Raw genomic sequence first — 62,872 nt, 5'->3', positions numbered from 1 at the left:
GGGGAAAAAAGGGGGAAACAGGAGAAGAACCAAACTGGTTACTCTTGCCCCATTTAATATATTGACAACGATCAGTTGCAGAAGGGCTTGGAGGGAGAGTGAACGGGGGACTTGCCCCAAATAACTCTGGGACTCCAGATGGAGTACTTCTGCCTTGAACCAGTTCGCTTTTAATGTGTTTCTGTGATCTTTGTGGAACCATTCTGAGCTGATGTGTTTTCTTAAGTTTCCTTAATGTTATCCAAACGCTAAACTAACAGGATTAAAAAAATATATTTGGGGCACAGCTGGCCCCTGGTCTAGATTGCGTGCAGCTTCTGAAATTCATAGTTTCAAATGGTAATACTGTACAGTGCAATGATGCATGAATGGAACAGTTTCAATAAAAATACTTTTAACCTAGTCACGCTTGCCAAGAAAATGCCTTTTACAGGTTCAACTTTGTGGCAGCTGCAACTGTTTCTGCAGAGCAATAGCTGGATGTGGCATGGGCCTGTATCTTATTATTCCAAAATGGGTCATACTAATTCAATCTCTGTTCTCTATTGGGATCATTCTGCAGATAATATGAAATAGGTAGAAAACTCAATTACCCACCAGAACATTCAGCCAGCAAGTCAGGACCCATTGCTGTGTTTCTATGGACTGATGTGAACCATGGCTTGTTGAATTAATTCAGTGACCTGGAAGCACACAATACACTGAACTGCAAATTAATTTCATTTTTGAGGTTTGTATCACACACCACACTACAAACTTGATCGTCATGCTTTTATCTCGCTGCGAGAGACCAGCTATGCCAGTCTAAAGGGTCACATTTTGAGAATATGTGCCAGGAGACCTTCTCAAAATAAGATTAAAAACAAACCAGAGAATATGATTTTAATTAAGCCGCAAGTGCAATACCGCTGCTATTTGAGGAATATTCAGAAACTACATCAGAGGGTGGGTAGGAGCAGATCCAATAATAAGTCCATTTCTCATAGCCAGTCTGCCTCCAGAGCTATTCTTTAATACCGGCATTTACTTCCGGTTTTTGCTAAAAAACACCCATTGGGGACAATGATCGCCATATTCACTTAATGACCACAGGGATTCACTTAATGACCACCACTAAAAGGTAGTAAAACCAAACTCAGTCATGTGGTTACCTGCTTAATGACTTGCACAACTTATAACTGTAATTCTGGGCTCAATCATGATCACAGGTTGTGTAACACAAGTCATTGAGTTGATTATGCTGGTTTTACCTCCGTAAGTGTCTCAAATGACCCATGAAAAAGGTACCATGATAATGCAAGAAGGTCAACTCATGGAACTAATGCTGTTTATGAATTAGGCACCAACCTGCAGGCTATTCATAAGCTTTGTGTTGATCTTCTCTTTGGTGACTCATGCTATGGTAGATTCAATGCCTTATTTGAAGGTAACAGGGACAAGTCTTAATACAGGTGGCCCTCAACGTATGACCAAAACTGAGCCCAAAATTCATGTTGCTATGTGAGTTTTGCCCCATTTTACGACTTTTCTCACCACCTTTGTTAAGTTTCTTTCCACAGTTCCACAAAGTTTATTTTCACAGTTGTTAAGTGAATCACTGCAATTCTTCAATTCGTAACATGGTTGTTAAGTGAACGTGGCTTCCCCATTGACTTTGCTTGTCAGTAGGTCGCAAAAGGAGATCACGTGATCCCCGGGACACTGCAATGGTCATAAATATGAGTCGGTTGTCACTAAATGTAAATCACGTGACCGCGGGGATGCTGCAAAGGTTGTAAGTGTGAAAAATGGTCACAAGTCACTTTTTTTCCAGTGCTGTTGTAACTTCAAACAGTCATTAAATGAACTGTTGTAAGTCATGGACTACCTGTACATATTAAATGAATATGAAAGTTCCAGGTAGATCTCTACATAAAAGTCACTGTGTTCATTTGAGGACTGGCATTTAGTAAAATATATACAGAATCTCTATTTATAGAACTGTAGGTGAAAAGGAGAAAGGCAATTAATTGCTTCCCTCTTTGTTGCTGAGAGCCTTGGCTAATTACTCCTGCTTCCAAAATCGAGTGATGACCAGTTCTGATATGGCCAGAATATTACCATCTCTACACAAGTGGGAGAGAATTCCAGCAAATGTGGGATATGTTAACACAAATATTGAAAATTAATTGAAAAAGAATTCAGTGAGGAATATTGGGTGACTAGTTAATCCTTGACTTAGAACAATTCATTTAGTCACCATTCAAAGTTACAACAGCACTGAAAAAGGTGGCTTATGATCATTTTTCACACTTACCGTTGCAACATCCCCATGGTCACGAGATCAAAATTCAGCCACTTGGGAATTATGACAGATATAGTAAAGAGGAGACCTACTTAATAGTATGTATTATCACGTCAGCAAGAATGACCTTTGCTCAAAAATGGAAAGAGAGACAAATTCCCAATGAAGGTGAGGTGATAAAGAAAATACTGGCATGTGCTGAAATGGATAGACTGACTTTGGAATTGAAAAATAAAGATGAGACAGAATATTACAAGATATGGAATAAATTTTACCAATGGTGGGAACAGAAAGGAAGGACCCCGAATAAAAAATGAATAGGATTTGTAGTATGAGTAATTGAGGCTATGTAATCAAGTATAACAGAATATGAAGGATATCATAATGGATATAAACTAACTGTGCAAATGTATATAATTGTATATAAGATATGTATTATATATAATAGTATGTATGGCAAAAAAGTATGTCAGGATGATCACACTGTGTCCAATGTTTTAATAAATTAATTAATAAAATATTATTTTTTTAAAAAATTCAGCCGTTTGGCAACCGACTCATATTTATGACGTTTGCACAATGTCCTGGGGTCATGTGATCCTCCTTTGTGACCTTCCTAAAGTCAATGGGGAAGCCAGTTTCACTTAACAACCGTGTCACTAACTTAACAACTGCAGTGATTCACTTAACGACTGGCAAGAAAGGTTGTGAAATGGGGCAAACTTCACTTAAATGTTTCACTTAGCAACCAGAAATTGTGGTCATAAGTTGAAGACTAACTATACTAAGCGAGGAAAACGGAAAGCCAGAAAGGGAGGAGAACTTATTAAAATACTTAACACAACTTTCCAAACTGACACAAGTTGGCAGTTTGAATAACGGAGTGAGCTCCCGTTACTTGTCCCAGCTTCTGCCAACCTAGCAGTTTGAAAGCATGTAAAAATGCAAGTAGAAAAATAGGGACCACTTTGGTGGGAAGGGAACAGCGTTCCATGTGCCTTTGGCGTTTAGTCATGCTGGCCACATGACCACGGAGACATTTTTAGACAGCGCTGTCTCTTCGGCTTTGTAATGGAGATGAGCACCGCCCCCTAGAGCCAGAAACGACTAGCACGTATGTGTGAGGGGAATCTTTACCTTTACTTATAGCCTGAAAGCTGAAAGGTAATAAGAAAAGAAAAGCAGAAGAACTGGGGTTTTCAAGTGCTCTTGTAAACTTCAAATCTCTCTTCCCACATTTAATTTGCTCCCCAGATTAACTGCAGACCTCAAACTTCCCCAAATGTACCTTTAATCTGAAATGTTGTCACACAGAAAAGGGCAAAAGTCCACGGTTCCAGAGGGAAGGAGTAGATTGTCATTAGTTACGCTAGACTATCCAAAGGTCATCAATAAAACTAAGGCAGAAATTGACCAAACTAAACAATGATTAAGAGACACACGGTGCTTTATATATCTCAGTACTTTGTAATTAAATTAATTTAGTTAATTTGTCTAAACTCAGACAAAACAAGCCATAATATAGGTTTTCAACCTCTGAAGGCTATTGGAGGGGGCAGTCCATTGGCATCACGGCCAAAAAACGTTCTACTTACTTTACCAAAGTACAAAATATACATGAAGCATCAGGGTCATTTTGCTATGTATAGGAGGTTGGATGAAATAAAGCAGGAAATTTCTCTTCCCCAAATAAGGATTTCTGCCACAGGATTTTAGTGGCATGATCTGGAGATGCCTTGAAGGCCACCATGAGGCATGAGGCACTGTGGCATGAGATGCAGGCCAAGGGTTGCTTATCCAAGTCTGTGGGGTCCAAGCACAGAATTCCAAGATCCTGGGCAGATCCCCAGGGTGCTTAGAACTGGCCTGCAAGGCCACCTTGGAAACAGCAAAGGACCGGCCCGCGATGCCTCTGCCAGCGAAAACGGAGCTCGGGAGGGGCCCTTCCAAACTCCATTTTCACTGGCAGAGCCAAAAATGGAGCCCTGGAGCTCGTATTCGCTGGCAGAGTGCTCGGGCCGCCACAGGTGCCTCCAACACGAGTGACATCAAGCTGGCCAAGCCCATCCCAGGCTCCCTGAGGTCAAACACAACCCTGACGCAGCCCTCAATGAAATCGAGTTTGACCCCCCCCCCGATCTAATATGTAACACAAAATCACCCTTCATGTTCAGTTCAGGGTGTAATGGAAACACAGGAAAATAGCCTTGAAGAAACTAGACTTACATTAGCAAGGCATAGCCATGTTAGTATATCATTATATTATATATAAGTCTTTTATATGTCTTACTACAAGGCCTCTACATCTTGTCAGTTGCTTTTCAGAAGATTACCTGAGAACAAGGGCATGCTAAGAAGGAAAACTTGTTGAGTCCTGCAACAAGAAACTCCCTGAATCCAGACCCATGCTGGAAATGCTGCTTCCTGTCCACCTTTGATTTAGATTCAATTACCTTCAGGCCTTGAACAAAAGAGTCCTGGAAACACCTTTAGAGTCCTAGAGTTTCATGTCTTTGTTTTTGTGGTTCTGTGTCTTTGTTTAGAAGAGTATTAGGAGAAGGGAGGCAAAAATAGCTTAATTACCCTGCTCCCTTAACTTTTTTCATGAAGTACGGGAAGATAAAATAAATAATAAAATAATCTAATAAAATAAAATAATCCTAAAAATAAAATCCTATGGTATCTCTGGACAACTGAATAACTGGATAGAAGCATTCCTGTCAAACAGACAACAAATGGTCAAAATCGGGAGCGTCCTATCAAATCCAGTACCTGTCAATAGTGGTGTTCCCCAAGGCAGTGTTCTAGGACCAACTCTCTTCATACTCTACATAAACGACCTCTGTGATCATATTAAGAGCAATTGCGTTCTCTTCGCTGATGATGTAAAGCTGTTCAATACCACAGACAATACCGCTACCCTACAAAAAGATCTTGACTATGTATCAGAATGGTCAAACAAATGGCAACTTCAAATCTCAACAAATAAATGCTCTGTCTTACATATTGGCAAAAAAATCAGAAAATAAAATACAAGCTGAATAGTCAAGAACTTGTTGATGACCCAAGCTCTGTAAAGGACCTTGGAATACTCACCTCTAATGATCTAAGTGCTAGAGCCCACTGCAACTACATAGCCAAAAAGGCATTAAGAGTTGTTAACCTAATCCTACGTAGCTTTTTCTCTGGTAATATCACACTACTAACCAGAGCATACAAAACATTTGCTAGACCAATACTCGAATACAGTTCATCAGTCTGGAACCCACATTACGTATCTGATATTAGCACAATTGAGAAAGTCCAGAAATATTTCACAAGAAGAGTTCTCCACTCCTCTACTCGTTGTAGAATACCTTATGCCACCAGACTTGAAATTCTAGAACTAGAAAACCTTGAATTACGCTGTCTTCGGTCTGACTTAAGCATGGTATATAAAATCATACATTGCAATGTCCTACCTGTCAGTGAATACTTCAGCTTCAACCATAACAACACAAGAGCACACAATAGATACAAACTCAAAGTAAACCGCACCAAACTTGATTGCAGGAAATACGACTTCAGCAATAGAGTGGTCAATGTCTGGAATACTCTACCCGACTCTGTAGTTTCTTCCCCAAACCCCAAAAACTTTAACCTTAGACTGTCTACTATTGACCTCACCCCTTTCCTAAGAGGTCTGTAGGGGCGTGCATAAGCGCACCAACGTGCCTACCGTCCCTGTCCTATTGTTTCTCTTATTCTTTTATTTTTCTTATATGTACCCATTTCATGTATTCACAACTATGTATACACTTATACTTATTATCTTGTAAACAATTGGCAAATAAAATAAATAAAATAAAAATAAATAAGATAGAATCAAACTAGCCTTCCTGCTGGGGTTGTATGCTCAGTTTCTGAAGTTGGAGTACCTATGTATGTTTACACATATTGTTGAGTGTGTGTGATTAGTATATGTGTGCATGTACATCTCACTATAACACAGAAATAAAACATGCCTTCAAAAGGTATGATGTTGCCCTCATCCTGAGGGATAAACTTCAGATATTTCCTTATGGAAATACATATACGGGCAAATATTTGCCCATGATCAATTAAAATGTCTCAAAATTACTCCTGTATTAAATACTCATGGAAAGGTGAAAATAAGCCACAGTAGATGGCTCCACAGGCTTAAAAGCTCTCTAAATAGTAGAGGAAGTTTTGTCATCCTAAAACACCATCAGTAGTCAGAAACAAATCAACTGTTAATACTGGGGAAACTTATTAATCAATTCTTCTTAATATATAGAACAAAGTAACTATAGAAAAAACCAGCACAGCAACCCTATCAATAGCAAGACTGCAGAAAAAACAATTACTACCAACCTGCCTTCAGTCAAGGAAGGACCTATATACTGCACGAGTCAAAAAGAGGGCTGTGAAAATATTTACAGACCCTTCACATCCTGTTTCAACCCCTTCCCTCAAAACGACGCTATAGAGCATTGCACACAGAACAACTAGACACAAGGACAGTTTTTTCCCCGAAAGCCATCACTCTGCTAAACAAATATTTCCCTCAACACTGTTCAACTATTACAAAGTCTGCACTACTATTACTGTTAATCTTCTCATCACTCCTTATCACCCATCCCCTCCCACTTGTGACTGTATGATTGTAACTTTGTCGCTTGTATCCTTACGATTCATATTGACTGTTTCCTAGTATGATTTGACTGCTTATTGTACCCTATGACTATCATTAAGTGTTGTACCTTATGATTCTTGATGAATGTATCTTTTCTTTTATGTATACTGAGAATATTTGCACCAAGACAAATTCCTTGTGTGTCCAATCACACTTGGCCAATAAAGAATTCTATTCTATTCTATTCCATGATACAGGGAAGCATCCTGATGCTCTGTAAAAGTTTGGACTACAACTCCCATAGAACCTAGTCAGCACAGCCAATGGTCAAAGGTAATGGAAGTGATGGGCATCTATCTCTAGAATATCAGATTTCCTGTCTCAGCTCTGTGATAACAGAATGAGATAATCTGAAGCCATATAGATGGCTAGGCAGATTGCTGTACTTTAGCACACATTAAGCAAGCAAATACATTTGGTTCCTACATTTATTGCTTGTCAAACTTGTCACCGTTTTCCATTCATCTCCCTGCTGTGAAAAATTTCCCTTGTCAACATTGCCATACAAATGGATTCTTCTCTATCACACTGATTCCTTGCACGGAAAAGGAGATCGGCTTCTCTCAGGAGCCAAATATCTAGTGCTATTTAGTCCCCTTTGCAGGTTGCCCTTGACTGACGACTGCAAGCGGGCCCAAAATTTCTGTTGCTAAGTGTCATGCCCCTGGTGGAGACTGACTCTGAGGGAGAGGAGGATCAGCCAACAGGGAGTGGAGGTGTAGCTCCGGAGAATGTGGAGGAGGCTGAGGAAGGGCAGAGGCCAGCTGAGCAGTCAGAGGAGGACCCAGACCCATCCCCTATCCATCCTAGGGCACACAGGGAGGAGAGGATAAGGGAGAGATGTGGTCTACTCGGGAGGAGAGGGCCTTGATCTTCTTCATGGGCTGCAGCTGTGACAACTGAAAAAGAGGTCGGACATGCATACGGGCGAACATTGGAAACAAAGCGTGGAAATATCTCAATATGAGTCAGTTGCCAAGCATCTGAATTTTGATCATGTGACCATGGGGATGCTGCCACAGACGTGTCAAAAACGGTCATAAGTTCCCTTTTTTTAGTGCTATTGTAACTTCAAATGGTCACTAAATGAACTGTTGTAAGTTGAAGACTACCTGGAGTCAGAAACACACTTTATTTAATACTAGCTCGATACCTGTGCTTCACTACGAAACTATGTGGTTGGGCTTAATTTTTGTGGAGGAAAATAAAGGGAAAAAGTTCTGCCTCTGCCTACCAGCATCCATCGGTATTCATCTGGCTAGCATCCTGTCAGTGTGTGAGAGAGTTGATGGCTGTTTGGAAACTGAAACAGTATTTGCTGTGTGAACAAGGTGGAGACAGCAAAGAGCATGGGCGTGGCTTAGCTCAACTGTTCTGTACTAAAGCTGGTTGCTGCCGTGAAAGTAAAACTGAAACTGAAACTCCTCTCCTCTGCTTGTGTTTTGCATTTGGAACAGATTTCTTTTCAGGAGAGGTAGAAATACTAATTCTCTGGTGTTCGTTTCAAAAAATCCTTTCTTAGTGAGCACCTAGAAGCCAAAAAGGAACATACATGCCAAATTTCAAGTTTGTAGGCTTTACAGTACTGGAGATTTTGTGATGATGCATGAGTTGTATTTTGTTTTTATATATATAGATAATTATTATTTAACAAATATATATGTAAACTTCAGGCCAACAATCAAGTAAGCAATACCCCAATCAAGAAATTCCCAAAGAGCCATCAGTAAACAGCCCATCCAAAGAATCTCTTAAGACCGCCCCCACCAACACTGACAGGGCATTACAGCATAACATTGCAATGTTTTTGATAAATCTGTTGGGGTGACCTTCTTATTATGTATCCCTTCCTTCTAGGTCAGCAAGCTAGCCACACTTATCTCTGAATTGTGGTGGGTGAACAGAAACAGTTTGGTTTCCAGGATCACACATTCCTGACTGAGCCTTCTTCCTGTCGCCACTCAGGGTCAATTCAGCTTTCTGTGAAAAGAATGTCTTTTTTACACAGGCATGTTAAACAGTTCATATCTGGAGGGAGGACTTCTCAGAGCTTGGGAGGTGAATGCAGCTCACATGTGTACGACCTTTTGTCAACAAAAATTTCCGCTGTGAAGTTCCAACTTCTCATTTCAACCTTCAAACAGCAACTTCAACCTCCTTTGCCCTACTTTACTCCCCCCAAAATGATTGATTTCTACTTAGAGTGATCTGTGTCAGAGTTGTAACAAAAGCTGTCAGAGGCAAAACATTTTGCATCCTGAATCATGCTGGCAGTTAAGACATTTCTGGAGGATAAGAGGTTCCCCATCTTTGTTCTTAGGACAGGAACTTAGACATTCCACATCATTTCACTGGCCATAAATTTGTGTTGTTTTTTTTTTAATTATATGTTTGTGTTTTCATGTTCTTTTATTGAGTGCTGTCTTAGATACCTATTGCAAGGAGGAAAAGTGGAATAGACAAATCCACAGGTCTATGTGTGGCCATTTCTGATGAACGATTTACAACATTTTTGTAACGGCACCATCTTGTTATTGAAGTCACACAGAAACTATTATTATTTTGGCAAAATAATAGTTGCATGATATATGTCCTTGGCAGAAAAAATAAAGATATAAATCTTTATTAAGGTGCTTAAATAAAAACAAAGTATTTCACTAACTGCAATTATACAATGAACTTTTGCTATTTTCCTCTTCTGCTGTTAAACAACTCCAGCCGAACTGTCCTTACCTACATTCATCCTTTCTATACCTTTCTATGACTTCTTGGTGGTAAAAATGTTAACATTTATTTATTCCTTTGTTAGAGAACGTCTCATCCAATCCTGGTAAAACTCTCCACAATTACGCAATTAAGAATTTGAATTACATTGTATTAATATCTATGATCACTAGATGTCCCTTATCACTTCAACAATTTAAAGAAACCAAACTGCAGATCTATACTGAGAGAAGCACCTAAAATAAAGGACAGCTTTGGAAACTCTCAAAAGGATTTTTGTTTTTAAATGCCAGAAACCAGGATGAGTCCAGTAGCACTTTTTACAATGAACTGCAGCTCACAGAAGTTATGCCTTTTATTAAAGTTTGTTGAAAAGGTGCTATTAGTCTCTGATTTTTGGCTATCTTAAACCAGTGTTTGACAACCTTAGCAACTTTAAGATGTATGGACTGTATCTATCTAGCATGCAGGCTGGGGAATCCTGGGAATTGAGCTCCATGCATATTAGTTCTGCTGAGATTGAGAAACACTGTCCTAAGCAACGGTGGCTCTCTTCCCACCACAACTAAAATGCCTCTTTTATATTTTAAATGTATATTTTCACAAGTCATAAGATACTTAATTATAGGTAGTTCATTGAGTGACCGTTCAAAGTTACAATAGTACTGAAAAAAGTGACATGACCATTTTTCATACCTAGGACTATTGAAGCATCCCCACAATCACGTGACATACATTCAGATGATAGACAGCTGACTCACATTTATGACGGTTGGCAGTGTCCTTGGGGTGATGTGAACTCCTTTTGCTTCCTTCTGACAAGCAAAGTCAATGGGGAAGCCAGATTCACTTAACAACTGTGTTACTCATTTAAGAGCTGCAGTGATTCACTTAACACATGAGGCAAGAAAAGTCATAAAATGGAGCAAACTCACTTAGCAAATCTCTCACTTAACAATATAAATCCTGGGTTCAATTGTGGTCATAAGTTGAGGACGATTTGCAGAGTCCAAGATAAACCATGATGTGGTTAGCATAATAGAATAGAATAGAATAGAATTCTTTATTGGCCAAGTGTGATTGGACACACAGGGAATTTGTCTTGGTGTAAATGCTCTCAGTGTACATAAAAGAAAAGATCTAATCTTTATACAAGTAATCCTCGCTTATCAATTCTAATTGGGACAGGCAACTCCATCTCTAAGAGAAGCAGACATTGTGTCCACACCATGTGACCACACCAAGTCACAACAGCAGTTCTACTTGCAGTCCTTAAGTGAACCACCTACAATCATTAAGGCATCACGTGACCATGACTTGCAACCTCCTGCAGGCTTCCCCACTGACTTTGCTTGCTGGAGGTCACATGGCAATCATGTTGACCATGGCATACTGCAATCGTTCTAACACAACAATTGCCGGCAACTGAATTGTGAACCATACAGCCACAGGGATGCTGTGACACTTGTAAGGGCAAAGACCAGCTGTAAGCCATCAGAATTTTGAATAGCTGCTAAACACAAGGTCATTAAGCAAGGGCCACCTGCAGATTGTTAACCATAGTTAACATGTTTTAGCATGTTGTGTGACTGTAACTACAGCTAGTCCTCGAATTATGACCACAATTGAGCCCAGAATTTATGTTGCTGAGTGAGAAATTTGTTAAATGAGTTTATGACTTTTCTTGCCACATTTGTTAAGTGAATCACTGCAGTTGTTAAATGAGTAACATGGTTGTTAAGTGAATCTGGCTTCCCCGCTGACTTTGCTTGTCAGAAGGTCGCAAAAGGCCCCGGGACACTGCAAACTGTCATAAATATAAACCAGTTGTCAAGCATCTGAATCACATAACCATGGGGATGCTGCAATGGTCATAAAGTCTGAAAAATGGTCATAAGTCACTTTTTTTCAATGCTGTTATTTTTAACTTCAAACGGTCACTAAGTGAACTGTTGTAAGTCGAGGACTACCTGTAAAACAAGCCAGAGAGCACAATTTGTGAACCCAGGCACAAGGTGCTAAATTTTGAAAACGTTTAAATTCTGCCTCTGAACAGATGTCACAGAAGAAAGTTCCAGAACATAGGCTGCCAGTTACCTTGGTGATGGACAACTCATTGTATAAATGAGGAACAAGTCTTTCCATACAGGTTGGGATTCGTGTTGCTTTCTCTTTACTTGCTTTTGTGCATTACAACATGGCTACATTAGATCCAAGACCTTTCTATTACTAGAAGTCATAGTCATCTTTATATAAGAATGGCTAGTTAGATCCATAGATTAGACCAGGGGTTCCCAACCTGGGGTGCGAGACAATATTCCAGGGGGTGCGAGAAAAGTCCAGGTAATTTTTATTTATTTTTATTTATTTATTTATTATGCAATGGATTAACTTTCTTTTCATTTTAGAGTTAAGTTTCGTTATTTAGTGGCCGTCACATACATAGCTGAAAAGATTCAATCCTACCATATATTTAACACGTTCAGTAGTTCCTAAAGTCTAAATTTCAGGGGGTGCGAGGTTCGAGTGAAATTTCTTTAGGGGTGCGGGGCGAAAAAAAGGTTGGGAACCACTGGATTAGACAGACAGATTCAAATTAGGTCAATGATCAACTTTTGTCTTTTACTGTATCTCTCCCCACCCAAAACACAGCACATTTCATGTTTCCCTAAATTCTTTTTATTTTCAGAATAGTCTTGGGAAGTGGACTGGCCTAAGGAAGAACTGCAGCACCAAGCCCATCTAATAAAGCTTCATATCTGGAGATGCGAATTCAAGTTTTCCTGGTGTCGGTGAGGATATTTGTTACAACATACTTGGGGAGTAGTAGATGGGCTCTATTGATAGATTAGATCTTTGGGTAATATTTCAGTAACTCATTAAGGATAAGTTGTTGTTTTTTTACAATATCAAAATTTAAAATGTAATGCTTTAGGGCTGCCCTTCCATTAATCATTGTCTCTCAATCTCATTGTTCTTTATCTGTATAATGGGTGTTGGAAGAAAAATCCATCTGGTTCAGTTCCAAGCTGGGAGAAAGACACTGGAAATAACATGGAGGCTGATCGGAAAGATCCCATTTATTGATAAAAGCAGAACTACCAGGGTTTGTAGTTCTGGGGCAGCTGACCAAATGGTTGAATGAGTGGATGGATCTTTATAGGTTTCTGTGACTTTGAAGTGTTCTGGGGTGTTGTGCAATGAAAGGGCTTGTGTCTTTTGCTAAATGGTGGGTAATTCTTACTGTGGCTAATGACTATGTCCGGTGTTAGATTTTTTTGGGTGAGGGGGTGCTTGCTCCAATCCTATCATTCTGCTTTTGTTAGCTGTTGAAATGGCTGTAAGGAGTTTCAAAATATCCTGTCTTGAATGGACTTCTGCCGGCAGTATTTGCTTTGCTTATGACTGGAGGCATCTAGGTAGTTGGCTCCCTCTTTCAATATCTCCTTGTTATCTCCTTAAGTGCTGGCATTTGCTATAGACTATTAAGAAAGACTGGGGGCTGCTTTCTGCCTCTGAAAACATGTTTCTCCATTTCTCCTTTAGGGAAATATAATATTCTGCCTTTTTTTTAATATTTCCCAAAATATTTCATTCTTCCAGGGGGAGAGTGCTTCCCACATGGGAATATGAATTGACTCCCATTCACTCGTTCTTTTTGACCCTGCAAAGGCAAACAGCTTACAGTGGCCCTTGGCTCCTTGTGACCACATCATCCACGTAAGCTTTCTTGAGTGCAGGATAGAAATGGTTCACTATTGCCAATTTCTAAGATGCTTTTTGGACTTCCAAGTCTACTTTATAGATCCTAGATTTTCTGGTGGTTTCCAGTCCAACTATTGACTTGATCTGACCATTAAACTTCCACGTCCAACAAGAGCAGTCAGCTGACTTTTGTGTTTTTCCTGATAATATTACAGTATATACCGTATTATATTATATTGAAATATAGTATGAAGTATGAAGTATGTGAAGATACTATGATGCATATTTGTTAAAGAAAAAGGGCCTGTGCAGAAACATTGATTTTTTTTTAAAAAAAGTGCATAAACTTTGAAGCACCACTATAAAAGAACTGTGAACACTAGAATAAGATTGAGAAGATTGCTACGCTTGCCACCTACTTCGGCCCATGCTTCTTTTTTTTAATAAACTTTTTTTTATTTATTTTACAAACATTTCATCTATTCTTTACACAGTGTGTCATCTGGGTACAAGTATCTTGTGCATATTTGTGGTTAATACAATTTCCTTACCATAACAATAATTATTACATTACATTGTTTTTAACCAATAAAAAAAAAAAAAAACAACATCAAACCCCCCCCCCCCCCCCCCCCCCCCACATAATCAATTTAATATTATTTATTTTTTTTCTCCTTCTCCCCCCCCCCAACCCCCAAACCACCCCCCCCCCCCCCCCCCCCCCCCCCCCCACCCCCCCCCCCCCCCCCCCCCCCCCCCCCATTTTTCTAATCACATTCTCTTCTGAGTCTGATAGCATTTCCAACATTTGGCTGATTTATCTTTAAACATCTTTGCCAGTCTCGCCTGTGCAAAATGCCATCTGTAAAACATCTTATATAAGTTTTCTTTATATGCTATTGACATTGTTAATTTATAATTTCTATCCCAGCCCATGCTTCTTCAACTACCACAACCAATAAGCTGCTGGGTAAGAACGATGGGAGCTACAATCCGAATCCCAAAGGTGCTTTTTCAGGAGGTAACCGGACTTTCTTGTTTTTTCTGTTGAAGACGTTTCGCTTCTCATCCAAGAAGCTTCTTCAGCTCTGACTGGATGGTTGGGAATCAGAGCTGAAGCAGCTTGTTGGATAAGAAACGAAACGTCTTCAAAGAAAAAAACCCAGAAAGCCCAGTTGCCTCCTGAAAAAGCACCTTTGGGACAACTATGACCTGGATGACTGAGAATCTCTACAGATTTATAATCCCAACCCTATGCAAGGAACCCACAGAGGGAAACTACTTAGAAGGAAATAGGTGGGTCGAATCTACACCACGGGACGAAGAGAAGCTAATAGGCAGGAACACAAACCTAACACTTCCGGTTTCCAATTGAACCTGAGGCCTTTTGAAAAGCAAGGCACCGCCGGGATTGCAGCGGCGGGGCTCCCAGTCGCTTTGTCCGCGTGTCCGCTGAAGGCGGCTCCTGAATGGAAAACCGGTTGCCTTCGTCACCAGCCAGTTTAAAGAAGTGTGTGGACTTCAACTCCCAAAGTTCCCTAGCCAGCCAAATTAATGAACATTGCTGGCTGGGGAATTCTGGGAGTTGAAGTCCACCCGTCCTGGGGTCGAGAAACACAGATCTAACTCGCAAAACGAGGGAGGAGCCGGGATCTTTTCTAATACCTGCGGCGTTTAACCAATCTCAGAATCAAGCCAGGTCAATTTTATTCATATTCATATTTTATAACTCCGAATTAACAAGAACTGGTATTGTTTTTTTGGGGGGGAAGGGTGTCGCATTGTTAGTATAACCTCCTTCTCCCTTCCCCCCAAATCATTTGAATATAAAGGAAGAAACCACATTTGTAATCGCTGGGGCTCCAGGCTTATTTATTTATTTTTCTTAGTCTTCGAATTCACCATATTGTTTTAAAGAAACATTTGTCGTCAAATATTTTCCCTCTTTTGACAAGAGAAAAGAAGCTGGAGGGGACCAGGGAGGGATTAGAAATTATTTGCCTAATGTACTGACGCTTTGCATTTTTACATGTGACTTTAATGCACAGGATAAACAACACTTAAGCATTTTGTAATGCAATAGAGAAAAACAGCGTTTGAATTCAATATAATGGGTTAATATCTTGTTTTGTTCTTCTGGTCTTTCTGAGAGGCAACAGTTTCAATCCAAAGAAACAAAAGTTGTGTGTGTGTGTGTGTGTGTGTATTTATTTGTCAAACATGTACAAGATAACAAGTATAGGTATGAACATAAACAAGAACAAGGGAGTAAATAAAGATAAATGGGGACAGTAAAACAGGGACAGTAAGCATGCTGGTGCGCTTATGCACATCCCCTTTAAGGACCTCTTAGGAATGGGGTGAGGTCCACAGTAGAGAGTTTGAGGTTGAAGCTGTGAGGGGTTGAGGCTGTAACAACAGAGTCGGGTAGGGTGTTCCAGGCGTTGACCACTCTGTTGCTGAAGTCGTATTTTATGCAATCAAGTTTGGAGCAGTTTGCCTTGAGTTTGCATCGGTTGTTTGCCTGTGTATTATTGTGATTGAAGCTGAAGAAGTCGCTGATGGGCAAGATGTTATAGCAGACAATTTTGTGAACGATGCTTAGATTGAACTGCAGGCAGCACAGTTCAAGATTGTCCAAGGCCAAAATTTTAAGCCTGGAGGCATAGGGAATACTATTGTGAGTAGAGGAGTGGAGTACTCTTCTCGAGAAATGCCTTTGAACCCACTCAGTCGTGTTAATGTCCAATATACAGCGTGGGTTCCAGGCGAACGAGCTGTATTCGTGAATTGGTCTGGCAAAGGTTTTGTATGCCCCAATTATAGTTGTAGAAGCTTGAGAAGCTAATTCATATTTACAGCTGGGTACCAAGTACAGTTTAGCCCCGCTTCCTTCTGATGGTGGCTGTGTCTGGTGAATTATGGAATGGAATGGAAACCATGAATGGTCAATGTGGTTGTGTGCTTGTATGTCCATCACTGTGAAAAATGCCTATTGATTGAAGATGTGAAGGAAAGGTAAGAAATCTCCGTATTCTAGGACCTTCTCCTAACTTTGGATTTTTTGGCCTTTGGGTACATAACCACTGCGGCATTGAAGTTAACTAATTGTTCACGCATAGAGAGGAATAGAAACAATTTCATTAGCTAAATCCCTAGCAAACACTTGCTGAAACGGAACCCCAAATGTAGACATGGGACAAGGCGTGAACAGGAAATCTGAAGAACTAATCAAGGACATTATTTGTAGCTCAGGGTTGACATGAGGGGTCCTTGTGCTCTCTGAACTTGCTTGTTTTCTTGCAGATGTTCCATTACCCAAACTAGATAACATCTCCAATGCTATCGTGACCCTCAATCTGTGCTTAAAATACATGTTGAATAGAATAGATAGAACAGAATTCTTTATTGGCCAAGTATGATTGGACACACAAGGAATTGTCTTCGTGCAAATGCTCTCAGTGTACATAAAAGAAAAGATACATTCGTCAAGAGTTAAGGTACAACACTTAATTATAGTCATAGGATACAATAAGCAATCAAATCATACTAGGAAACAGTCAGTATAAATCGTAAGGATACAAGAGACAAAGTTACAGTCATATAGTCACAAGTGGGAGGGGATAGTAATAAGGAAGGATGAGAAGATTAATAGTAATAGTAGTGCAGACTTTGTAAATAGTTGGGCAGTGTTGAGGGAATTATTCGTTTAGCGGAGTGATGGTGTTCGGGGAAAAAACTGCCCTTGTGTCTAGTTGTTCTGATGTGCAGAACAGCGTCGTTTTGAGGGAAGGAGTTGAAACGGTTTATGTCAGGGTCTGTAAATATTTTCACAGCCCTCTTTTTGACTCGTGCAATATACAGGTCCTCAGTGGAAGGCAGTTTGGTAGCAATTGTTTTTTCTGCAGTTCTAATTATTCGTTGAAGTCTGTGTCTGTCTTGTAGGGTTGTAGAACCAAACCAGACAGTTATAGAGGTGCAGATGACAGACTCAATAATTCCTCTGTAGAACTGTATCAACAACTCCTAGCTCTTAGAACTATAAATATTTTTGCTGAATACATACAAGTAATGCTATGTTGTATGAAAAGAGGAACTTAAAGGGGAGGGGACTGCTCCTTCTAACTGGAAATTAGGGGCAAATGTTCTAATGATTTCTAGACATTGCAAATGCAAGGTAAGCAATGTTAATAAAACCTTAATAAGGTCATAAGATGATCTAAGAGGAACTGGCTTAAGGTGGGCTTATGGAGAAGTACTTATAAAAACTGTACAGGTAGTCTTTGATTTACAACACCTCATTTAGTTTGAAGTTACAATGGCACTAAAAATAGTAACTTTTCTCACACTTATGACTGTTGCAGAATCCCCATAATTTACATTCAGGTGCTTCACAACTGACACATATTTATGATGGTTGCAGTGCTCAGGAGTCATTTTGTGACCTTCTGACAAGCAAAGTCTGTGGAGAACCCAGAGTCACTTAACAACCATATTACTAATTTAACAACTGCAGTGATTCACCTAACAAATGTAGCAAGAAAAGTCATGAAATGGGACAAATTCACTTAACAACATACATTTTGGGCTCAATAGGGGTCGTAAGTTGAGGACTACCTGTACTGTTGGGAGTGGCTTTTGCACAGGCCTCATGGGAATGATCCCTCTTGGTCTTTTCTTCTGTGCAGAATAAAGCTTTTGCAAATCTCTTATCAGTTCTCAGGAAATGACATCATTTGCGACTCCTAGCAACCACATAGATCAGGGGTGTCAAATTCATCGCAGTGGCATCACATGATGTATCGTGGAAAAAAATCCTTCATTAAACCGGGCATGAGCGTGGCCAGTGCGTGTCACATCCGCCCTGCGGGCTGCCAGTTTGACACCTCTGACATAGATAGAAGATCTCCATGAAGATCTATTCATAATGTGGCCTTTTCAAGTTTCCCAATGGTACCACTGTACCTGAGTCCAGCCACTTTGCTGCTAGTCATCCTTGTTATGATATGTACAGAATAACCCTTGAGTAACAAGGATATGCACATGGAAACGTTTATGAGAGTAGTTATGAATAATTATTCAGCCACACACAGCTACAGTGAATTGAGTTAAAGTTTACTTTAAGAAATAGCACAGTTCAATAAACGGTCCAGGTCATATATGTTTTACAGTCCAAAGAATATCCAATTACAAAGTCTTCTTACAGGTTGCCTTTGTCATTTACAGTAAACAAAGATATCAAAGTATAATCACAGCAACAGAAACCTTAGATGGCAACAGAATGTCAGAGAAACAGAATGTCAGAGATACAGAATGTCAGAGAGAGCAAGCCATGATCTCTAGCTCCCTCTTATGGCAATTCACAATACAATCAACCAATCGGAATCAATACAGTGATATTGTCTTAAAGCTACAAAACATACATTGTTGGTTTATATATTGCCAACCCAACTAATTGTTGGACAGATTCCTAACAATCCTCTTCTTGCTGGCTGGGGAATTCTGGGAATTGAAGTCCACACTTCTTCAAGTTGCCAAGATTGAGAAACACTGCACTAATGAATAGAGTACAATTTTAAAAAACTTTTATGCCCTTTCTGCCAGTCAGAAAACCCCAAAGGTATGTTGGGAAGCAAACCCTCTGATATTTCCAATTATATGCGTAATGAAATTCCACCTTATGGAGGTTTCCAACCAGTGTATGTAGACTCCATATTTAACCACATCTGGATCACACACATTACTTTTTCTCACTTGCTTTTTGCCAAAGGAAAGGAGGATAAGTTTATCTGATCTTGTCCTTGGAGTGCTTTCCCTCCTCTTGTCAAAGATAAGACCACTCAAGGTTAAGGATTTTTTTAAAAATGTAGATGAGAAAGATCACCCCATTTTATACCTTGTTTCATTCCAACGACAGGATAAAATAGAGTTAACAGAATAACAGAATAGACTAGAACAGAAAGAGTTTAATTCTTCTATGTTTAAAATAAATGCTTGCTTAATTCTATACTATATTTTTAATCATTACCAGCCAGTTTGGTCTAGTGGTTAAGGCACCAGGCTAGAATGTAAGGAGACCATGAGTTCAAGTTCCTCCTTAGCCATTTTACCTCACAAAGTTGTTGTTTTGGGGAAAATAGGAAGATGTATTTGATATGTTTGCCATAAAGGTGGATATTAATTAATTACACAGAAATATCGTGTTTTATAGACTATGCACCTAAAGGAAAGGAAAGAGATACATGTACAGGTAAAACCAGTATCAATACATCTAGTTGATCTCTTCCAGTTCTTGGATTGGAAATCACCAGGAAATCTCAGAGTTATAAAGTTAACTAGGATGTTGGGGAGAGGGAGAGACTTAGAATTCTGTATTGCTGCCAAGAGAATGACATGGATATGTCCATGTTAAGCATCAAGCTTGTTTGGAAGGAATTTTTATGTTCTAAAATAAAAGAGCCTTAAGGGAGGAGGTGGCGATAAAGAACTAAAAATGAATTGCATGGGATTTTTTTAAGCCTTTTTTTCTGTTCTGGAAATGTACAATTTTTATTTGACAACATTTACTTTCTCCATGCTCCCTTTCAACAAGATTTCCATGTGGCCTTTGAACCACACACCCATCCCCAATTCTTGATTCTGACACAAATAAAACATTTGTAAGATACATAGGAAGACATAATTATCTGTAGTGGGTTTATAATGAAAAGAGAACCTGTTCCTTGTGCGTAGTTACATTTCCAACAGTTGGGTGGTAGGTTGGGGAACATCTTAGCCAGTCTCGCAGGAGGTACAGCCTACCTTAATTTTCATTTAAGTAATTAACCTATCACAATCTGTGTAGTAAAAATCTGTTCTTTTCTTTTCAGGAACTGAAAAATCTGTTCTTCTGTTTTCAGGAACATTGCCCATTCTTTCTGAAAGCCAGAATTGCGAGATCTCCTCATTCCCGGACTGACGCTAGAGAATCTTGACATGCTCCAGGCAAATGTTTTTAAAGATCTATATTGAAGTTGGGAAGACATTGGCCTAGAGGGAAAAGGACACATGGTTTTCCTCGGCTGGAGAAGATTGCTACACTTTTGTGGTAGGGCCAGCTTTAGAAAAGACTTGAAGCAGAAACAGAGAGGCTGTTTGGTGTGGAGGTGCTACCGTGGAAGAGCTTCAGGAAGACATGTAGATCCCGAGCTGAGAATGTTCCTAGAGCAGAATACTGAAATCATTGACAGTGGAAACCTGACTCCAGAAATAAGATTACGTCTTCTGACGCCTAATTGCAGATTTTGGCATGACAAAGCTGCTTTGTGGCCTTATGGGGAGCCCTACTGGGCAATGTACTGGCCAGGAGGCCAAGGATTATCCAGGTATAGAACACCAGAAGGTTGAGATTTACCTGCTGTGCAATCAGTTTAATAGGAAGGTGAATTAAATGATGCTATAATAGCATGCTAAAGGATAGTAAAAACAGATCTCACCTGGTTTCCCCTAACGGTATATTATAAAGCCTGAGGCATATTAGTATACAACAGGTTCCTTATCCCAAGTCACATAGGACTTTGTTTCTCAGTTCTACTGATGCCCTGAATGAGTTTTCTTCAAATAAATTGCTCTTCAATTTGTCATCTGAAACTGTCATAGTTCTCAATACTGATCATGTTGGGTGGAGAATTCGGGGAGTTGAAGTCCACCCATTGGGAAGATGTCCAAGTTGGGGAAGGTGAACTGAGCAATAAACTTACTACATGCTGGATTTGCATATCACACTAAGATACAATCTTGATAGATGAGTGTGATGCAAACCCAGCCTAAATCTCATAATCAGTACATGGAATGGTATCCCAAATACGGACCGTTGCCAGTGGTATTAGATTAACAAAGAAACTATATGCCATCTATCTTTGCATCCAGTTATTAAATTAGCTACAGCATTGTGGACCATTGAGGTTTCCAGGCACTTTTCATAGGCCACCTATTATAGGGGCTACATAGAATAGAATAGAATAGAATAGAATAGAATAGAATAGAATAGAATAGAATAGAATAGAATTCTTTATTGGCCAAGTGTGATTGAACACACAAGAAATTTGTCTTGGTGCAAATGCTCTCAGTATACATAAAAGAAAAGATACATTCGTTTAAGAGTCAAGAATCATAAGGTATAAGAGTTAATAATAGTCATAGAGTACAATAAACAATCATTGTTCAAATAAGTTGAATTTATTGCATAAATTATTGTGATGGATTATATCTTCTGGAGCAATTGAGTCCTTTTGAAATCATACATCCAAGTTAAGGAGTGGATTTAGAAGTACAACTGAACAATGACTTCAAGTCTTCAGAGACAATATAGCTACATCCATACTAGGCTTAATCCCTCTTTCAATAATTGTGAGAATGGCAATCTCAGAATTGATGCCTACAAATCTTGAAATGAAATAGAAGCAAATAAAGAAAGCAAAGACTTGAAAGATTTTGATAATCTTACATGTCACAAGATCTTGGGTTGAGTTTGCCAAATTCTTTCTTTAAATTTTGCAGTCCTGAGGTTCTGAATTTCCACCCCTTTTTTGAATGCCATAATTCCCTATTCCCAGAACTATTAAGTTCTGGGAATAGGAAGAGCAACCAGGATGATTAGGGGACTGGAGGCTAAAACATAAAATGAAAGGTGGCAGGAACTGGGCTTGGCTAGTCTAGTAAAGCGAAGGACCAGGGCAGACATGATAGTGGTCTTCCAATATTTGAGGGGATGCCACAGGGAGGAAGGGGTCAATCTATTTTCTAAAGCGCCTGTAGGCCAGACAAGGAACAATGGATGGAAACTGAACAAGGAGAGTAAAGGAGAAACTTTCTGACAGTGAGAACAATCAACCAGTGGAACAGCTTGCCCTTGGAAGTTGTGGGAGCGCCATCACTTGAGACTTTCAAGAAGAGATTGGACCGCCATTTGTCAGAAATGGTATAGGGTCTCCCGCTTGGGCGGGGGGGTTGGACTAGATGACCTACAAGGTCCCTTCCAACTCTGATTATCTGTTATCTGTTATCTATTAGGAAACTTTAATTGGTGCTGGCTAGTTTCTTACTCTTGTGTTACTTGAAAATACAATGTTTTTCTAAACAAAGAAAGCCCTGTGTAGTCTACTGGTTAAGGTGTTCAACCAGAAGCCAGAAGGCTCATTTGGCATCCTTGCTCTCATTGCTTTTTCTAAGCCCAACCTATTGCACAGGGTTGTTATTGTAAGGACGAGGTAGAATGATTGAGCAGTTCCTGTACAGAACATCAAACTAATAAATAGCAATAGCACTTAGACTTATATACTGCTTCATAGTGCTTTACAGCCCTCTCTAAGTGGTTTAGAGTCAGCATATTGTCCCCAACAATATAGGTCCTCATTTTACCAATCTTGGAAGGATGGAAGGCTGAGTCAACCTTGAGCCGGTCAGAATCGAACTGCTGGCAGTGAGCAGTGAGTTAGCTTGTAATATTGCATTCTAACTACTGCACCATCACAGTTCTTTAAATAGATGATCCTTTCTTGAACTCAAACTGCCCCATACAATATATAACTTTGTATGGCAACCTTCCCCAATCTAATGGCCTCCCTGATTTTCTACTAACATAATATATTTACTGGGTTCCTGCAGCATATTTAACCAATATGTGATTTGTTTGTGACTATAAAGTTGTATAAATACAATCAGTGTGAGTTGTAAACCAAAGCTTATTGCTAAATTTATTCTGGGACCCAGCCTTTTGTGATTTACTCAGGAAATCAGATAGGCAGTCTGCTGACCCAAAGCTATATGTGTCCTACCCTGTTTATAGCATTCAACCAACCTTGAAAATCTGATGTTGTTTTATATTTGGTTGAGTCTATCTTTAGAGTGGTATATATGATCTACTTTCCTTTTCTTAAGTTCTCATACCAGAGAAATGTGGATGTTACAAATGTCATACCCTCACATACAAGCTTTTACATGAGTTCTGCCACAACTCCTTTTAAAAGGTTTTCTTTTTCATAATTCCTGTATTTTTACATATGTATTCTACACCCTGTGCTTTGCTTTTACTTATATTGACCACCAGATGGCAGTATGTGGCCAGTTTTGTCTTATTTGGAGTTTTGGGGTTTGGGAGGTATAATTATGGGATTGATGAAATTTTATTAAGCAGTTTTTAAATACCGAGATGTTGGAATCATAGAAATGTACTTTTTATTAAAAAAAAATTAAACTACTATAAAATGGATTTACAAGGGATGATAAAGAGTTATATGAAGAAATACTGTTTATGTTAAAAGGTATGCGTGAATCTATATAAAAGACAATAAGGTGACAATGGGATTGTTTAAAGATGCAGAAATGAATGTAGAAGTTACACAACCATTGGGGGAAAAAGAACATGATACTCAAGAAATAGATAGAAATTAGAAAAAGCAGTGGAAGGGGAAAATCAAAATGAGACGCCAAAAGTCCAAAACAGAGGAGAAAGGATTAATAAGTAGAAAACAATTATACAACCCCCCAAAAGCTTATAACAGAATAGAGAGAAAAGAAAAAAAATTCTTAAAAAAACAAAACAAAGGGAAGTCTTGTTGATGGGTGTTAAAGTAATACAGCAGAAAGAGATAAAAGGTACTCAAAAGGGAAAATTCAGTAGGCACAAAAAAATCAAAAAGAGATATAAGATTCCAAGAGAGAGAGAGAGAGAGAGAAAAGGCTGACTAAAAAGTCAATAAATGATGGAATTTTAAACAGGTTAAGAGATGATGGATGAGAAAATATTAATAAAATGGGAAAATACATACAGGGAAAATAGTAGTGTAATAGATAATATAATTTACTATAATCCAAATAAGTCAATAGGTGGGAATTTAGGATTAGGTAATTAAACCGTATTATTAATATTAATAGTGTGTTAAAAGTATATTGTGAATTTAAAATAGGACAGACTAGAAATGTGGGATTTTGAGATACATCCTGGGATTGATTAAATATTATTAATATTTGGCCTTATTAGTAATCCTACACATTTGGAATATTGAAGTTATGGTGGAATAATGAGTAATTCTTAAAAAAAAATATTAAATAATAGTATTTAGGGATAACAAATACAGAACGGAAAAAAATGTTATATATGTTTAAACAAATTAATGGGAAAATGATAAATGGATTATGAAAAAGAGACTAGCATTGTTGAAGCTATAAGATTAGAATCACACATACTTATTCGTGTTATTATTGTTAGTGTGGTTTAAAAAAGACTTGACCCACTCAGTACACTGTCTACAAAATATGTATGTTTATATTGAAAAATAAAATCTTTGGGAGGAAAAAAGGATTTACAAGCTGAAGCCAGTTCATACTGTCCCTGATGATCATTGTAGGTAAAGCACCACAATAGTTTTGGTTGAATATCGCAGATAATCATGAGTTTTGAAAAGAGGTGATTTTGGACCTCCGGTCCAGGATAGAAGTACTGAGACCATTTCAGTGAAATTGCTGATGATATCATATCCAATTGTTGATGATATCATATCCAATGAATATGATTCTTGTTGCAAGATGAGAAGCTCACTCTCTTGAAGTTCAGCTGGACGTGTGGTTTGTAAAAATAAAAATTTGTAACAACCATAATTTCTCTTGGTCACTGTCATACAATTTCAACCTAGTTGATGATGAAGCACTTTCACATTAAAAGATAAAAGTTTTTAGCATTTTGCTTATAGATGTAAACTTCAGATTGAATTAAGGCATTTTGAAATGAGCTGATTACCGTAACAGACTTTGCATTTTTATTTTTATTTTTACTATTCTTCATTTTCAGATACCTTCTTGATAATCCAAAAGTGGCCCAGAAGAAGAAAGTTCTGGATCTAGGAAGTGGTTGTGGAGCAACAGCTATTGCAGCTACACTAAGTGGAGCATCACAAGTTGTTGCAAATGATATTGACCCTGGTAAGCTATTTTCTACCAAATGTAGGACAAGCTAAGTTCATGAGGATAAACCATAATGTCAAGCATGCTTTGAAATCCAAAGGTCTACATAGATTTACACATAATGATAACTCAGGATTCTTAAACTATGGTTTACACCAGACATGATATTCTTCCGATTAAAATCGGAATTCCGATTTTTTGGGGAATCGCCCCCCTTTCCCCCCTTCTTCTCCTCCTTCCCTTCCCCTCGGAGGCCCCGAGTCAGGAGTTGCTACCGCCGGCGCGGCTCTGCGTGGCTCCAGTCCGCGTTGCCTCAGGAAGGAAAGGCAAAAGGAAGAGCCGCGGCGGCGCTTTGCAATGGCAGCAGCGGCTCCTGGTTTGCCTTTCCCTTCCCGAGGCAACGCGGTGCGAGCGGAGGGCGGGCGGTGCGAGCGGTGCGAGCGGCGGGCGGGCAGGCGGGCGGTGCGAGCGGCGGGTGGGCGGTGCGAGCGGTGGGCGGGCAGGCGGGCGGTGCGAGCGGCGGGTGGGCAGTGCGAGCGGCGGGCGGGCGGTGCGAGCGGCGGGTGGGCGGTGTGAGCGGCGGGCGGTGCGAGCGGCGGGCGGTGCGAGCGGAGGCCGGGCGGGCGGTGCGAGCGGAGGCCGCTGAGCGGCAGGAAAAGGGAGCTGGGCAGCGATTTCTTGGCGCGCGGTGGGGGAGGGTCTCTTTTGGCCGGCCCCGATTTTTTTTTCCGAGGGGAATATCATGCCTGGTTTACACAACTCAGGATTTTTAAACTATGGTTTGTTCAGCAAGCTCACACATAATAGAATTATAATCACAATGGGAAGTGGGTAAAAAGAAAGAAGAGACAATGCTGAGTTATAACGGAATTCATATCTCAAACCAAGCTAAAGGTTAATAGGCCATATGATTGTCATAAATGCCTTTAAAATAAGAGAGCAGCTCATCTCCTTCAGCAAACATGTATTTTTTTGACTCTCCCATGGAAAGAGTACTAGAAATGCTGTAGTGTCTATATACCTAGCAGGTTCTGGAACATGTGCTATATACATAGCAGCGTTTCACAACCGTGGCAGCTTTTTTAAGAGGCGTGGACTTCAACTTCCAGCTGACTGGGGAATTCTGGGAATTGAAGTCCACACATTTTTAATTTACCAAGGTTAAAAAACACTGATATAAAGAATGGCTTTCAAACACCTTATTCTCCCATCTGGAGGTACATGAGGCAATGATACTATGGTGTCCTCTATAGGAAACCTATTGGTCTTATTTTGAAGTCGTGCATTTAAAAACTTAACTAATAATCAGAGATGGCAAAGTGTTGTATGTAGGAGAATGCATCTGACTTAATATGAATGAAGTGGGAAGGCAAGCAGCAAGCATATTTTTTACTAGGAAGCAAGAACATTACCTTGCATCAGATTTTTTTATAGGAAATGTAACCTAAAATTTACATTTTACACGGTTACGTCAACATTTCAAGTCACATTTGTCAGGTCCCGTAGTAGGATCCCACCTTAGTCGCTACCGGTTCAGTGGGTGATTGCGCACACGCCCCTAACAAGCCAATCAGCTGAGAGGATGAAGAAACAAAAAGCTTGGAGTGACCCTCCCACCCCCAGCTGATCCTTTTTTCCTCCTCTCAGCTGATCGGAGGCTTTTTACTACTGGTTCAGCTGAACCGATCCGAACCGATAGCATACCACTACTGGTCAGGTCTCTCCTGCACCCTTGCTACAGCAATTGAAACAGAAAAAAAAAACATTTCCCAATATTCTAATTGTATGAAATTAATTGTTAATTTGGGATTTTGAGAGAAATAAGGTTGACATTGATCTTTTATTTTCTTGGTGCCTCAGTTGCAGGTGCTGCCATGGTGCTTAACTGTGAACTGAACAACATAGATCCCATCCCAGTCGTAACGGAGAACCTGATTGGTACAGATATAGGCAAATGGGACCTTATTGTCTTAGGGGACATGTTTTACAGTGAAGAGCTTGCAGACAGTCTCTCTGAATGGTTGAAGAAGTGCATCCAGGATTATAAGACTGAACTGCTGATCGGGGATCCTGGCAGACCCTATTTTGTGACCAACCGTATTCAGAGAATGTTGCACAAAGTTAGTGAATATGCTCTGCCTAAATCATCACCGGAAGAATACAACGGTTCAAGCAAAACTGTTATCTGGAATTATCAGCCTTAATTTTTCAGAGGTCTTGGAAATATTAAATCAATTGGCGTTACTTTGAATCTCTTGAATTCCAGTTCTCATACACTGAGATTTTAGCCTCTGTCACTGTGTACATTCCAATATGTTTAAAATACTTTATTTGCAGCCATATTAGAACAAGACGACAGTATGAAAAACTTTGCCTGTGGTTTGAGAATGCATTGTTTTAAAAAGACACACAATACTTACTGCCTATGCGAATTAAAATAATTTTTATTTGTAGAGCAGTTTTATATCTAATAAAACTTCTAAATTCAGGCACTATACCTGATGCCCTGTTGTTGGTACAGGGTAGTCAGTGGATGACACATCTAGGATGGGGAAAACTTTGGGATAGTTAGCTGTATTTCGATCTCTGGAACATGGCCTTCTTTTCATACTATTCTATAACACGCATCTACTGTGTTATAAAAATAATTCAGTAAAAGAGATACAAACCACAAGCAATAAATCTTACATTGAGATCAGAGGTTTATTTCATGAGCAATTTGGAACATTAATAGCCATCATAACATAACGGCATTTCAGTAAGGTAGTACTTACTAACAACCCATTGCAATGAGGTCCAGAGATAGTAGCTAAGTCCAGCAAGGAATAGCTACCATCAGTGGTCCTGATATGAGATTTACTCCTCCTTTTATACCCTTTTTCTGAAGCCCACCCAGTAGTATGTAATCTTACTGGATGTACCCCATCCCCTCATACTGATCATCAATTAACACCCACTTGTAGATATATGCCAACTTGCTTATCATCTGCTACTTTCAGTTCCTTTTTTTCTGTGTCCCAGACATTTGTGATCCAAAATAACTCTAAAATTGTCTTGCAATTATGTGTTTTTGCAGAAGCTACAGATTGCAAATATTTTGCTACGCTTGCAAAATCAGCTCAGCCTACGCTTTAATATATTGTTAATTTGAGGCCTTCAATTAGGCACAGGTCTATACCAGCTTTAAAGCCTAGTTGTCCTTTTGTCACAATAACTGGTATGACAATAAATGTTTGATCTTCAATTGGTTCCTATCTATCATGTCTGGTCAGCCACTGTAGCACACATTAGATGTAACATCCTGGTCTAAAATGGAATAGCATCTTATCCATTCTGGCATGACTTCGCTATTACTCATGTTTGCAAACGAGTGGATCATTCTGGCTTGACTTTTATTAAGCAAATTATTATTGTACAGAAGCAATTACTGAATATGTTCATAAAGGCTGCTTTCTGCTTCAACATAACTGTTCACATAGGTTTGATCAAGCTTTGCATTTTCTCTGTTTCATCTCACTGTACTCCACGTACTGCCCTAAAAAGTGCTGGGTGAGAATTCTTAAAGCTGTGCTATATATTATTTGATTAGGAAGAATGTCAAAATCCTTATTCAATAATGATTAATAGTAAAGGGAAAACATAGAAGATTACTACATTTATCTAATGAATGTCAAAATCCAAATTGGTCAGTATTTTTCTTATTACTAAAGACAATGATAATATCTTAGTGGGATATTTTCCAAAAAGTATTCATGTTAGTTTTGTGTAAGAAAAGTAATCAAGAGTCTTGCATCAGCTTAGACACTAACATGTTTATTTTGGCAAAAGCTTTCGAAAAATAAAACTTCAGTGAGTGTTATTATAACTTGCCTTTAATAGGTTACAGATCAAATAAATAACTAATTCCTTAACAAGAGTGGAATATGGCATCCCATTCTGCGATATCAGCAAAGCCCCACATTAGCTTTTTGTCTTGAAAATGACAATATTGAGTTCTACAAACATATTTTATGACTGGTTATTAATAGAATTAAATGAAATGCATGCACTGTACAATTTGAAGAAGGTTTTATTCAGATACAAACAAATCATGGCTCCTGTTACAATGGACACCTAGAAATAGAACTGGTCTCCACCTAAATGACAACAGAGTAGGCAGCACAAGAAGATGCTTCTATGAAATTTGCTTCATTAGCTTATTGGTGTTCGCTCTGCTTTTTGCATTTCCTTATTTACTGTTGGTAAATTGGTACAAGGTGTCTTTTTTAAAAAGTAGAGCCCTAACGCCCTCTTTCACGAACTTCCATGAACACAAAAATGCAGAATAGCATGTTTGTTCTTCTCCAACTTGAGACTACAGTATCAACAGCAAATGTACAATCAGAAGAGACTCAGAAATGGTCTGCCCAGGGGGGGAGGGGAATGAAGTAATGCCTTACGATTTCAAACAAAAATCAATAAACAGTCCATGAAACTTGCTTGAATTTTTTGGGTCCAACGAGCTGCTCCAGTGCTTCTCGGGAACGATCTGCAAATAAAATATATTTAGTTTTTATTTTTATGGTTAAGGAAATGTTTATGACAGGGAACAAGACTAATGTCAGCTTTGGAATCCTTATTCATCACTGCCACATAGCTTGAGAAAGTGGGAGGGGGGGTGATTCTTATTGAGTAGCTCTAAGTAGACAAAATAGAATTCTTTCGTTAGTTCAAGGTCATAGAATGTGATGCAGAAATAAAGAGGAACCTACTTTGGGATTGGTTGATGTGATGATGAGAGAAAAGGGGATGGTTTGTAGATTGGGACATTGTAGAAAGTCCAGAAAACTTTTAGTTTTGAAATTCCACAGATGTGCCAGGTGCTATTCTAGTAAAGGTATTTTTGAGATTATGCTTGTCTCGGAGTTACTGATAGGAATGGAGGTTCCCTGGAACGCTGAAAACTAAACAAATAGTAGTGGGAAGGAATGGACTTCAAGCTATTTTTTTACAAGACCAGTGTATAAATAACCAAAATCCAATTCAATATGTTGATTTATTGCATTTACTAGATATTTTGCTGGCTTTTACAAAGTGTTCATCCTCCGCATATTTTATAAGCATGTTATGGCTCTCTTAATGGCAGGAGTTCCCCAGAGCAGGAATTCAGAAAATGAAAACATGCTTTAAGTTTCAATGAATAGTTCTAGAACAGGGGTCCCAAACTGGCAGCCTGCGGGCCAGATGTGTCACATGCAGACCACGCCCATCCTAGCTCAGCAAATGGGGAAAATGTTGCGAAACATAACATGACGGCAACATGATGCGGCGAGTTTGATACCCGTGTTCTAGAAGGTGTGAAAAAAGAAAGGCTTAAAGTGCTTCAATGGTGAAAGCATAATAGAGAATGCACAAACGTTGAAGCAAGAGTGGACTAAATTCTGTGCCATCTTTCATCTTTCCCTGAACTCAGACCATCAACTCTTTAAAATGATTTTCATATCTGAACTAAAGATGTAATTGCTAGCTGTGTTGTTCAAGCTCTCAGAAATTGCAACTTAGATCAATGTTTTTCAACCTTCACCACTTGAAGATGGATGGACTTCAACTCTCAGAATTCCCCAGCCAGCCATGTTGAAAAACACTAACCTAGATCATTCCTGACATGGAGAACCTCACAAAGCAGTTTTTTAAGACACATTTTTGTTTCAAGAATCTATTCCTATTATTACATTCTTAATTAATTTCTATAATAGGTCCTTTCATTATATGATTATAGTCCCTAATAATTATATTACATCCTCATCCATGGAAATGAAAGAAAAAACTATTGGAAAAGGAGAACAATCTTGTTTCTTATTGAGATTATATGAATTTTAATGTTAAAACTGCAATATCAGCCAGTAGTAAGATAACTAAAGATACCGTAAATATCAGATAATAAAATAATAAAAGAACCCGTGTGATATGGTACTTAATGGGGTATCTCAGATTCTAGTGAACCCTTAGCGATGGCAGCTCAGTGTGGGACTTGGATCAGTTGCTCTCTCACCCCAACCTCCCTCACAGGGTTGTTGGGAAAATTAGGAGGAAGGAGCAGTATATACACTACTTTGAGCTACTGTACAAAAGACAGGTTATAAATCAAAGTAAAATAAATAAATCTAATAATTATATCTCCTGCCAATGAATTAGCACCAATATCTCTAGAAAATCTCCTTCATGGTGGTATTTAAGCATACCACCAAATTATAATTAGACAGTGTATGCAAAAGACACAGTAAGTCTTGGCTTGTGTGATGCCTTTTTCAACTTTCCCTTATTCCTTCTAGTGTAGGTTGTCATTGTTTTGAGTGCTCAGCAAATCTGATTTGTTAATATCTTTAAGTCTGAGTATGTTAATATCTTTAAATATTTAAAGACATTAAGTAGGGGTTTCCTATTCCTGGAAACAAAGTTTAACAATCATAGGAGGAGTCTTGTTTTAACCTCACTCTGGCTTTTAGATAATGTAATAGTTCTAAAATACAAAGGATATTGGGCATTTAATGCTTCACCCGGCTTTACTGACTTCCATTTTTAAATATATCGTTTAAAGAAGTTAGAAATGTTTTCTTTCAAAGCCAAGTTATGTCATGCACATGACGATATTCTGCAGCTCATGATATCATAATGCATGTAATGTCATTTTGATGCCACTTGATGTGGTTTTCAGTGAACATCTAGGAAAATCTACTCTAGTCAAGATTTCAAGTCACCTGTTACGAGTGGGCATCCATGAAACAACAGAATATATATCATAGGGCAGTATGTGAGGACAGCTTCCACAGCTACATCTGTCAAATTAACACAATGTTCCATATGGATCTCCTATTAAGGATAAAGAATAATGCTATTAGTAGTTACCACTAATTAACTAAATAAAATCTGTTTTGAGAAATACTTTGGAACAATAAAAAGGGTGTTAGAAGAGAAATTATAGAAGAGACTAATGTCTTAAATAATTTCATAAAGCCATGGGTGTTCCTAATCTCTCAAGAGATAAATTGCTCTAGAGTAATTTGAATCTCATGTGCAAGAGTACATTGAAATTTACCAGAGTTTCTTCTTAATAACATCTCTGTTTATTACTTCCAAAACAAAAATAAAAACAAAGGTGATAAAGGTCTCTTCCTCTTCTGTATTTCAGTAATATATTAAGTATATCACGACATGAAGAAAGCAGCGTATGAGTTAGAGAAAAATCTCACCTCTACCTTAATTTTAGATTCAGAAAGTAGTAATAAAATATACTTTTGGGCTGGCTGAATTTTGGAAGCATGGAAAAACTGATTTTATAAACAGCTTTGATTGATCTAGTAGGGATTTGTTTCTATCTATTGCAGTAGTGCATTTGTATTTTTTTAATACACTTTATTGATTTTACAATTAAAATAGACCAGCAACACATACATAAATGAAAGAGAGAAAAAGAAAATAAGAAAAAAAAGAATAGAAAGAAAAAGATAGAAAACAATTAAAAACATTTTCATCTTCAACAGTTTGTGAGACCTCCTTTTTATCCTTATTTTATGCCATATACACAATTAATCCTTACATATATCTGTATATCACTACTACGATTCTATCATATCTTCTTTTGCCTTTTAATGTGAAATCTATCTTTGGTCTATCCATTTGTACCAGTAGTTCCAGCTGTAATAATATATTGAAGTGTCTTTATCTTTTAATGCCAAGGTTAATTTGTCCATTTCTGCACAACTTGAAATTTTTTGAATAATCATTTGCATTTGTATTTCAAAAGAGATCTCGTAGACTGCAGCTCATGCAACTGTATGAATCTGTTCTCCACTGTCCCAACTGAGGGCTATTCTCTTTCTCCCTTATCCCACAAGTCACAATATCCAATTCAGGAAAGGTGGAGAAAATGAGATAACAGAATGAAGAACAAGAGACAGAAACTGAAGGAGCTGGATAAGTATGTTACAGTTTTCATGTGTTTTAAAGCTTATATCAGCCAAATTCTTTGGCTCAGCCTTTATCAATCTATTCTTGCTTATGCATTTCTTGGCACATAGGAAATCATACGTGAATAATATACAATCACAGACAAAAACCGGAAAACAACTTTAAGATATATTTACTGCCAAATAGTACTGGTGAAAAATAATATACTATGTTTAGTAGCTGATAATATTCATTTTAAGATTTTACATAAACAAGATTTTATTTTATGTAATATATAAGCATTATGTATGAAAGGTGATATGAGCTACATTAATTTTGGCACACTTCTCTGGAATTCATCCAACAGCTGTCAATCTAAAAAGTACCTTTGAATATTGAATGTTGTTAAAAATATCTTTGTGGTGGTGTGGCAATTTTCTCCAATCTCACCCCCACATGTGTAACTTACTGATATCAACTTTAATTAAGCATATCCAAATGTTACCTTTAAATTGTTTGAACACATTCCACTAACAAGTGCTATTACACCATCATCAGTGACCTAAATGGAAAAAAGGATCTTTTATCAAGGGAAGCCAAAATATTATTTCTTCTCTTCCAATAATGGAAATCTATATACAATCTATTGTTTTTATTTATATCTGTTTTCAAAGTAACTTGCATTAAAAACGAAAGTACAGTTAATAACAAGGCCAGAATAATGATTCTTTATAATCTAAACCAGTAAGTAAAAGCTTGGAAAAAAACGTGAAATGTAACGAGATGAGGGATACCTTCCTTAATAATACTTGTAGAAACAAATATTGGAATTGTGGTGGATATCAAACAGAAAATGAAGAGCAGGATGATGTGACTGTAAAGCAGATATGTGCAATTTTAGGCTGAATCAACAGGATTTATTTTTCAAATCATGTGAAATTATTAGTCCACATTACTCTGCTTTGGTCAGATCACCAATGAGGCACTTTGTTCACTTTTGAGCACCAAAAGTTCAGCAACAGACAATAAAGATGAAACTAAGGATTGGAAACTAAGCCATATGAAAAGAGATTGAAAGAGGTAGATGTGGTAGAGAAGATTCAAATATCAATAAGCATTTAGTTTCAGTTTTAGCTTGCTAAACTGTAACCCCCAGTGCATTATGGGACAAGGCAAAAGGGATAAACAAGAAACATTTGTACATATAAGTAAAAACGTATCACTGAAAAAAGAAGTATGTTGTTAAACAGGAAGTACATTGGTAGAAGCTATGCTATGGTACTGCTGAAATGAGAGTTATGGTAATTTTGTGGTTAATCTATCTGCAAGCAGGAAAGATGTTTGCTTCATTTATACTAATAAGGTAAAGACATTACTGTAAAAAACAGGAAAACAATGTGATCCTGTGACATTAAGCATGGTGCAGCTTGTGATAAAATGCTGCAAAAAAACCACCAGTGGTTATTGGGGGGGGGGTGTTTCTTAATCTTTGAGATCTTCCTGTGTGCTTTCTTCTGCAGAATAAAGCTTATTTTACAATACCCACCTCAGTACATTCAATTTGGGTAAAGGACACAGTATTGAGCTGGGACACTTTTTGGCAACCCAGATGGGACTGGCCAGATGGTCTCCACCCAGTTTTGCCAAACAGCACTTATTAAATATATTGGGACCAATTATATTAGCTGCATGTAATTGAATAATTAATTTTAATTAACAAGGTGTGAATTAAAAAATCAAATGTGAGTTTTATCTTGCATTCTGCTTACCGTCTTGGAGTGCAGATACTTGCATGCAACACCAAAGCCAAGTGTGTCCCATATCCTAGCCCAATCTAACTATAAAGGCTTGCAGGTCTGATGAGCAGATCTACTTTAACTTCCAAAGGACACATCTACTTTGAACACCGAGAGATTTTTAATAACATGCTGCTTTAAATAGCAGTCATATTAGACAGGGAACCTCATTGACATATTGTATGAAAAACTGCCCACTTTAATAAAAAAACCAAAGTATTTGGAAATAAACCATATACAAGTAAAGAATATTATTGTTACTAGAAATATGTATATGTAAAATAACCCAGACAGTACAGTGCTTACTAAATACTTATATATGTTAAGAAAAACGTATGTATATACTGTATATATGATGGTGTTGTAATAATGCTTTTCATTCTTACTTGGGTTGATGAGAAATCAACACTGTGCAGGGATCTACAGTTCTGTCCAAGGGCTTGTAAGGATGTGTCTGTGATGTTGGAGCATCCTCCTATGTTAATTATTTGTAAAAGGGGGCAGTTGAGGGCAAGAGCAAGGATTCCACTGTCTGTTAGATTGCTGCATCTCTTAAAAGAGGCTTCCCGCAGATAGGGGCATGATAAGGCCAGTGCTGCAACTCCTGTTGGAGATGAAAGGCAGGTTTTTCTCCTGTAGATAGAATTCTATTACCATACATTTAAATATAAAAGTTTGATTTGAGTTTTAGTTTGCACAATGTACATAAAGGATTTTGTTTTGTTGATTTTTTTAAAAAGAAAATTATTTCTTGTTTTGAACTTTATAACAACCCAATTGGGAAGTGGCTTAAGAGAATAATTTTCTCAACCAAGATTGGATCATCTGTTCATCATCAGCATACCATTCTTCCAATACTTTTTTAAAAATCTATCATCATAGGATGATGGATCCACAACAATTCATATGTGTGTATATTTATCTGTTTTTCAAATTTCCCATTCATTTCTCAGGTGCTACATCTCAACTATAAAGCAGATAACTGAAAAAGACCTTTGAAAGAGATCCTAGAATACTCCCAACCTGTTGTAGAGCTGTGTTATTCAAACCATGCTCCCCGGAACTCCAGGGTTCCAAAAGTACTAGGTTCTCCTTCACTGGATCTGCCTAAGCAGAAGTTAGACAACATTTGTCTGGGATTACTAGCATTTAATTTGGATTGCTACACTGAGCAGGATGGGGAAAGGGGGATTTGATGGCTTAAATGTTTGAGTCTTTCATTTAATATCTTAACATCTCACCTGTGGGAAGCTTGCAAAAAGGGGGCCCATCCCTAAGTACTACTGATGCTGTCCCTGATCCAGTTCCCTGGGTTGCTGTTATCTCAGGGAACTTGGACTAGGTCCAGCATTAATATGAAATTACCTGCATTACTTAAGGAATATTAAAACCTGCTTTAACATATTGTATCATATAATCAAGGAATGGTTGTATTTGTGAAGGTATTGGGGGTCGTGGACCCAGCACACAGAATAACATTGATTAACTTTTGAAAAGTCAGTGGTGCCTCTGTGATGGACTTGCACCCCTGAGTATGTGAAAATTGTGCTGTGTATGTTGAAAATGTGCAAGCAGGAGAGCTGTTAGCAGGCAAGATGTGGTGGGCTAAGATCATGGGAAAAGAGGAACTTAGTGGTTACATACCGTATTTGCCGGCGTATAAGACGACTGGGCGTATAAGACGACCCCCAACATTTCCACTCAAAATATAGAGTTTGTTATATACTCGCCGTATAAGACTACCCCTCTTCCACACACCTTCCACTTTTGCACTTTTTTTTTTTTTTGACGCACTTTTCTGCTTTGGACAATTTTGAAATGAGCTAATCCAATTTTGAACCAAGAATATGCAAATAGCTATGGAGTTTAGAAATGAGTTTTAAAATATTTTTCATTGCTTACCATTAAGCGCAAAATATGTTGTAAATAAAATGAGAACACAGGAAACGTTCTCTTCTCAATACAGCTGATCTCTCTCTCTCTCTCTCTCTCTCTCACACACACACACACACACACACACACACACACACACCAAAAACCCGGACACTGAAAAGGCTGCCAAGGAACAGTATATTCAATGCCTTCTCTTAATCAAGAAACAAGGAATTCCTTAGAATCTTTTTTTTTCCCCCAAGTGGCCCTCTTTAAAAAAAAAATGGAGGTAACACTTTCATTCAAAAAGTCTTCCAGTATCTGGAGTCGCTCAGACATATTGAAGTGAGGCAGGAGAGTAAGTGAAATTTGAAATGATCCAGCTACCGTTTTCTTCCCCTCCGCCCGAAAGCCATTATCTCCACGTCAAAACGAACGAGGGAGGCAAAGAAGCCAAACACGCTAAAAGGATCTCTTTATTTTCCTACACAAGGTCACACCTACTTTTCCGCATTCAAAGGACAACCTCTCCTCACCACCACCACACACACACACACACCCCAATACCCGCAAACAATGTTCTGGGCATTAATCACCATTGCTACATTAACCTGGTAAATTTATACCCTGCCTCCCCAGTGTTGCTTTGACGGCAGGATTTCACACAGCAGGGCGCTCGCTCGCTCTCTTCTCCGCTCTCTCCCACCGTTCGCACATGTTGGAAGCACCATAAAACCTGATAACCCACCCGGGGCTCCCCATCCTTAACCTACAGCCGCCCGCATGCAAAACCTGCGTGCAAAAAGAAAAAAAAGAAAAGAAAAGTAACGCCGCACGTGAGGATCTTGAATCCTCTCCTCCCACACCGCTAAGGAAGGAAGAGGGGGAAAGGTTGCGCAGCGCGTGGCGAGTGACACCCGCCACACACACACACACACACACACACACACACACACACACACACACCGCTCCCCCCAGCCTCCTCCCGGCTGCAACTCAAGCTCGAAGTGGGAGTCGGAGTCCTCCCGGCGTATAAGACGACCCCCCACTTGGAGGCATGTTTTTCAGGGCAAAAAGTCGTCTTATACGCCGGCAAATACGGTATATAAAAATAGTTAGGTTGGGACATTTAGGCTGAAAAAAATCAGCAACTGCCCTGTTGCTATGACAAGGTGGCAGAATCCTGAAAGTCATGTGTCTTTGTGGATTTAATGTATATAAGAGTGGATCTTCCAGTGGCACTTCTGTCAAAGACGGACCAAAGACCACGATCATGCACGGCTTTAATCTGTGCTTAACCTGTCGGGGGAGGGTCCCAAATGGGACCAGATCCACCTTGGAGGGTAGGGAAAGAGGGGGAGACCGCCAGCTGCGTTGAGGGGAACCGCATCTCCCCTCCCTGGCTAAGTATACTCTCCTCAAAGACAGGAGGTAGAGGCAGTTTTTAATGGCTGACGGGAAGCTATCCGGAACTTAAGTGTGTGCTGGAGCAGTAAAGTGGTGAGCGGCGTGTGACCAGGCAAAATATCTTGGATTTTTTTCAAGACAACCCTGAGAAATAGAAGGAAAGAATCCTCATTTAAGATTGTGGCAGTGGCGAATGGAAAGTAAGAGGAAATTATAAGGTAAATAAAACTGGAGTATAAAAGGACTATAAAGGAATCAGAGACCAAATTTGGAATAAGATACAGAAATTGGCATTAATTAGGCATTGGCTAGAATGTTGGACTTGTTGGAATTGACTATATTTAAAAGATATAATAGCTAATGATAGAAAATTAACAGAATTAATACAAATGAAAAGGAAAAGGAAAAAAAAGCTTTAAAAAGTGGAAAGTGATGTAAGAGCACCACCTAATGGTTAAAGGTACTTTTTTCTTATGATTCTATGGGAAACTACTGGTCTTGCAAGTGTGTGAATGGGAAATGAAATGAAATAAAAGACTGTAATATAACAATAACCCCGGAAGCATGCGCACACACACACACACACAAAGGATTGCAGCAAAGGGACAAGTGAAGATAATATCTAGGGGCTGTTTGGCGGATTGGGACTGTGAAAAGGAAACAGAAGGATCAACAAGAGAAATTAAGATAAATGGATATTTCCGGTAAAGATTAAAATAGAGTATGTTGAGAATAACTCAATTGATTAAGTAAAATGAAAGAATTGTGCAAAGAACTCAGATTGGAACTGCAAAATGTGAGGGGAATGATAAAAAAAAGTATGGAACTATGGGGTATACCAGCAGAAGAATTAGAAATGGCGATGCAGTTCACAGAAGAACAAAGAAAGTTCAAGGAGGAGGAGTTAAAGAAAGAGGAAATCAGCCCAAAAGAGCAAAAAGAACAATGGACATTGCAAAAAACACAAGAGGAATTAAAATTAAGACACTGATGATAGATGTAATAAACAAAAGGGAAAATACTTCCAAGACTAAATAAAAGAAGCTGTACAAGAAGAAATGGCAAAAGATATATCAGGAAAGGGAGGGGGAAAAACAAGTGAATGGGAGATGAAAATAAAAATATTAGGGGAAAAAAGAGGAGCTAAGAGAAAGGACCGGAAAAACTTAAGAAAAGAGAAAACTGGCAAAAATTAGAAGAAACCATAGGGCCGAGAGATTTAGAGATGAGGGTTAAAGTTAAAATGAAAGGGGGATTCCACATGGAAATGTACATTGGCTCCCCCCCCACCCGAAATATAGATTGGGGAGTTTTGAAGTTTAAAGTTTATTTGGAATCATTTTTTTAAAATAAAGAAATAAATCTAATTGGAATTAAAGGAGAATAAGACCTCGCTGTAAGATTATTACATACGAGGAAAAATGATGATAGAGCAAGAGAAATTAAGATGGTTTTATTATTATTAAATCCTTTTTTTACATATATTATATAAAATGGGAAATGGAAAATGTAAATGATTATACAAATGATATTAGAAAAACAAGGAATATGGTAAACTAGGAATGATTATGCTATAAAGTATTTGCAATGAGATTGTTATATTATGATTAAAAAGTGAGGAATGAAAATTAAATATAATTTCATAGATAAAATTTGGCTAAATAGAAACAAAAAGGAAATTTAATTTTTCTTCTTTTTTATTGTATACATATTATATTAGACATGAAATAGAAAATATAATTGATTATACAAAGGATATTAGAAATACAGAGAATATGGCAAACTAGGAATGATTATACTGTAAAGTATTTGCAATGAGATTATTATGATTCAAAAGGTGAGGAATGAAAACTTAATAAAATTCCATTGGTAAAATTTGGTTAAATGGAAATAAAGAGGAAATATGAAATGGTTTTATGAATATCTTTGGAATAAATAAAAGATTTATTGTAGATTGGGGGAAAAATACCATGTGGATCCTGAATATATTACTTTTATTTTATTCTTTTTTTTTTGTTTATTATACTTCGGCTTTGAGAAAGTTAAAGAAGATAATACATAAAATAAAATAGGTGGTAAGCTGGAAATGGAAATAATAGGGGATAAAGAGTGGAAAATATATTTGAGGATGAAATATTTTTGTTATTGGATTAATTAATTGAAAATACGAAGCAAAAATTTATTTAAAGATCAATGGAATAGATAATGATTGGATATGAAACTAGATAAGAAAGCTGGAAATGTAACTATGATTATATATGTATGTTGTAACCTGGAATCATATCGCTCACTTGAAGAGATGTATAAAAGATAAAAAATAAAAAATTTATGGAAAAAAAAAGAAAAGAGTGAAGAATGGGAGGTGTTCAATCAGTCTCAAGCTGTTCCCTTGCCTGCTTGTCTGATTGACTTTCATTGCAGTGATTAATGTAAGTGCTTTATGTTTATTATGCTCTAAATTCTAATAAACCTCTAAATTCTAAAGTGAGACTTTTTGCGTTGTGCTATCTGTTCAATTGTTATTGAGTGCAGCTATGTTCATAATCAGGTTTTTCCCCTAACACACCTTGATCTTGTAACAGAAGGACAAACATACTTCTAAAAGAAAAATTAGCCCCTTACATTCTTGTGTGATATCACAATGTAAGCACAAAAGGCCAGAGCAACATCACAATGTTCCTTTTAGGATTTGGGTGATAGTGTGGTTGAGAATGCATACTTATCATGTTAATCTTTAGACTATTAAGTATTAACAACTTGAAATCTCTGTCTTTGCCAACAGATCATTGTTGATTGTTGTGTCTGAGTATTAAGGTGATTACAAGATTACAAGTACAAATTGTACTGATTATCTATTTATTAAATTGATTTGCTGCCATTCCCACTGATAAGTCTTACTTAGTTTATTATAGTTTTATTTTTAGATTTCCTAAATAGATAGTCTGATTTAAATAATAATAGGGTTTGATATATTTATTTGTATATTATCAGTAGACTGTCCTTTTAGAACAAAGAAAAATGGAAACATTTCATTGGAAAAATGTGGCCTATGCTTTCCAAGTACTTAAGTGGTATTAAAATATAAGTGTCAGGATAATGATTTAATAGCTGACCAGCTGAGGTAATGTTGTAATACTGTAATGATCATGCAATGGTAGTAATGAGTCAGCAGGGTTATTTGACTGCTACTACTTTAAAAGTCTGTATTATAAGAGAGGCCCCCCTGTTGGGCATCTCTCTCTCTCTCTCTCTCTCTCTCTCTCTCTCTCTCTCTGCTTCCCTGCTGTAGCTGATTACTGATTGTTTGACCTTTGCCTAGTATGTGTATGTATATTATTTGTAAACATAAACGACTATTTAATTATTACAAACCTCTGCATGCTGTATTTGCTCCTGGGTTGTCTCACACTTGTCACATTATACACACTCTGACAATAGGTCAGTATGGATACACTGTGCCTAGCACTCATAAATAGGATCTCCTAACTTCCATTAAAAAAGGTTCTGTTCCTATCTTTGCTCCTTAGATTACTTTCTTAAAACAATTAAATTAAAATAGAACATAACAAACAACCCAAACAGCCATCACTTGTATGTCTCAGTGCTCTTTTAAAACCATTGTGCAGAAAGTATACCTTCAGAAGTTATGGTCAGTCTGTTGTTTTTCCAAACATTTACACTTATCTTTTTCAGATGCCTGCAGTTACAAAGCTGTTGCAAGGCATAGTCTGAAATATCACAGTCTCGAAGATCTAGTGCCTCCACTGCAGGGTGAAGAATCTAAAAATGTAAAGTATTTCTATCAGATCTTACTTTTTAAAAATGTAAATAAAGCAAAACAAAATGGGTGTCTTAAGCCTGTTATCTATGGATATTCTATTCCTCAGAACCTAGACTGGCTGATGACCCGTATTTGGACTTTTGGACCATGACTTAACTATATTTCTGCCTTCTTGGAACTCATTGCAGGCAAGCTTTCTAGGAATTAGGACTTCGTTGCTCTATGTATTTACTTGCAGAAATGCCCTATCTGTCATTACTTATATTTAATAAATCCTAGATAAAGCCCCTTGCAACTATTCTTCAGAGTCTGGCCTGAGACAGCTCATTCTCAGGGGTCACATATAATGCTATGTTGCAACATGATTTTTGTGGCTTTGGTTTTAATATAATGCAGCCATTTGGGGTTTAGCAAATCAGGACTTAATCCTAGTGCACTATATGAAATCCATCCCAGGCATTTGCCTTAATTATTAAATATGATGAAATAGAAAACATGCTATAGAGGATACTGAAACCCAAATTTTTAATCATAACTATTCATCAACCTTTTAGCACTCACTGAAAGTGAAAATTCATTCAGCTTATTTAAAAAACATGGTAACCAGTTTTATACAGTTATAAGCCATGTTTTAACAAGAGATAAACCCCAATTTATTAGATTCATATAATATGCTACGCTATAAATTATTTACAAATCATCTATAGTAGCTAGATTCACACAGAAAGCTAAACTAAAAATAAACAAGCACATATTTCAAAGGCTTCTGAACTGCAACTCTCATCATCCCCAGGGTAGTAGAAGTATCAGTCTTTATACTTTGTTTTGTTGGCAGAACAAAGTTTACTGCTCAAGCATTGCAGTAGAAGACACAATCTTCAACGAAGTATCTGAAAGGGTCTTCATGCTAAGGCAACAAAACTCAGCATACATGTAGTTTTTAAGATTCATTTGTCACTGGTTACATACATAATTTGTATATAGTCTAGAACAGGGGTCGCGAACCTTTTGTACCTCAAAGACCACAAAACTCAGAATTTTAGATTCCAGGGACCACTAACCGGTTCTGCGGGCATGGCCTAATTTGTGGGTGTGGCTTGGTCATGTGACTGGCTGGGCATGGCTTGTATGTAAATATTACAAATATTTATATAAATATTGAATTTTTTATATAAAAAGAACAACTTTTACCCAAAATCAGGCAAAGCAGTCAGACTGAGTTGCTCACAGAATCATTCAGTGATCTATCTATCTGCCATCGGCTAACTCAGTCTCTCAAATTTGCTTGCTGTGAGTCTGCACTGAATTTGCTTGCAAGCAAGCCTTCAGTCCTAAGGGAGGTTTGGCTGTGCTGAGCTGAAGATCTAAAGACTAGCTAGAAAGCAAGAAATCCAACCATTTCCTGCTTCCTGGCTAATCTAAATCTCCCGTCACAACAGAACAGATGATGGTCGGAAAAAGGAAAAATAGCAATTTAGCAGGCAAGTTTACTGGGTAAGCAGTGAGTGGGCGGGGAGGGTTTCCGCGGACCATGTGGGCAGCACAGCCTTGTGTTTCTGCGCAGCCTGGATTAATTGCTTTGGGGGGTGCTCTGGGGGTGAGATTTCTCTGCGGCCCACCCAAATTTTCTCACACCCCACCAGTGGGCCGTGGCCCATGGGTTGGCGACCACTGGTCTAAAATACTAAAATACATACTGTTTAACTGAATATACTCTGGGGTTAATATACAACAACAGAATAATACACTAGTACTTTGATAAAAGAATAGATTATTTATTTCCTTCAAATCTATTTTGGTATAAAATAGTGGTGAAAGAGACTTAGCGCACTGCTTGCAGTTTAAGCATTCTGGGGTATGGAACAACCTGTAAATAGAATAATTTGGAACAATTTGCCTCACATATCAGCCACCTAAATATTTCTTTTGAGCTTTTTCTCAAAAGCTCAATTTATTGTCCTTTAATATATCTTTTCTAATATGTCCTTCATCCAGCAAGAATCATGCTAACAACTCAATTTATATCAAGCAATAACATCTACTTCTTCACCCAAAAGTATGGCAAATATGGCAAGGGTAAGATTTATCTCTCATGTTTAGCATCTTCCGCATATCACTTTACAGATGAACGTCCATTGTAAGTCACAACGCTGAAAAAGTAGCAAAGACTATGATCTAAATGGAAACTTACCATGCTTATATTTGTATCTGTTATCCATCCTTGGATACTCAATGATTTAATCAGCTTATCTTTTATGTTGGGAGGCAAAGACTTAATATCTGCAGCATACCTGGATATGTTTCTTGTTAAACAATGAAGGCATCTGAGGAGGAAAAAGAAAAAGTTATTTGTTGACAATATTTTGTAGTGGCTGCAGTATCAGGTATATAATAATATTGTCTTACTCAGCAATACACATGGCTTCTTTTTATAAATATAAAGCCAAGTACAAAAACAAGTATTTTTTAAAAAAGCAAGTATTAGGGTATTTCACTATAGACATGTACAATGTATAGTACTCACAAACAGGAAAGTGAACAAATGAAATACAATAATTTTAAACAGGTTCTAGTCACAAACATGCTTCTCATGGATGCTGATTTGATTATAGGGAGATAAATTACGTACTTGCTAAATTTCACAATCTGTTCTGTAGAATTTTTAAGATATTCACACATCTACTAGAGATTTCTCAGTGACAGGTGACATTAGTTTATATTTTGCAATAAACCATAAACACATGTGAGCCAAATCAACAGCAATTTATTGAACAATCCACGATTAGGCCAAGTATGGTTTGTGATGTGTGATCTAAATCAAAGGTATCAGTTTCAACATCTTACAGGTAGCCATATGCATATTTATTTCTCATTGGTTTAGTGATAACTCTCAATGAACCAGACTAGTGGTCACCTTATTTCACCAAAATATGAGGTAAGTTATTTATGCAAGATAAGCCCATGATAATTAGATAGATTATTCTCAAGACTCTTATGTATCAATCTCTTAATTATTCCAGACTTTTTCAAGTTTTGATGTTAGACCAGCTAATCTGTGGTTTCCCAGATCTTCCTTTTAAAAATGAAAAACCCTTGCCCTCCTCCTCTGACCATTTTTTTAAAGGATTTTGCAAAGATAATAATAAAGTTTGGCAAACTCTTTCAGTAGCCCAGTTTTCCAAAAATGTGATGGTGGGGAGGAAATCTGTTGAGATGGAGGGCACAGGTATAATACACAAGCACATACAAAAATGATCCTACCGCATTCTGACACCCTCCCCAAATCCTAGCATGCAGGTAATCTGATCCTGGAGATTTAAATTCATCCTTTGCTCTTCATCCCGCTTCTCAGAAATACCTGTTGGAATACAAACCCTTGCTATCTAGCACCACAGCCAGAAGAGGAAACGAGTGTGTTTACTTTTGCTTTGGCATCAGATTTTGCCACTTTTTATGAAAGAGGCTTGGCCTTTCTTTTATTCTGAACGCGAATATTTTTGGTTTTGGTTTTAATCATTGTTTCACCTCAGGTCAATTAGTTAGCAGAATAGTTAGCTTCCTTGGCGACCCCGACTTTCTTCCCACCTCCTCCATTTTCTCTCATGGAAAAGGCACATCGGGGAGAAAACGGCCAGCGCTCCGCTAAAATATTAAGATTCCTGAGGGGCCGGGCGTTGGCGGTCCCATTATTTAGCCGAGCAACGAAGAAATAAACCCTAGAACAACCAGGAGAGAGACGGGGGGAGGCTGGATGAAAAAGAAAGGTGGTTTCGGGCTTCGGGCGAGAAATCTGCCCGGTGAGGGGAGGCTCGGCCACTTACAGCTCCAGGAGCGAGCGAACCATCCCTCCGCCTCCGTAGCCACAACTCATCGCCGAGCCTGGCTCGCTCGTCTCCTTTCCCTCACAGGCCAGGCCAGGCCCGTGCCGCCCCGCCTGCTCAGAAACTGTCGCTCATTTCTCAGAAGGGGCGCGCTCAGCCGCTCCCAGCCCTTCCAAGGGCCGCGGAGCTCGCCCGCCTGCCCGCTAGGCCGGCGAAGGAGCGCTGGAATTCTCAGGGTGTCTCTGGGTGACAGCAAAGCACTTTGGGAAATGTAGTGTTTCAAGCGCCGCGAGATTCTCTCAGGGATTCTGAGGGTTTCGCCTCGATCGAACGAGAGGAGGAGGCCGCCTCGGAGATCCCCGGTGGGTTGGGGGAGCGGGAGCCTGCTTTCGGTTTTCGTCGTTCCGGCATACCAAATGCGTCGAATTGAGCCGCAACTCGTGTATTTATATATGCATCATGCTAAAGGAACATAATAATGGAAAGCGGGCTGAGGAATTCTGGGAGTTGAAGTCCACAAGTCTTAAAGTTGCCAAGGTTGGAGACCCCGGGTTAAAGGACATTTATTTATTTATTTATTTTTTTATTTATTTTATTTATTTGATTTGCCAATTGTTTACAAGATAATAAGTATAAATGTATACATAGTTGTGAATACATGAAATGGGTACATATAAGAAAAATAAAAGAATAAGAGAAACAATAGGACAGGGACGGTAGGCACGTTGGTGCGCTTATGCACGCCCCCTACAGGCCTCTTAGGAAAGGGGTGAGGTCAATAGTAGACAGTCTAAGGTTAAAGTTTTTGGGGTTTGGGGAAGAAACTACAGAGTCGGGTAGAGTATTCCAGACATTGACCACTCTATTGCTGAAGTCGTATTTCCTGCAATCAAGTTTGGTGCGTTGGCATCGTTGGCATCGTTGTCGTCGTGAGATTTAACCCTCTCAGTCTGAAATCAACAGGAGACTCTTGCACAATAATAAGGAGCTTTATTAAGCTTTTGCAAAGGCTGCAATATGGATGGTGTGGAAAGGGAACTTCACAAAGACAGTAGCGTCACTCAAACAGGAAAAGCCCAAGGGGAACATCAGGTCAGCCATAAAACAAACTTACATAGGAAAAGGAATCAAATAAAAGGTATTAAAGAATCCCTATAGACAAAAGCCTAAGTAATTAAGAAAACTAGATAAATAAGAAAAGGAAACCCTTACAAACACAGGACAGACCAAATAAGCAAAACAAACAGACAAAAGACACAAAAAATATAAATTACAAAAGAGACAGACAGGAGATTGCCACAAAACAAATATGAAAAAAACTATTATAAAGCTACAAGAGATTAGAAAAAAACCGATAATACAATCTAACCACCCTGCGGAGTTTGCCTTCTGCACCCTGCGGAGTTTGCCCTCCGGCAGGAATAAAGACAAACTCAAACAGGATTTGAAACATTAAGCACAAATACAAACATTCACACGAAATCAACTCACAAAGGGAGAAAAGGATATAAAAACCAGGGACTTACCATAAGAAGCCAGCTAGCCCAGGAATGCAGACTTCACGCTGTCCACCGCCTTCCTGAAAAATAAAAAGATCCAGCTTTCAAGCAGTTGTCCGTATCCTTGCGCCGGAGCTCTCCCAGCGGGAAAATCGAATCCTTGGAAGAAAGGCATTTTGACATCTTTCAACAATGGAATGGGAGTGGGTCGGCTGGCCTAGAGGTGGAATTCTCGCCTCATTCAGGAGGCTGTGAGTTTGATCCTAGGTAAAGGCAGATATTTCTCTCTCTGGGCACAATAAGAATATATCTGCTGAACAAAACTCTGCATTGGTGACAGGAAGGGCATCCAGCCATTAAAACACTCTGCTAGCTCCATTCGGTTGGTTGCCCAGACTCCACCCCACAAAGGAATTATGGGGTCGTTAAATGAAGATGATTATCAATATGGATGGAATACATTTTCCTATTACAATACTTTTCAGCATGAATATCTCATGTTCTCCTGGTGCACAATCCTTCCTTCCTTTGTTAATCAGGAGTCTGACTCAGCACAAACAAAGAGACCGAGTCAAATTCTCTGAGTTTTGTTGAGATATGGATAAAGGTTGGTACTCCTATAACAGGGCCGTCAAACTCACAGCCTGCAGGCCGGATGCGTCTGATGCTGGCCACACCGATGCCCAGTTTAGCAAAGGGGAAAACAGTCACGATATGTCACATGACACCGTCGTGATGACATGAGTTTGACACCCTTGTCCTATAAGGCTGAGAAAGAGCCCGAATGATTTCTTTAATGTGCTTTTATATTGTACTTGATTACATAAACAGGAAACACAGCTGTCAGTATGAAAGTAGATAAAGTAAAGACGTTACTAAAATATCTGCCGGCATCCTGTTGTTGCAGGAAATTACAAGACTCAGACCTTGGAATCAGAAATAGTTTTATTTGCACAAAGGTTCAGAGCAATTTAGCAAAAGCAACATCTGAACAACTTCCTATAGATTTTACACTCACATATTCAGAAGCTGCAAACCACAGAAATATAACTTGTCAGCATTTCATTGGTTACTTGAAATACAGCCCCCTTGTTGCTAGGCTACAGTAACGAAATACCTTCCCCTCTCACTAATCTATGTCAAAGGTGAATTTCCACAGCTTCTAGTTTCCAGCAGTAGTTTTGTGGTTTTGTTGCAAGGTTATCTGTACAAAGCTTCCTGCTTGACAAATATGAGTGAGTGACCGACAGATGAACCTATGATCTGACATTTTTCATTCCTTTAATACGCACATTTCACTATCAAAAGAACAATCTTTTATATCCTTCTTTATGTTCTGCCTCACTGTAACAATAAATATTTTGAGCAAGCTTTATTTTAAGAACCTTTCTGTTTCCTATCATCCTTCCCCCATGCTCAGGACGTATGTTTTTTTGTTTCAGCTTTTTCAGTATAGGAATTTTGATCATCGCAACCCTGATCAACACTTTCACGTCCTGTTAAAACATGTTTTCTTTACAATGCTAATCTATGGTTAACTATAGCATCTACATAAATGGGCATTTTTGTATTCCTTTTGCAGAAACGAGAGAGAGAAAGAGAGAGAGAGAAGAGAGAGAGAGAGAGAGAGAGAGAGAGAAGAGAGAGAGAGAGAGAGAGATGGCCATCCTATGTAAATCATTACGGGAGCATAATGTAAATTTCCATGTTGGCTCCAGGGCACAAAAAAGGGGGCTCTTTAAACATTATTTTGAAATTCTTTACAGAGTGAAACTTTGCTGCAAATCAAGTGCACCTGTATTGGCATATAGCCTGGGTTCTGTGAATGATGTTTACAATCACACCTGTTGTAGGTTGAGATTTATGATAATAGTACGGCCTGTCCTACCACAGGTGCCTATTCTGGACAGGTACTCCAGCTTCACTTTGCAAGTGCGAGTACTCATAAAGGTTTACTGGCTTCACACATGCCAAATAATGCACAAGGTGCAAGTGGTACAGGTAGCCCTCAACTTACAACAGTTCATTTAGTGACAGTTCAAAATTACAATGGCACTGAAAAAAGTAACTTGTGACTGTTTTTCATACTTACGACCATTGCAGCATTTCCATGGTCGTGTGATCCAAATTCAGATGCTTGGCAACTGACTCATTTATGACGGTTACAGTGTCCTGAGGTCACATGATCTCCTCTTGTGACCTTCTGACAAGCAAAGTCAATGGGGAAACCAAATTCATTTAACAACCATGTTATTAATGTAAACAGCTGCAGTGATTCTCTTAACCTCCCTGGCAAGAAAGGTTGTAAAATGGGGCAAAATTCATTGAACAAATGTTTCACTTAGCAACATAAATTTTGGACTCAGTTGTGTTCATAGGTCGAGGACTGTACAAGCAACCTTTAAAGTGTATTCACTAATTTACTAATTAAAATTAGGAGCACCTTTCTCCCTTCTCAGTCACTGTGATGGGATTCTGGACTGTTCCTCTATTGGGGACATGGTTTAAAAGTCTCCAAAATGTCTATATGAAGAGTCTGAAGAGTCTTGCTCAAGCACACAGAACGAAACCTGGACCATGCACACAATAACATTTTTATTGTCAGCTTAACTACAAAGGGAGCCAGGTGTTTCCATTGCATTGGCTGTTACATGTAATAGTCCATATTTGGCCTCCTGCACTTGTGTTTCTAAGCAACCGGGAAAATTCCTACTACAGTCTACTCTGTGCATGCTTAACAAAACATCAATATTGCCATGACACCCTATAGTGGGTAGCTTTGGGGTTTTGAGGTATGTGTTTGCTAAACCAGATGGTTTTTTTTTCTTTTCCTAACAGATGGTGCCTAGAGGTAGATATAAATCACCTTATGTTAACATAGTTGACATTTTAACCTTCTTTCTTGGTTGCTCTAAGTTCCATGCTTGAGAAGCAAAGCTTTGCAGTTTAACCACATCCTGAGTTTCACAAGCTGTTCATTCCTTCAACTCATTTATTTTAACCGCAAGCTAGCCTTATGTACTGATAATAAAATCTGCATAATAAAGTCCGCCTAGCGATGGTTACTCATTGTCTCTCTACCATTGTTTATCCTTAAACGAAGAATATACTTCCTTTTTTGACACAAGTAAATTACAACCATGCTCTACACAGGACGACAGTTAAACAAATGCATACCTGCAAGCTGAAATTAGTTACAAAAAGAGAATGAACGCTATTACCTCTAAATTTCGGGGGCAAAAAGCCACCTGTATCTACTTTAGCTCTAGAGACATGCTGACTGCCAGCGGTAGGGTAAAGTTTAAGAGAGAAAAAGTCCAGCAGATTGGAAATCAAAATTTCTTAGTAATATCACACTACTAACCGAGCATACAAACACCATAGACCAATACTTAATACAGTTCATCAGTCTGGAACCCAGCATTACGTGATCTGATATTAGCACAATTGAGAAAGTCCAGAAATATTTCGAGTTCTCCACTCCTACTGTAGAATACCTTATGCCACCAGAGATTCTGAAATTCTAGAACTAGAAAACCTTGAATTACTGCTGCCTTCGGTCTGATTTAAGCATGGTATATAAAATCATACATTGCAATGTCCTACCTGTCAATGAATACTAGCTTCAACCATCCAACACAAGAGCACACAATAGATACAAACTCAGTTAACCGCAGACCAAACTTGATTGCAGAAATAATGACTTCAGCAATAGAGTGCTCAATGTCTGGAATATCACCCGACTCTGTAGTTTCTTCCCAAACCCCAAAAACTTTAACCTTAGACTGTCTAATACTATTGACCTCACCCCTTTCCTAAGAGGTCTGTAGGGGGGCGTATACGCACCAAGCGTGTTCACCGTCCCCTGTCCTATTGTTTCTCTTATTCCTTTCTTTTTATTTTTCTTATATGTGTACCCATTTCATGTATTCACAACTATGTATACTATACTTATTATCTTGTAAAACAATTGGCAAATCAAATAAATAAATAAATAAAATAAATAAATAAGGTTGGACTCAGCCTTCCATTCTTCTGAGGTGGGTAAAATGAGGACCCAGATTGTTGGGGGCAATAGGCTGACTCTGTAAACCTTTTAGAGAGGGCTGCAAAGCACTGTGACGCGGTATATAAGTCTAAGTGCTATTGCTACATCTTCAGTAATCATATTGACTGCAGGTAGAGTTTACAGGGCAGGTTAAGATCTCTGAGTTATCAATCATATCCCTTAGCAGTAAAAATATTTCTAAGCAACTTGGTACCAGGATCTCATTCATCATCCTAGGAGTCAGGCATTCTGAGCAGGAAGTCTAAAGCCTATTGCTGTTGCTATGAGGTAGTAATTCTCAAAGAGTGTCGACAAAGGAAACGAGGCAGTTTGCTATGCCTGCATTGTTACTGTTAGCTTAAGCTTTTGAAGCAACAACCTGCAAAGAAGGTAACCAAGGAGTTCTCTGTGCACCTGGAATCTGATACCCTTCACAAGCAAAATAAATGGCCTCCTTAAACTTCACATTAATCACCTGGTATCTTTGATCTTCCCGGCTTGGAAATGAACCACCTGAAAAGAAGCGATATTTCCTTCCATTGCCATTAACAGAATGCTGACGCTCATTTTTTAAAATTGGGCTTTCTTTCCAACAGTTTATTGTTTATTATTAACTCTCTTATTCATTAAACATGAAAGTCAGCCAACTGAACATTTAAAAATGTATCACAATTACCAGGGACTGGTACTAATGGTTGATACAGTTGCTACCAGCATCCTCAGTATCGGCCAAGTAGCGCAGTTTTTTGCAGTTCCACTGGTGTTATTGCAGGAAACTGCAATTTCTAGTTGAATTTTGAAAAATTTGTGGACATGGTACCAAGTGCCCCGATGACAATGGGTAGCACTGTTACATGTTTCATCCATAACAGTGTAGTTATGATGGCCAGGTCGCAATATTTCATTATTTTTTCCAGTTCTTTTTCTTCGACTCTGGCGTCTCCGGGTACAGTGATATCAATAAATTGTACGCTTTGGCCCTTGACAAACATAATATCTGGCATGTTGTATTCCAAATGGCAATCCATCTGTATTCGAAAGATCTTCACCGTCTCATTTCTGACAACTTTTTCCACTTTATGTTCCTATGACTTTTCAGATACAGGTAGGGAGTATTTTTTATATAATGACCAGTGGATTAATTTAGCAACTCGATCATGTCTAGCTTTGTAGTCAGTTTGTGCGATTTTGCTGCGTTCACATATTAAGTGTGAAACCGTTTCAACTTTGTCATTGCAAAGTCGGCAGTTTTGGTTGCCAGTGGATTTTTGTATCTTTGCTTTCATGGCATTAGTTTGTTGTCCTTGTTCTTGAGCAGCGAGTATTAAACCTTCCGTTTCTTTCTTGATCATTCTGAAGCAGGGTGGAAAGTTACCAGAAAAGTATTCTTATAATTAACAGAAGTTCCTTAGCATGTAAATGTAGCAGCAAATCGTGTTTTCCAAAACAGGACACGAGACCACGAAAGATGGAAGAATGCAGGTTTATTTGCGCAAAGCGTTCAGAGCATTAGCATGACAAATTCTGAACTCCCGTCTCACATTTTGGGCAGTTCCTTTATACCTATTGTGACTTCAGCCCAAGCCTGGGCGTTCATCTTTGACATATTTACCAAATATGGATAACTGTGCTTACAAGATAATACAGAAAACTTGAAAAACATCTTTTTCCAAGAAGGAACTAGAAAGAGGATATGATAAACATATTTTGCTTACTCTGTTATCTTACACCACCAGATACGTTCCATGCCCACCCTTGTTTACAGTGACAACTAAGTTGTTAGTTCCCTAAAGTTATAGATTGCTTAATATCTGAGCAAGCAGAAGCAAAGGCACTCTGACCTTCTTTTGGTTATGACTTATGACCTATATAGGGTGATGATCTGATTAACAGTGCTATTATTTTATATGTCTTTTTGGTCCCGCTTCAATATTGCAGATGTTATAGAAGTTGCTTAATATGATATTGTGAAAACCAGAAAATTTTCTGAATCTAAGTCTAAATATAATGACCTATGAACTAGATATTTTCTGTAACAGCTAAATGGCAAGGGTGGCAAGGTTGGGTATGGAAAATAACAGATGGTTTAAGATAAGTACGTATATGCTGAATTGTGCAAAATGACTAATTTGACTTACTTCCCCCTTTTGTAGTACATATGTTATGGTATAGCCTGATAAGAGAAATGCCCTGGGCAAAGCTGAGGCTGTGAGCTGCATAAAAGTAACACCTCAGGAAGAGCCTGAGGTTCAGAATTTGCCATGCTAATGCTCTGAACCTTTGTGCGCAAATAAACCTATATTCTTCTACCCTTTGTGGTCTTATGTCCTGATTTGGAAGCAGGTTCTGCTGCAACAGTTCCCATCATAAGCCATGCCCATGTCAAGTTGTTATCACATTTTCCTTCAATGTTTTTCAAATGTTGTCCATGCAAAGCTTTGGTTTTTCATCTATTTAATCTGTCATCTAGCTTTTTTCCCTTATATTCTGCTGCTGTTTCTGTTGTTTTAATAATGTTCTCCATTTTCACAGCCTGCAACAATTTTTTGGTACTTTGGTTCTCATAGTCATTCAAACTTAGCTTTTCTTCTTCTACAATTCTTCTACCCTCTGCCACTTATTATTATTATTATTATTATTATTATTATTATTATTATTATTATTATTATTATTATTATTATTAGTAGTAGTAGTAGTAGTAGTAGTAGTTGTCAGTGGTCAATCTGATTGATGTGATGACCTTTTGAGGTCTTCTGACAAGCAAAGTCAATGGGGAAGTCACTTAACAAACAGGTTACTACCGTGTTTCTCATAAAATAAGGCCGGGTCTTATTTTTTTTTTGAGCCCCGAAAAAACAGCTAGGATGTCTTTTCAGGGTTGACTTAATTTCCTCCCCCACATGCACTCCAATCTAGAGTGCCCCATACGCAGTCACCTCTCCACGAGGCCACTTCTATCAGCTGATGGAAGCTCCCCGAAGGCAGAATCACCAGCCGCTTCTATCAGCCGGTAGAAGCAGCCTCATGGAGAGTTGAGTCTGCATGAGCTGCTCTTGGTGGGGGTGCGCTAGAGGAAATCTATCGGCCGGTAGAAGTGGCCTCGGAGCGAGCACCCACACACACTCCCCTCACCACGAAGCTGTTTCTATCGGCCAATGGAAGCTCCCCAAAGGCAGAGTCACCAGCTGCTTCTATCGGCCAGTAGAAGCGGGTTCGTGGCAAAGGGAGTGTGTGTGGGGCACTTGCCCTGAGGCTGCTTCTACCGGCTGATAGAAGCGGCTGGTGTCTGCCTTCGGGAAGCTTCCATCGGCCAATAGAAACAGCTATGTGGCGAGGGGAGTGCACGTGGGCATTCGCCCTGAGGCCGCTTCTACCGGCTGATAAAAGCGGCTGGTGACTCTGCCTTTGGGGAGCTTCCATCGGCCGATAGAAACAACTTCGTGGCGAGGGGAGTGTGCTTGGGGCACTCCTGTCAGGAGCACTCCACGGGCAGCCACGCCTTGTCCTGAAGCGGCTGGTGAGTCTGCCTTTGGGGAGCTTCCATCAGCCAATAGAAACGGCTTTGTGGCAAGGGGAGTGCGCATGGGAGTTCGCCCTGAGGCTGCTTCTACCGGCCGACAGAAGCAGCTGGTGACTCTGCCTTCGAGGAGCTTCTATCAGCCGATGTTCTATCGGTAGTAGATTGGGATATTCTACGTGCAGAGTGCTCCTAAAGGCAAGTTTCTCCCCCACTTTCCCCCATTTCTCTTCACCTCATGTAGTTTTAACGAACGATGTGAGAAATGGTGGGGAAACGCATGGATTAAATAGGCCTAAATTTTGGGGGCGGGGCTTAATTTCACCTCATGCCTAGAAATCATGCTGGGCCTTCCTATTGGTGGAGGCTGCATTGTTGGAGAAACACGGTAACTTATCAACTTCAGTGATTCACTTAACAATCAAGGCAAGAAAGGTTGCAAACAGTGCAAAACTCAATCCTTAACTAAAGAAAAAAAATAACTAAAAGCTTAAGAGCCTTAAAAATACAACAAACAGCAAAAGACTTTGATTTTAGAACGTTATACATGGATTAAAGATCCACATAAATATGAAATAAGACTTTGGAATTAATTATAAAGAATCCCTTCCATGGGAAAATAGACTTATTTTGAACTTTTCTTTTTCTAAGACCTAATAGAAATAAGTAATTTAAAAAATTGGACACTAGAGGGAACTAAATTTTTAATTAAAGGAGAAGAATACACAAACCTGATTAGCTGCTCATACAAAATAATATAATATTGAAAATACTGAAGGATGCTTTTGAAAAATGGAATCAGAAGTTAATATCAATGGTGTCAATAGTGACATTTGCTTCTATCGATAGAATGTGTCCAAAAGTTACTTTGGAAGAAGAGGAAGTATTTTACCTGATAAGATAGAAAATTGACATTAAAAGGGGATCTACAAATGACATGTACAAAATGACATGGAAAAAGATGTTTCATTAGACATAACAAAATAAATTGGTTGAAGCTTTAAAAATCAAGAGGGAATTACAAATAATAAACCAAAAGAGTGACCTGAGTAATTCTTATATATTGTATTTACAAAAGAGTATGGAATCTTAGTTCTATTATTTAAATCAACTAAAAATTATAATTAGAAATAAAAATAAGGAATATAAAGTGATTCATTTGATACTTTGTTGTTTCTGGAAGCCCTTAACAGACTTTTCGCATAAGACTAAAATGACGTTATTTTATGGATTTGCTTATAGACAAAAGTTGGGCTATGGGATGAAGAGATCATTGCTTGTGTTTTAGATTGATATCTCAATGTTATATATGGAAATAGACCTTATACACCTAAGAATATAAAGAACCAGCCTGACTCCATGTTTGCTCTTTATCTGAACTGTTTAGAGATCATGACATTTATGTAACTTGTTATGATCGTGTTTATTGCTTGAAAAACTATGCAGAATTTCAAAAATTTGGCCTTGGTTTAGTTTGAGATACATACTAGGGGCACCTTGACATTATAAGATATATTAAGAGATATTAATGATCTCTTGTGTAATCTTTTAAGAAGAAAACAGGAAATCTGAAGATAAATGGTGAAGAAAGTTGGGTAAGTTCCAGGGATGCATTGGGGAAGTTATGAAAAATATCTAGAACTTTCCTATGGTATCCTCTGTAACTGTTATGTTTGAAAAACAGGAAATGTTATGTAACCATTTAATTGTGATAATACTATATAAGGTGGGATTTACTGGAAAGGGGTATCTCCTTTGGCTCACACTGCAGTCTGAGTGTCAAAGGCGAACGATATTGCAATATTTATATATATTAATAAAGCCTGTTACGGATTTCTGATTATCACAGTCTGTTGTTTTATTTTTGGTATAGTCTCACACTCAAGAGTTGCTAAGTAAAGGTATTGCCATATTTTTCACACTATAAGACGCCCCAGACTATAACATGCACCTAGCTTTTGGGGAGGAAAACAAGGGGAAAAAAACCTGCCTCTGCCTCTGCTCCCAGCAATTTGCCTCCTTGCAGCAAACAGCAAACAGCCTGGTCAGCTTCAGCACATCCTGATTTAGCACAAGCAGCAGATTGGTGGTTGGATCTGCCTCCCAGAATACCACTGATCAGCTGTTCCAGGCTGCGGGGATTGCCGCTGCCCCTCAGTGTTGCCGCCATCCATCGCTGCTACCACCTATTGCCGCCTCCATATGCCCGATTTTCGTCCTCCGTGCATCCCATTTTCAGCCCGTTCCAGGCAGCGGGGATCGCTGCCTATCCCCATAGCCTGGAACAGCTGATCGTTGCTATTCCAGGAGGCAGATCCAACCGCCAATCAGCTGCTTGTGCCAAATCAGACTGTGCTGAAGCTGACCATGCTGTTTGCTATTTGCTGCAAGGAGGCAAATTGCTGGGAGGCAGAGGCCAAAGGGTGGGGGCCAGTGGGTGGGTGGGGCTTCAGCTACATTCGCTCTATAACAGTGATCCCCAACCTTTTTTACACCGCGGCCCGGTATCCCCAACCTTTTTTATGGCGCGGCCCGGTACCGGCATTAGCTGGGCGCCGCCATCTTTTTTTGATGAAAACGTGCTTCCGGTGAGCTTTCTACCTGGAAAAGCTCACCGGAGCGCTAACGCCATCATCTTTTGATGAAAACGTGCTTCCGGTGAGCTTTCTACCCGGAAAAGCTCACCGGAAGCACTTTTTCATCAAAAAAAGATGGCGGCGCCCAGCAAGCCAGCGCCCCGGTAGGACTTGTGACCGGTGGTTGGGGACCCCTGCTCTATAAGAAGCACAGACATTTCCACCCACTTTTTTTGGGGGGGGGGGAAAGTGCGTCTTATAATCCGAAAAATATGGTATATCCCAAATAAATCTCTGCACATCAAGAAGAATTTACCTCACCCTGTGTTTTGAAAGAACAGTAAACAAAAAGTCAGAAAGTTTCAAGTCATCTTATTCACAGTGTAATTGAAGAATTAAAAAAATACCTAAAACAGAGTATATTAAATGACTCAAGCTATTACAAAATTATAACTGATACATTACTTAAACCTAGACATTCTTTGCTGTTGCATAGGAGCCTTGATCAGATATTTAAATAGTTAAGCTATGAACTGCCTTTATGTGATAAAATGTAAATTTTTATCAACCTATGAGTGCAGCTATTTATTCACTGCTATCACACTGAAATGTCATCTGTGCATATTAAGATTTTATTTTCTCAAATGCCAAAATAAGAATTTCAACAATGATTATTTTGTGGCCAAGTTTTTCTTTATAGTTGTAAACTGCCTCCCTTGCAAAAAAAATCACTCTCAATTCTTAACAATATTTGCTTGGTTTGTTTGACTTAGACATGGGTTTAATTTAAAATGGTTAAAATCAAATATAGGTAGTCCTGGACTTACAACAGTTCATTTAATGAACTGTTCAAAGTTACAATGGCACTGAGTTATGACCATTTTCCCAGTTTAACATTTTTATTGGATTATAAAATAAGACACAAAATATGAAAATAAATAGGAAAACAGTGGGGAGGAAGAGGGGGAAGAGAAGTGAGGGAGGATAAGAAAAAAAGAAGAAGAAACATTGAGTTCTAACTCTCTCTGTTGCAGTAAAATAAGGGATTAACATCAAATCACAAGTTTTTGTTTTTCTATAATAATATGAACAAGCCATTTCTATAAAGATCCATCAATCGAATTGGTAAAACCCAAAATAAAAGTTTCATTCTTTTTCACTTCAAGTTTAGAAGTTTAGAAGCTGTCTCTATGAGGAAATAAAAATACGTATATTCCTTTCTTTAATCAAAACAATCAATTATGCCATTTCAGCCAACTGCATCAACTTCTGTAACCATTCGTCCCTGGTAGGTGTGATATGTAAGATTACATATGAAGGATTATACCTGTGAAATATAAAGCCATAAGTAACACCATATTTATCCCACAAATGACCTAAGACAAGTTACTGGAATATTAAGTAAAAATTATATAATTCTTTGTATTAACCATGAAAACAAGGTTGTTTTGTACAAAGTAGCAGGTCATATTTTTGGCAGAGCACACTGTGCTATGTTATACTAAAATTAATAAATGCTGATGTTCGTACAAGCTTCCGAGAATGGATATTATGCTAAACGGGATACGGGCTAGGCCAGAAGGGACAGAATTTACTGGAAATGAGACAAGTAAGGGAGTGGTGGTTATTGGAAAATGACCCAGTAATTAGCAAACAGGATAAGGTGATGGTAACAGGATCAGGATTCTGAAAGTGTATAAAAACCTCCAGCATGCTTGTGAAAAATGTCTCCTTTCTCCTTATCAAAGGGAGAAGGGGGCCTAGCCTTTACAAATGCTAAATAAATTTCTGGCAGTTACCCCCATTTAAATTATGAGTCTCTTTTTTTAAAAAAATTATTCTTTAAAAATAAAAAATACAAAAATCTCATTTCCATTAACATTAACAGTTCCATTAACAGTTTATTAAAAATTTATTAAAAATAAAATAAAATAAATCATGAATCTCGAGCCAAACTTCCAAAACTTAAAAAGGATTTATTGGGAGTTAAACTGTCCGGCACTGCCTGGCTGTAGCCGACTCTAAGACACACAATTCATTGTCACCCTTGACCCTGGTTTTCCCCCACCCCCTGGGTGTATGGTAATTTATATTCTCCAATGGGATGCATTCATAGCCAAGAGTCATCAATCATGCTCTCCAGTTAGAATTTTGCACAGCAGAAACTTCAGTCACCTAGTTACTATCTTTGAAAACATTTAGGGAAGGCAGTTTTGGTTTGCGCTGCACTGCTCCCCCTCCCTTTCTGTTGGCAACTCTAAAAAAACCCCATAGAAATATTTTATGAGTTGATGCAAACTCTTTTTCGTTCCTGGTCTCCTGTCATTTTGATTTTTATCACAGTAGGAATCAAAGTGTCCTTCCATTTTTGTACAATAGTCTTGCTGCTGTCAACATATATAGTAACAAAGTTCCATTTTTTTTTTCTCAATTTTTTCTCCATGACCATTTTTCATTCTTATGACCATTGTAGTATCCCCTTGGTCATGTGGTTTACATTCGGATGCTTGATAACTGACTCACATTTATAACGGTTGCAGTGTCCTGGAGTTATGTGATACCCTTTGTGACTTTTTGACAAGCAAAATCAATGGGAAAACCAGATTCATTTAACAACTGTGTTGCTAACTTAATAACTGCGGTGATTCACTTAACAACTGTGGCCAGAAAAGTCATAAAATGGGGCAAAACTCACTTAACAAGTTTCTCACTTAACAACATAAATCTTGCGCTTAATTGTGGTCATAAATTGAGGACTACCTGTGTAGGACAACTCACATTTCTCATTTCATTTCTCATAAATATTGTGGAAATGAAACGCAGGACCAAAAAACCCATAATCAAGGCTCATTGCTGGGAGAACTCCGGTAACAATATTTATAGCAGTCAATTTCTTAATTAGTTACTTTGTTTATTTTAGGCATATATGTTGACCTGGAGATAGAATTAATATAATCAAGCGATAAGGATTGAATCTCTAACTGTGAGTATTATAATTATGTTTACAATGAGTTAATTTAGTTTTGTGTTTGCTTCTGTGTATTTACAATATTAAATAAGTTTTTAATTATTCGTGTTTGCTGTGGTTTAAAGGATTTTTTTTGTTATCGCTTGCTGGCTCCCTTTCCACCCAACTTTCACACCTTTGATCCATTAATCACTTACTTTGTTGGAGACCTGGGTTTGTCATTATATGATTCCCTATACAGTGTTTCTAATACAGTTATATAAATTTGTAAATTCTCCCCACAGTACCAATATGCAAACATTCCCTCTGTGTTTTTATTTTGCTAACATCTTCCCATTCCTCTTAAGAATTTGTTTTCCTCACAATATAATTGTTACTTAGATTTAGGGGTTGAAACCTATTTGAGGTCATGTATTTCCTCTGAAGCCTGGAACCTTAATAGATTGATACAGAACAAGATAAATAGATGAAGATATTTTGCTTTTCCCACTTTGTCCTTTTCTGGAATTACAAGGATGAAACTCTTTTTTGTTTTTGTTTTAACATTTGTATTGAGTTATAAAATAAAATAAAATACAAAAGTAAATAGGAGAACAGTGGGGAGGAAGAGGGGGAAGAGAAGTAAGCAAGGGTAGGAAAAAAAGAAAAAGAAATATTGACTTCCGACTCTCTCTGTTGCAGTAAAATAAGGCATTAACATCAAATCACAACTTTGTTTTTTCATAATAATATAAGCAAGCTATTTCTATAAAGATCTATCAATCTAACCGGTAAAACCCAAAATCAAAATTTTATTATTTTCCACTCCAAGCACAAAGTTCAGAAGCAGTATCCACGTGGAAACAAAAGTACTGTAGGAAACCCCCACCCCCCCAAGAAGAATGAAATATTTTGAGGAATATTAAAAAGACAGGATATTATATTTCCCCAAAGGGAGAAAGGGAGAAACATGTTCTTAAGGGAGATGGAAACCAGCCCCAGTTTTCCTGCCCCAAGCAGAAACTGAGGAGGCCAGCTTTTAGAAATACAGATTTGGTAATCCATTCAGAAAGACTGGGTCAAGACAGAAAGTCAGATAAGCAAAACAATAAGCAACACAAGCCAAAAGTTGACAAAATTAGCTCAGACAAACACCTAGGATTTGCCTATAGAGCCAGTTATGACCCCTACATAACCCCTCCTACATGACCCCCATACGAATCCAGAAGGTGTAAAACCCACCCTAAACTCCATTTTCTCAGCTGCCCTGGTGATTCTGCTTCATCAATAAACCTTTCTTTCCAATCAGCCTCCAACCTCCATTTTATTTCCAGCGTCTTTCTCTCAGCTTGAAATTGAACCAGATGGATTTTCTTTCCAACAGTACTTATATTCTTTTCTTTAATCAATACAATCAATTTTGCCATTTCAGCCAACTCCATCAACTTCGGCAACCATTCACCCATGGTAGGAATCAAAGTATCCTTCCATTTTTGTGCACACAATAGCCTTCCTGCTATCAACATATATAGTAAACAGGTTCCAAATTTTGGGTGGAAATCTTGTCATAAACTTATCTCTCAATTTGTGGGAGTCTTAGTAACTTTTTCACCTTCTGCCTGCCATTTTCCAGAATTTGAATGGGTTTTTTTTTAGAACCAGGTCCCCTCACTAAAGTCCAATATTTTGCAAAGAAATACAGCTTCTTCGATCTTTAGAAAGGGCCCTGTAATCCAATGGATCACAGCTGCACCCTGTCTGCAAATCTGTCAGATGAATCTCTGGCAGACAAACCGATCTTAATGTAAGTGATAAGCTCAGCCTGGGAAAACAGCTAGGAGTGAAATAGATACAAGTTTTCATTCTCACACAGTTCTCATCTTGGGGGAGGACAAAGTTGAAATTAGCTAAATTGCTGGCAGGGAAATTGCCCTTGACCTTGAAACAAGAAGATATGTAATCAAAACAGGATGCTGACAGCCCTACCTACAACTTCATCATCAGTGCTAATGTGTGTGAGATAGCCCATGCTATGCTAATGAAGAATAGAAAAGAAAATATTTGTGATTAAAAATACAGTATGCTCTGGCTGTAACCAGGAAATGCTATGATAAGCAGCAGTTACAAACTATGTAAGAATGTACAATTACCTGCTTGTGCCATCTTTGCTACATATTTTAAACATCCAGGACATGAGGTCTTTTAATATTTTTAAAATTATGAAATAGGGCACATTTGCTAACATTTTGCAGTAACTTTGGGAGATTATTCAAAACAGGTTGAAAAGTGCATTCTTGTCTCAGTTGCCAAGGTTAAAAAGCATTGTCTTAGAC

The 62,872-nt window shown here is 38.4% G+C and overlaps 2 protein-coding genes across 3 annotated transcripts; one reads left to right on the top strand and one right to left on the bottom strand.

Moving 5' to 3' along the window:
• Positions 1-14,776: 14,776 nt before the first annotated feature.
• On the top strand, positions 14,777-28,593 carry ETFBKMT (electron transfer flavoprotein subunit beta lysine methyltransferase). Of its 2 annotated transcripts, none has more exons than XM_087968549.1 (4): positions 14,777-15,108; positions 20,309-20,773; positions 25,237-25,367; positions 27,210-28,593. In XM_087968549.1, the coding sequence occupies exons 2-4, from the start codon at positions 20,457-20,459 to the stop codon at positions 27,551-27,553; spliced, it is 792 nt and encodes a 263-aa protein (XP_087824675.1). In that variant the 5' UTR covers positions 14,777-15,108; positions 20,309-20,456; the 3' UTR covers positions 27,554-28,593. The 2 variants fall into 2 exon arrangements, with proteins under 2 accessions (XP_087824675.1, XP_026550878.1); XM_026695093.2 differs by having other exon boundaries at positions 14,788-15,108; positions 20,279-20,773.
• A 548-nt stretch (positions 28,594-29,141) lies between these two features.
• Positions 29,142-46,200, bottom strand: AMN1 (antagonist of mitotic exit network 1 homolog). Its single transcript, XM_026695094.2, has 7 exons — positions 45,953-46,200; positions 44,323-44,455; positions 41,986-42,130; positions 35,458-35,675; positions 33,781-33,837; positions 32,087-32,198; positions 29,142-29,877 (listed from the first exon to the last, which is right to left on the bottom strand). The coding sequence occupies exons 1-7, from the start codon at positions 46,000-46,002 to the stop codon at positions 29,804-29,806; spliced, it is 789 nt and encodes a 262-aa protein (XP_026550879.1). The 5' UTR covers positions 46,003-46,200; the 3' UTR covers positions 29,142-29,803.
• Between the last annotated feature and the right edge of the window lie 16,672 nt (positions 46,201-62,872).

This window comes from Notechis scutatus, chromosome 6 (genome assembly GCF_049901735.1).
Source record: "Notechis scutatus isolate UNSWTSFEM ecotype Mainland chromosome 6, rNotScu1.2, whole genome shotgun sequence".
Lineage (NCBI taxonomy): Eukaryota > Metazoa > Chordata > Lepidosauria > Squamata > Elapidae > Notechis > Notechis scutatus.
This window is presented reverse-complemented; position numbering and strand designations above follow the sequence as displayed.

What these genes read in the sequence shown, in the direction of transcription:
- AMN1 (XM_026695094.2), bottom strand. Translation starts at nt 46,002, where the DNA reads ATGAGTTGTGGCTACGGAGGCGGAGGGATGGTTCGCTCGCTCCTGGAG. An exon ending in TGTGTTCAAACAATTTAAAG is followed by an intron (nt 32,199 to 33,780) that starts GTAACATTTGGA and finishes TATCCTTAATAG; the next exon opens with GAGATCCATATGGAACATTG. An exon ending in TGGATGCCCACTCGTAACAG is followed by an intron (nt 29,878 to 32,086) that starts GTGACTTGAAAT and finishes TTTTATTTGCAG; the next exon opens with ATCGTTCCCGAGAAGCACTG.
- ETFBKMT (XM_087968549.1), top strand. Translation starts at nt 20,457, where the DNA reads ATGGTTTTCCTCGGCTGGAGAAGATTGCTACACTTTTGTGGTAGGGCC. An exon ending in GGAGGCCAAGGATTATCCAG is followed by an intron (nt 20,774 to 25,236) that starts GTATAGAACACC and finishes CTTCATTTTCAG; the next exon opens with ATACCTTCTTGATAATCCAA. An exon ending in TGCAAATGATATTGACCCTG is followed by an intron (nt 25,368 to 27,209) that starts GTAAGCTATTTT and finishes TTGGTGCCTCAG; the next exon opens with TTGCAGGTGCTGCCATGGTG.